This window comes from Triticum urartu, chromosome 5A (assembly GCF_056163025.1).
Source record: "Triticum urartu cultivar PI428250 chromosome 5A, HENAU_Tu73, whole genome shotgun sequence".
NCBI lineage: Eukaryota > Viridiplantae > Streptophyta > Magnoliopsida > Poales > Poaceae > Triticum > Triticum urartu.
The window spans coordinates 386,503,463-386,575,078 of record NC_141877.1 but is presented as its reverse complement, the minus strand read 5'-3'; the positions used below and the strand labels follow the sequence as shown (position 1 = coordinate 386,575,078).

The following is a 71,616-nucleotide window of genomic DNA, read 5'->3' as shown; positions in this document are numbered from 1 at the left end:
CATTGATACGGAAGACTTGTAATCACTGTTTACTTATGTCATATTTGTTAGCACTATACTCGTTGTTCTTAATATTACATGCGACATACAAATTTTACGTTATAATATGATATGCGTTATATAAATTTAACATGATATGTATTATATATTTTTTCGTATCAATATATAATTTTGTATATAAATCATGCATGTTGGGCGATCAGAGGCGCTGCACAGCCGCCGGTTGCTTTAATTATAAAAAAGTTACGTTAACAGACGCCCTGCGGACGGCGATCCCGAGGCGCTGCACAGCCGCCAGTAGGTGCCGCGGGGGCGATCCCGAGGCTGACGCCGCCCTCGCGCGCAGAGGGGCGCACGCGGGACGAGGTAGAATCAACCTCAGTGCCGGCAACGGCCAACCCTGGGGCGACGCGCGGCGCGCGCCCGCTGACAGATGACGCGGCCCACGTGCGCCATGTAGCGCCAAACGTGCGGCGCGGGCGGCGCTCGCCTATGAGGTATCGTCATCATATATCGTCAGAGTATTTTAAAACCACAAATCGTATATTTGCGAGAACACTCATTGAACATAAATTATAAATAAAATAGTAAAATAAGAAATGATAAAATGTATTTTTAATAAATTTGCCAGGTAATATAAACTTGACATGCTAAAAATATTTGAAACTCACATAAAAAAATAAAGCATCCACACACAATTCTCAGTCATGAATAAATAATATTTCGACAATCACGTCGAATTGTCGTATGATCTTTTTATTTTTGTTTCTTCTTCGCAAGTCGAATTACTTTGTTCTTCACTTTTGTAAGCTTATTTTCGGGGGACATAATAATTCCAGCTATCATTCTTTCTCTCGAACTATCAATAGATTCCTGAAAAGTAATAAAAATAATATTATTTTCATCACTTATATATAATATAATGTACTAATTTTTCATACTTAAAATGTACCCATCTGAGAAATAGGAGTAATAAATTTTTCTCCGTCCCAGTATTGAAAACAGCGAAGAACGAACAGTCCACATGAGTTCCTGTGTTAAAAAACATAAGTGCAATTTTGAAAGCACGTTAAGTAAGATAGCACTTGACCAATTAATATATTTCAAAAGCACATGGTACATGTAACTCACCCATCTTCTTGTTGAGGCATGTCGTAAGGGACTATAGGCCATGCGGACACATCCGGGAACGACATAATAGCACTGTCATTTGCATCTTCAATATCTCCTGCAAGTTGCTCTCTCTGACAAAAAATATGAACACGTTGACTACATACGGTAAACAAATTATATGGTTAATTGTACACACATGAATACGCAACTTACAAAATTTTCAACGAATTTCCTGGTAGCTTCAGAGATATTTATTTCCCCCTCAAAGAATCAAGAATTTGGAACTCTTTCTTTCTAGTGTGCAAAACACATGTAATCCAATGGTTTTTATCCTTATTTAACGCAAAATAAGACTATTTCATAACTTAAATATTGTTAGTAAGCTCGGTTTTCACATAAGATAGTAATGAAAATACAATTCTGCAATACAAACGGTACCTTCGGTTTTGCAAAATATTCTGTTATGCATCTGTTGAGAGGTTCATTTGCATGTGCTAAACCTTCTGGATCGTCTACCGACTTCCCTCGTCTTACTGACTTTGACCGAGTGTTCAATAACCAGTAAGATCTATATGTGGGTACAATATACCTGTCTTTGACGAGACTTGAATCCGATATGTACGTTGCATAAGCGTCAATTATCTAAAATAAATGAGTAAATTTAAGATGGATGCAACATACTTAACGCATGACATAAGCATGACAATAAAAATACATACATCACCGGATATCCATGCATGGTTAAGTATCTGGCAAACTCGGTCCGCAGAAAGTCCTTCATCTTTACCGTTGTTGAATATTTCATGATTCTTATGTTTTGGTGAGTGCTCGTACGCTTTCACGTATTGCACAGCGGCACGCACCATATCATCCACAGAATGATCAAATTGAGGGGTTGTTTCATTAAACAGTTCTACAACACAAGTCAATAAAGTTAAAGTACAAATTTATACTACACAATTTCCAATAATATATTCATAGCATGTTTAACTTACTCGTTTTCGCGGAACGTTTCGCACATTTTCTCGGAGTCTTTTTAACATAAGGAGATTTCGTGTACTTTGACCCACACCGCTTTCACTTCGCTGGAATCACCACCTTCTTCTCTTCTACCTCGCTATTACCATCTGACAAGGCCTGTGGCACTTCTTGCTCATTTTGAGGGACTTGCCATCTTGTAGCTTCTATTTCATCGGTTTTTAGAGATGATGCTTCTTTTTTTTCTGACTGCTCCGGGACTTCTATAGGATCCTCCTTCTCATCTTTAAACCTACTCAAGTGACCAGTACTGAATTTGAATGAATCACCTTCTTCAGAATCCAAATCATAATGCCCACTGCCATTTCGGCCATTAGGTGTGTGTTTGTCATCATACTGAAATTCTTTTTGAGGATACTTGTTTTCATACCTGGACTCACTATTCTGTCCATACAGATTTTTTTTCTCCTCTGCCATTGTGCCCGGTTTGTACCGTACACCTGTTTTATTCATTTTCTCTAACACTCTCTGCAAAAGTAAGCTCATTCACATGTTATATCTTTTTATTAATTTATCGAGTTTAATAAAGTGCATAGCAGAGTTGTTACATTTTTACCTGTGCGCATAACTCCGGCATATGAAACAATTCCTTACGAATTTCCTTCATATCATTCATAACCCGGTCCATAAAAGGCATTAGATTAGCAGGGACCTCGGACACGTTGTCCACTTTTTTCTTTCCCGTAACGGATGACTTTCGGCTACTATGTTTATTACTGCTTTCAGCTTGTTCACCTGCAAGTTTTTTCATTCTATACTCCTTCGTAATGCAGTCATCAATCTGCAAAGTGAGTATGCAATGACAACATGAGTACATAACATTCTCAATGCATAATCAATGTACAAGTAAATAAGCATTATAATATTACCAATCCATGGCCACGACCATTTTCCAGGTCGTACTTGTCTCGTTTCTCCGCTTTAGATTCAGTCCAATTTTTCATTAGAGGAACTTGCAACGACAACGGGTCATTTTTCGGGTCAGTGGTTGGCTGCACCTTCTCCCAATATAAGTACTACAAAACAAAAGACAAAATAAGTTACGAACACATAAATTAAAGGAATATGAAATAGCATTAATTAATATCATACCTGGAGTAGGGCTAGGTTGCCACATGGCCATTCCCTCACACGGCCGTCCTGCTTGAGTTTACCAATCTCCGTCAAACAAGTTCGCAAAGTGAACACGTTAAAATTCAACGTGCTTATCCGCTTCATGTCATGCACCAACGCGTAGTACTCCTTTGGTATGGAGACAGCCGACATGGGTGCAATAATGGTCCCCAGCAAAACAAGAACAGCCATCCGAAGAAATTCATCGTCGGCGGATTTATTCCTCACAATTTTTTGAATCAAGTCATCTATCATTATGTGACCATTTTTTTGTGAACGTATTGAATAGGAATTTTCTTTATTAACTCTTTTCCTTCCGTCGCAAGAATGCCAAAAACATCCTCACCTTCATTCGTAAACCCAAATATTGAAAACACATCGTCCGGTCTAAGTGAAATTAGGCCTTTACTGCCACTATTTTCTTCTATCATGAATTTTTTGCTGTTTGGGTTATAACCTAACAACATAAAATGCAGCAAAAAATCTCTCATTTGTACTGACGGAATGATCAACATCTCTTCCAAGCCTGTTTCGTAGAACCTAAATCGCTGAGCGGTGGTAAATCTTTCAACGAGACTTATCCACTTCTCTATGGAACATGGAATCACACCATCGATGTCTATACTGCATGTTAATTTTTTCCTATTAATACATATGATTACGCAATAGCATCGACAGAAATTGTTCGAGGTGGGAAACGTGACCTTAATCCGGGCGACAGCCGCCGAACAACGGCCGTGGCGGAGCCGAAAGCAGACTGCCCAGCGTCGGCGATCTGCGCCTGCGGGTGTGGGGCAGTCTGTGCCAGCGAGCGCCGTTAACTATGGACGGCGATGGACGGCGCCACACGTGCGGTGAGATCGTTGCGCACCTGAGGGCGATCGTGGTAGGGCGATCGTGGTAGGGGCGACTAGGGGCACGGGGCGGCGTACGGGGGGGCGAATGGTGTGGATAGGGTTCCGCCGTGCGTGGCGGTATACGGCGCTGTAAAAGTAAAAAAATATTCGTTCGCCGTCTGGGCCCAGGCTCGATACCGCCGAACCTATAGCACCCAACTTATAGCGACGGCGGCCACCGCCGAACATGCTAATGTTTAGTCCCACATTGCTTCTCGTCGTGCTAATTCACCTGTTTAAATACCGTAGTCTGCTTGCAATGTCAAGTCCTCTAGTGTGGCGATATCATTTAAGGAGGTTAACGTAAATTATGCTCCGGCACTCCATAATCATGGAGTGTCACTTTTGGGGAACGTTGCAGAAAACAAAGAATTTCCTACAATTTCACCAAGATCCATCTAGGAGTTCATCTGGCAACGAGTGATTGGATTGCATCTACATACCTTTGTAGATCACGCGCGGAAGCGTTCAAAGAACGGGGATGAGGAAGGCGTACTCGACGTGATCCAAATCACCGGAGATCCTAGCGCCGAACGGACGGCACCTCCGCGTTCAACACACGTACGGTCAGCGTAACGTCTCCTTCTTCTTGATCCAGCAAGGGGGAAGGAGAGGTTGAGGAAGATGGCTCCAGCAGCAGCACGACGGCGTGGTGGTGGTGGAGCTGCAGTACTCCGGCAGGGCTTCGCCAAGCACTATGGAGGAGGAGGATGTGTTGGAGAGGGAGAGGGAGGCACCAAAGATGTCGTATGAGAGGCCCTCCTTTCCCCACTATATATAGGGAGTCCAAGGGGGGGCGCCGGCCCTAGGAGATCCAATCTCCTAGGGGGGTGCGGCCAAGGGAGGAATCCCTCCTCCCCAAGGCACCTAGGAGGTGCCTTCCCCTCTTGGGACTCTTCCCTTCCTTGAACCCTAGGCGCATGGGCCTCTTGGGGCTGGTGCCCTTGGCCCATATAGGCCAAGGCGCACCCCCTACAGCCCATGTGGCCCCCTGGGGCAGGTGGCCCCACCCGGTGGTCCCGGTACAATACCGGTGACCCCGAAACTTGTCCCGATGCCCGAAATAGCACTTCCTATATATAATTCTTTACCTCCGGACCATTCCGGAACTCCTCATGACGTCCGGGATCTCATCCAGGACTCCGAACAACATTCGGGTTACTGCATATACATATCCCTACAACCCTAGCGTCACCGAACCTTAAGTGTGTAGACCCTACGGGTTCGGGAGACATGTAGACATGACCGAGATGCTCTCCGGTCAATAACCAACAGCGGGATCTGGATACCCATGTTGGCTCCCACATGCTCCTCGATGATCTCATCGGATGAACCATGATGTCGAGGATTCAAACAACCCCGTATACAATTCCCTTCGTCAATCGGTATGTTACTTGCCCGAGATTCGATCGTCGGTATCCCAATACCTCGTTCAATCTCGTTACCGGCAAGTCACTTTACTCGTACCGTAATGCATGATCCCGTGACCAGACACTTGGTCACTTTGAGCTCATAATGATGATGCATTACCGAGTGGGCCCAGTGATACCTCTCTGTCATACGGAGTGACAAATCCCAGTCTTGATCCGTGTCAACCCAACAGACACTTTCGGAGATATCCGTAGTATACCTTTATAGTCACCCAGTTACGTTGTGACATTTGGTACACCCAAAGCACTCCTACGGTATCCGGGAGTTACACGATCTCATGGTCTAAGGAAAGGATACTTGACATTGGAAAACTCTAGCAAACGAACTATACGATCTTGTGCTATGTTTAGGATTGGGTCTTGTCCATCACATCATTCTCCTAATGATGTGATCTCGTTATCAATGACATCCAATGTCCATAGTCAGGAAACCATGACTATCTGTTGATCAACGAGCTAGTCAACTAGAGGCTTACTAGGGACATATTGGTGTCTATTATTCACACATGTATTACGATTTCCGGATAACACAATTATAGCATGAATAAAGACAATTATCATGAACAAGGAAATATAATAATAATGCTTTTATTATTGCCTCTAGGGCATATTTCCAACAGTCTCCCACTTGCACTAGAGTCAATAATCTAGTTACATTGTGATGAATCGAACACCCATGGAATTCTGGTGTTGATCATGTTTTGCTCTAGGGAGAGGTTTAGTCAACGGATCTGCTACATTCAGGTCCGTATGTACTTTACAAATATCTATGTCTCCATCTTGAACATTTTCACGAATGGAGTTGAAGCGACGCTTGATGTGCCTTGTCTTCTTGTGAAACCTGGGCTCCTTGGCAAGAGCAATAGCTCCAGTGTTGTCACAGAAGAGCTTGATCGGCCCCGACGCATTGGGTATGACTCCTAGGTCGGTGATGAACTCCTTCACCCAAATTGCTTCATGTGCTGCCTCCGAGGCTGCCATGTACTCCGCTTCACATGTAGATCCCGTCACGACGCTCTGCTTGCAACTGCACCAGCTTACTGCCCCACCATTCAAAATATACACGTATCCGGTTTGTGACTTTGAGTCATCCAGATCTGTGTCAAAGCTAGCGTCGACATAACCCTTTACGACGAGCTCTTCGTCACCTCCATAAACGAGAAACATTTCCTTAGTCCTTTTCAGGTACTTAAGGATATTCTTGACCGCTGTCCAGTGTTCCATGCCGGGATTACTTTGGTACCTTCCTACCAAACTTACGGCAAGGTTTACATCAGGTCTGGTACACAGCATGGCATACATAATAGAACCTATGGCTGAGGCATAGGGGATGACACTCATCTCTTCTATATCTTCTGCCGTGGTCGGACATTGAGCTGAGCTCAATTTCACACCTTGCAACACAGGCAAGAACCCCTTCTTAGACTGATCCATATTGAACTTCTTCAATATCTTATCAAGGTATGTGCTTTGTGAAAGACCTATGAGGCGTCTTGATCTATCTCTGTAGATCTTGATGCCTAATATATAAGCAGCTTCTCCAAGGTCCTTCATTGAAAAACTCTTATTCAAGTAGGCCTTTATGCTGTCCAAGAGTTCTATATCATTTTCCATCAAAAGTATGTCATCTACATATAATATGAGAAATGCTACAGAGCTCCCACTCACTTTCTTGTAAACACAGGCTTCTCCATAAGTTTGTGTAAACCCAAACGCTTTGATCATCTCATCAAAGCGAATGTTCCAACTCCGAGATGCTTACACCAGCCCATAAATCGAGCGTTGGAGCTTGCACACCTTGTCAGCATTCTTAGGATCGACAAAACCTTCCTGCTGCATCATATACAATTCTTCCTTAAGGAAACCATTAAGGAATGCCATTTTGACGTCCATTTGCCATATTTCATAATCATAGAATGCGGCAATCGCTAACATGATTCGGACGGACTTCAGCTTCGCTACCGGTGAGAAAGTCTCATCGTAGTCAACCCCTTGAACTTGTCGATAACCCTTAGCGACAAGCCGAGCTTTATAGATGGTCACATTACCATCCGCGTCTGTCTTTTTCTTAAAGATCCATTTATTTTCTATGGCTCGCCGCTCTACGGGCAAGTCAGTCAAAGTCCATACTTCGTTTTCATACATGGATCCTATCTCGGATTTCATGGCTTCTAGCCATTTGTCGGAATCCGGGCCCGCCATCGCTTCTTCATAGTTCGAAGGTTCACCGTTGTCTAACAACATGATTTCCAAGACAGGGTTGCCGTACCACTCTGGTGCGGAACGTGTCCTTGTGGACCTTCGAATTTCAGTAGGAGCTTGATCAGAAGTATCTTGATCATCATCATTAACTTCCTCTCTAGTCGGTGCAGGCACCTCAGGAACATTTTCTTGAGTTGCGCCATTTTCTGGTTCAAGAGGTAATACTTCATCAAGTTCTACTTTCCTCCCACTTACTTCTTTCGAGAGAAACTCTTTCTCTAGAAAGGACCCATTCTTGGCAACAAAGATCTTGCCTTCGGATCTGAGGTAGAAGGTATACCCAATAGTTTCTTTAGGGTATCCTATGAAGACGCATTTTTCTGATTTGGGTTCGAGCTTTTCAGGTTGAAGTTTCTTGACATAAGCATCGCATCCCCAAACTTTTAGAAACGACAGCTTAGGTTTCTTCCCAAACCATAATTCATACGGTGTCGTCTCAACGGATTTCGACGGAGCCCTATTTAAAGTGAATGCGGCAGTCTCTAAAGCATACCCCCAAAAAGATAGCGGTAGATCGGTAAGAGACATCATAGGTCGCACCATATCTAATAGAGTGCGATTACGACGTTCGGACACACCATTACGCTGAGGTGTTCCAGGCGGCGTGAGCTGTGAAACTATTCCACATTTTCTTAAGTGTGTGCCAAACTCATGACTCAAGTATTCTCCTCCACGATCTGATCGCAGGAACTTGATTTTCCTGTCACGTTGATTCTCAACCTCACTCTGAAATTCCTTGAACTTTTCAAAGGTCTCAGACTTGTGTTTCATTAAGTAGACATACCCATATCTACTCAAGTCATCAGTGAGGGTGAGAACATAACGATAGCCACCGCGAGCCTCAACACTCATTGGACCACACACATCAGTATGTATGATTTCCAATAAGTTGGTTGCTCGCTCCATTGTTCCTGAGAACGGAGTCTTGGTCATTTTACCCATGAGGCATGGTTCGCACGTGTCAAATGATTCATAATCAAGAGACTCTAAAAGTCCATCAGTATGGAGCTTCTTCATGCGTTTGACACCTATGTGACCAAGGCGGCAGTGCCACAAGTATGTGGGACTATCATTATCAAGCTTACATCTTTTGGTATTCACACTATGAATATGTGTAGCATTACGCTCGAGATTCATTAAGAATAAACCATTCACCATCGGAGCATGACCATAAAACATATCTCTCATATAAATAGAACAACCATTATTCTCGGATTTAAATGAGTAACCATCTCGTATTAAACGAGATCCTGATACAATGTTCATGCTCAAACTTGGCACTAAATAACAATTATTGAGGTTCAAAACTAATCCCGTAGGTAAATGTAGAGGTAGCGTGCCGACGGCGATCACATCGACCTTGGAACCATTCCCGGCGCGCATCGTCACCTCGTCCTTCGCCAGTCTCCGTTTATTCCGCAGCTCCTGCTTTGAGTTACAAATATGAGCAACTGCACCGGTATCAAATACCCAGGAGCTACTATGAGTACTGGTAAGGTACACATCAATTACATGTATATCACATATACCTTTTGTTTTGCCGGCCTTCTTGTCCGCTAAGTATTTGGGGCAGTTCCGCTTCCAGTGACCACTTTCCTTGCAATAAAAGCACTCAGTCTCAGGCTTGGGTCCATTCTTTGGCTTCTTCCCGGCAGCTTGCTTGCCGGGTGCGGCAACTCCCTTGCCGTCTTTCTTGAAGGTTTTCTTACCCTTGCCTTTCTTGAACTTAGTGGTTTTATTCACCATCAACACTTGATGTTCCTTTTTGACTTCTACCTCTGCTGATTTCAGCATTGCAAATACTTCAGGAATGGTCTTTTCCATCCCCTGCATATTGAAGTTCATCACAAAGCTCTTGTAGCTCGGTGGAAGCGACTGAAGGATTCTGTCAATGACCGCGTCATCCGGGAGATTAACTCCCAGCTGAGTCAAGCGGTTATGCAACCCAGACATAGTGAGTATGTGCTCACTGACAGAACTGTTTTCCTCCATCTTACAGCTGAAGAACTTGTCGGAGACTTGATATCTCTCGACCCGGGCATGAGCTTGGAAAACCATTTTCAGCTCTTCGAACATCTCATATGCTCCGTGTCTCTCAAAACGTTTTTGGAGCCCCGACTCTAAGCTGTAAAGCATGCCGCACTGAACGAGGGAGTAGTCATCGGTACGTGCCTGCCAAGCGTTCATAACGTCTTGTTCTGCAGGGAGAACAGGTGCGTCACCTAGCGGTGCTTGTAGGACATAATCTTTCTTGGCAGCTATGAGGATGATCCTCAGGTTCCGGACCCAGTCCGTGTAGTTGCTGCCATCGTCTTTCAGCTTGGTTTTCTCTAGGAACGCGTTGAAGTTGAGGACTACGTTGGCCATTTGATCTACAAGACATATTGTAAATATTTTAGACTAAGTTCATGATAATTAAGTTCATCTAATCAAATTATAATAAACTCCCACTCAGATAGACATCCCTCCAGTCATCTAAGTATAACATGATCCGAGTTAACTAGGCCGTGTCCGATCATCACGTGAGACGGACTAGTCAACGTCGGTGAACATCTTCATGTTGATCGTATCTTCTATACGACTCATGCTCGACCTTTCGGTCTTCTGTGTTCCGAGGCCATGTCTGTACATGCTAGGCTCGTCAAGTCAACCTAAGTGTTTTGCATGTGTAAATCTATCTTACACCCGTTGTATGTGAACGTTAGAATCTATCACACCCGATCATCACGTGGTGCTTCGAAACAACGAACTGTCGCAACGGTGCACAGTTAGGGGGAACACTTTCTTGAAATTATTATGAGGGATCATCTTATTTACTACCGTCGTTCTAAGTAAACAAGATGCATAAATATGATAAACATCACATGCAATCAAATAATAAAAGTGACATGATATGGCCAATATCACATAGCTCCTTTGATCTCCATCTTGGGGCTCCATGATCATATTATCACCGGCATGACACCATGATCTTCATCATCATGATTTCCATCATTGTGTCTCCATGAAGTTGCTCGCCAACTATTACTTCTACTACTATGGCTAACGCGTTTAGCAATGAAGTAAAGTAATTTACATGGCGTTTCTCAATGACACGCAGGTCATACAAAAAAATAAAGACAACTCCTATGGCTCCTGCCGGTTGTCATACTCATCGACATGCAAGTCGTGATTCCTATTACAATAGCATGAACATCTCATACATCACATATATATCATTCATCATTCATCACAACTTTGGCCATATCATATCACAAAGCACTTGCTGCAAAAACAAGTTAGACGTCCTCTAATTGTTGTTGCAAGTTTTACGTGGCTGAAGTAGGGTTCAAGCACGAACGTTTTCTTACCTACGTGAAAGCCACAACGTGATTTGTAAACTTCTATTTACCCTTCATAAGGACCCTTTTCGTCGAATCCGCTCCAACTAAAGTGGGAGAGACAGACACCCGCCAGCCACCTTATGCAACTTGTGCATGTTAGTCGGTGGAACCGGTCTCACGTAAGCGTACGTGTAAGGTTGGTCCGGGCCGCTTCATCCCACAATACCGTTGAAGCAAGATAAGACTAGTAGTGGCAAGAAAGCTGACAACATCAACGCCCACAACAAATTGTGTTCTACTCGTGCAAGAGAACTACGCATAGACCTAGCTCATGACGCCACTTTTGGGGAACGTTGCAGAAAACAAAAAATTTCCTACAGTTTCACCAAGATCCATCTAGGAGTTCATCTGGCAACGAGTGATTGGATTGCATCTACATACCTTTGTAGATCACGCGCGGAAGCGTTCAAAGAACGGGGATGAGGAAGGCGTACTCCACGTGATCCAAATCACCGGAGATCCTAGCGCCGAACGGACGGCACCTCCGCGTTCAACACACGTACGGTCAGCGTAACGTCTCCTTCTTCTTGATCCAGCAAGGGGGAAGGAGAGGTTGAGGAAGATGGCTCCAGCAGCAGCACGACGGCGTGGTGGTGGTGGAGCTGCAGTACTCCGGCAGGGCTTCGCCAAGCACTATGGAGGAGGAGGATGTGTTGGAGAGGGAGAGGGAGGCACCAAAGATGTCGTATGAGAGGCCCTCCTTTCCCCACTATATATAGGGAGTCCAAGGGGGGGGCGCCGGCCCTAGGAGATCCAATCTCCTAGGGGGGTGCGGCCAAGGGAGGAATCCCTCCTCCCCAAGGCACCTAGGAGGTGCCTTCCCCTCTTGGGACTCTTTCCTTCCTTGAACCCTAGGCGCATGGGCCTCTTGGGGCTGGTGCCCTTGGCCCATATAGGCCAAGGCGCACCCCCTACAGCCCATGTGGCCCCCCGGGGCAGGTGGCCCCACCCGGTGGACCCCCGGGACCCTTCCGGTGGTCCCGGTACAATACCGGTGACCTCGAAACTTGTCCCGATGCCCGAAATAGCACTTCCTATATATAATTCTTTACCTCCGGACCATTCCGGAACTCCTCGTGACGTCCGGGATCTCATCCGGGACTCCAAACAACATTCGGGTTACTGCATATACATATCCCTACAACCCTAGCGTCACCGAACCTTAAGTGTGTAGACCCTACGGGTTCGGGAGATATGTAGACATGACCGAGATGCTCTCCGGTCAATAACCAACAGCGGGATCTGGATACCCATGTTGGCTCCCACATGCTCCTCGATGATCTCATCGGATGAAGGATTCGAGCAACCCCGTATACAATTCCCTTCGTCAATCGGTATGTTACTTGCCCGAGATTCGATCGTCGGTATCCCAATACCTCGTTCAATCTCGTTACCGGCAAGTCACTTTACTCGTACCGTAATGCATGATCCCGTGACCATACACTTGGTCACTTTGAGCTCATAATGATGATGCATTACCGAGTGGGCCCAGTGATACCTCTCCGTCATACGGAGTGACAAATCCCAGTCTTGATCCGTGTCAACCCAACAGACACTTTCGAAGATACCCGTAGTATACCCTTATAGTCATCCAGTTACGTTGTGACGTTTGGTACACCCAAAGCACTCCTACGGTATCCGGGAGTTACACGATCTCATGGTCTAAGGAAAGGATACTTGACATTGGAAAACTCTAGCAAACGAATTGTACGATCTTGTGCTATGTTTAGGATTGGGTCTTGTCCATCACATCATTCTCCTAATGATGTGATCTCGTTATCAATGACATCCAATGTCCATAGTCAGGAAACCATGACTATCTGTTGATCAAGGAGCTAGTCAACTAGAGGCTTACTAGGGACATGTTGGTGTCTATTATTCACACATGTATTACGATTTCCGGATAACACAATTATAGCATGAATAAAGACAATTATCATGAACAAGGAAATATAATAATAATACTTTTATTATTGCCTCTAGGGCATATTTCCAACAGTCACAGCAATAATTCACTTTAATCTTCTTAAGTGAATCCGTCCGCAATATGGGACTTTTTATTTTTTTTGTTTATTTTGTATTATTTTTTCCACACGCCGCAATGTTTTTTTGACACGCTACAGTGTGGCACACAAGCACGCCTGCAAAATTTGGGTGTGTTTCGACACTCGATGCATTTACTACGATTTTCTCCGTGAAAATACCCAGAAAACGTCTCCCGACGTGACACGACTTCCGTTCGTACTCCGATTCCGTCGTAATCTGACGTGCGAGACCGTGGGGGTCACTCACACGCGCATGCAAAAGTTGGGTGCGTTTCATCCATGTTGACATGTACTCACAGTACAAACCTGAGGTGTCGGTCTGGGTGTGACATGCATTCAGTATGTGTTCTCTTTCGCAAATCCATGAAACGTCGGGATTTTTTTTTGACACGCTACAGTGTGGCACACAAGCACGCCTGCAAAATTTGGGTGTGTTTTGACACTCAATGCATTTACTACAATTTTCTCCGTGAAAATACCCAGAAAACGTCTCCCGACGTGACGCGACTTCCGTTCGTACTCCGATTCCGTCGTAATCTGACGTGCGAGACCGTGGGGGTCACTCACACGCGCATGCAAAAGTTGGATGCGTTTCGTCCATGTTGACATGTACTCACAGTACAAATCTGAGGTGTCGGTCTGGGTGTGACATGCATTCAGTATGTGTTCTCTTTCGCAAAGCCATGAAATGTCGGGATTTTTTTTGACACGCTACAGTGTGACACACAAGCACGCCTGCAAAATTTGGGTGTGTTTCGACACTCGATGCATTTACTACGATTTTCTCCGTGAAAATACCCAGAAAACATCTCCCGACGTGACGCGACTTCCGTTCGTACTCCGATTCCGTCGTAATCTGACGTGCGAGACCGTGGGGGTCACTCACACGCGCATGCAAAAGTTGAGTGCGTTTCGTCCATGTTGACATGTACTCACAGTACAAACCTGAGGTGTCGGTCTGGGGTGTGACATGCATTCAGTATGTGTTCTCTTTCGCAAACCCAATTTTTTTCCACAGTCTTGTACCATCATGAATAGGATGCATGACAAGTTTCGTGGCTTTTTGCCATTTTATGAATATTTTATAATTTTTTCAGTCAAAACACTTTAAATGCTGACCGGACGTGACGCAACGTGCTCTTCGTATCGAAATACCATAAATTTTTGGATTATGTGTGGGAGTGGGCATACTAACTCACATGCAAAATTTCAGGCCAGTCTGAAGATGTCAAAAAATTGACCTTCTTCTCCGTAGACCGTTCGGGTAGGAGCAAAGGTCCTGTCCGAAAACGAGTTATTTTTTGACATCCTTTAAATGAACCCAATTTTTTTCCATAGTCTTGTACCATCATGAATAGGATGCATGACAAGTTTCGTGGCTTTTTGCCATTTTATGAATTTTCTATAATTTTTTCGGTCGAAACACTTTAAATGCTGACCGGACGTGACGCAACGTGCTCTTCGTATCGAAATACCATAAATTTTTGGATTATGTGTGGGGGTGAGCATACTAACTCACATGCAAAATTTCAGACCATTCTGAAGATGTCAAAAAATTGACCTTCTTAATATGATGCATGAATTTGAAACAACTAAAACGCTGACCGGACAAAAATATTACAAAACTTTATGTATTAATAAAACAAACTTTGCATAAAATGCTAAACTATCAAAAATAACATACATAACAATGATGTGATCTGAATTACAATGCACTAGCAGCACTACCGCAGCTTCCCGAACAGTGTAACACTGTCCGGGCAGCTGCGGCAGAGCTGCCTGGGCAATGCAAAGTCAAATCACATTATTACTATCTATCTTATCTGATAGGGTGCATGAATCCGCCTATATAAGCCGGTCTGGGCGTCCTTCGGCGGGCGAGGTGGGACTAAACGAAACCATCCACCCCGCCCCTGCGCCCTCGACCGCTCGCAGGCGCGCCTTCCAGCGGCCCACTAGGCCTACTGAAATCGGCCCACCTCGCCAGTCAACGCGCAGCGCCGCGGCAGGCCGCTCGCACGCGCGCCTTACAGCGGCCCACCTCGCCAGTCAACGCGCAGCGCCGTGGCAGGCCGTTCGCACCTCGCCTGCCGGAGCTCGCCCGCACCAGTTTAAATAGGTTTTTTTCATAGGTTTTTTTCAATTCAAGTTTAATTTTTATTTTATATTTTTTTTACAATACAATTTTTTTTAAAATATATCTTCCAATTTGTTTTGCGAGTATTATGTCAATTTTTTATTGTTTGGTTTTATATTTACTTTTCTAGTTTACATAGGTTTTTTTCGGTTCAAGTTTACTTTTTTTCTGAATTTTATTTTTTACAATACAATAGTTTTTTTTAAAACATCTTCTAACTTGTTTTGCAAATATTATGTCAATTTTTTATTTTTTGGTTTTATATTTACTTTTCTAGTTTACATAGGTTTTTTTCAATTCAAGTTTACTTTTTTCTGAATTTTATTTTTTACAATACAATAGTTTTTTCAAAAAAATCTTCTAACTTGTTTTGCAAATATTATGTCAATTTTTTATTTTTTGGTTTTATATTTACTTTTCTAGTTTACATAGGTTTTTTCAATTCAAGTTTACTTTTTTCTGAATTTTATTTTTTACAATACAATAGTTTTTTTTTTAAAATCTTCTAACTTGTTTTGCAAATATTATGTCAATTTTTTATTGTTTGGTTTTATATTTACTTTTCTAGTTTAATTCTTTTCTCATTTTTTTACAATACAACTCTTTTTAAAATTAAAAATAACAGTATCGATTTCAACACTTGATTGTTCAACAATATTTAAAAACCATCCATTCAAACACTCGATGTTTCATTAGAGTTTTCATAGATATTTTACATGGTACTAGAAATAAAACTTAACTAAAGAACATTACGGAAATAATTAAACATTACTAAACGACATTTTCAAATAAACCCTAAACTACTCGTCCTCCACGCCGCCGAAGTCTGCCTCGTCATACAGGCCGTCACCGTTATCGCTGTCGTCGTTGCTGCTGCTGTCGTCGAGGGGCACCACGGGCACGGCCGCCGCAGCCATCGAGTCCTCGAGCGCGGCGTGGTACCTAGGAAAGTTCTCCGGGTCCTCCGGATGGACGGCGCCCGGGGCGACCTGAAGGTACTCCTGAACGAGCGGCGGCGGCTGCGGCATGTTCTCCGACTCACGGAGCGCCGTCAGGTAGCCCGACATGTCGTCCGGGTCGCCGGCCTCCGCCGCCAGCCGCCTGTACTCCGCCACCAATGCCGGCTCTGGCTGTTGCGGCTCGGGCGGAGGGGCGCGGCTGGACCCTGCGCCGTTCCTGCCCGCGGTACGGCTGGACCCGGCGCCGTTCCTGCCCGCCGTACGGCGATCGCCGGGGCCGAGGCGGACAGCGCCGCGGTCACCGCCTGGGCCTCCACGGGGCGGGGGCGGGTGCATGGCGCCGAAGTCGAGGCGGGCGTGGGTCGAGCGTGCCTCACCGCGGCGGTACAGCTGAAAGCCGTCCCCCGGTGGAGCAGGCATGACGCCGGCGACCGCCTGCGCGCGGTACGGCACGACCACCTCCTCGAAGGTGCGGCCGTCCCAGAGCTGATGCCGCCGCGCGCGGTTGTGCTTCATGGGCGGGCGCGGGCCGGCGTAGGCATGGAGACGCCGCAGCTGATCGTCAGCGAGGCGGTCCGCCCAGCCGGGGTTGTTGGGGGCGTACTGGGGGTCGGCGAGCTCCTCCGGCGATAGGCGAGCCCTATACAGGCCGACGGCGCGGGCGAAGAGGTGGGTGCCGACCTCGGGCACCGGCGCAACGGGGACGCCGTCGACGCTCAGGCGCCACCTCGCCGGCAGGCGCATGTCGGGCGCGGCGGGGATGCCGAAGTGGGCGAGCTCCTCCGCCTCCTCCATCGTCAAGTTGGGGCGGGCCATCGTCGGCGAGAGGGAGAGGCACGGCGCGCGAGGTGGTGAAGGGCGCAAGAGGAGGACGTCGGCGATAAGGGGAGAAGGAGAGGCGAGGCGAGGGCGGTGTGCGAGCCGACGGAGGGCGCGAGGCGCTTTTTATAGGGCGTAGTGGTGGGTGGGGCGGGGGTGCCGGTGGGCAGCCGAGCGGTCAAGGGCGCAGAAGGGCAGGCGGCGACGTGCGAATCGGCGCCGGCGATTAATGAGGGCGGCGTGCGCGGGCGGTCAAGCGGTGGCGTGCGCAGGCGCGCGGCAGGCGGTGGCGTGTGAATCCGCGCCGCCCGCGAAGCGACGCCGGCGACGGAACGGCTCACTGCGCCGGCGTTAATGGTTCGCCTAATCCGCGCCGAATTAATGGATTAGGTTTAGTACGCGTGGGCCCGCCCTCCTCCTCACGCGGCGCACACCGCCCACGTACGGGCGTAGAGCGGGCCGTACGGGCACGCGCCTCGCTACGCCGTGGTACGCCTGCCCCACCTTAATTTCACATCCTACCCCTACTCACTTATTTTCACGAAAGGATATCTTTTAATCTGGACCGTTGATGTGTTCAGGGAGGGTTGTACCGAAGAAGAAGTGAGATGTGTTTCATTGTATCGTGATGGGTCTCTACTCTCTAGTCTCCTTTTGTGGGATTGCAAGGTCTTCACTACAACGGTTTATTCTCAATTATTTGTCATGCTAGGGCAAGATAATATTTATGTTGTGTTGTGTTGTGTGAAATTCGACCATATGTTTGCACGCAATAAGGTGTGGGTGAGCTGTGACCAGGTATGGAGCTAATTCCCATACGTGTTTGTGATATAAGAACTTATCATTCAGTTAGTAGTCTAATCAGTTGGAAATGTGGTGCAATGTGGTGATGCATTAACTTGATTCAGTGTTGCTACCTTTTAATTTCATATTGTTTTTGTTTTCATCTGCTGCTTTCACGAGTAGTAGTATTTTGTTCATTTTGAGTTGTGTGACTACAAGGCTACAAGTTGTTTCATTTGGTCCTCGGCTGAAGATAGATGCAACGTCCGAAAACGGTGGTTGGTGACCTTTGTTTGTAGCCTGCCTCGTGTCAGTTTTTTTTTTTTTTGAGAAACACCGATGACAACGTAGACGCATACGCACACGAACACACGCCCGCAATCATTAACTCACACAATGCTGGTCGAATTTGCGGAGCTTTAAGATTGAGGAAGTCATCATAAACGCCTTGCTATCAACGGAAACATCACCTCCGATAGGAATAATCAGTATTAATGAAGTATTTAACCAAAAATACCATAATTCATGAAACCGTGCCCACAAACTATCACTTTACAAATTTATACCAAAAACCACCACTTTCTTACTATTTTTTTTCTAAAAACTACCATGTCTCTAAATCAACCGTCTCGTCCATTTTAAACGAGCTTAGGTCCACTTTACAAATGCAATCAGATCCCTACAATTTTTTTTAAAGCGATCAGGTCCCTATAAAATAAAATAAAAGGCAATCAGGTCCAGCCAGCGAGCTCGTCGGTGGCGGCAGCGGCAGCGGCAAGCAAAGGCATGCGGCAGCGGCGAGTGGGAGCAACGGCAAGCAGCGACGGTGGCGGAAGAGCAACAGCTGCGGACGGCAAGCTGGAGCGACGGCAAATAGCAGCAACAGCAAGCGGCGGTCGCACATAAATAGCTAGCTCCGGCCGCCGCAGTGCGTGCGTGAGCTAGCCAGCTAGTTCTGGCTGCGTCCCTATCGTGATAGCTAGCCCTGGCTGCGTCCCCCTTGTGAACTAGCAGCTCCGGCCGGCCGCGGTAAGCGCGTGAGCTAGCTAGCTAGCTCCGGCTGCGTCCGTCGTGAGCTAGCTAGCTCCGGCTAGCTGCGCTAATTAGATTTAATTTTTGGCTAATTAGTTTTTAAGTCAGTGTGGTAGTTTTTAGTTAAAGATTAAAGAAAAATGATAGTTTTTAACACAAATTTATAAAGTGGTAGTTTATGGTAAATTGTAGTAATTTTTTGTTAAATACTTGTATTAATGAGACATCAAAGTGTCGCTATCAACCTTAAGTAATTTGTATTACTGTACTGCAAGTTGAGGCACTAAAAGAAAGTATACAGTGTGTTGTAGTCTTGTAGAGGTCACATGTCGACCAATTCCGTGAGAGCGAGGTTATTGTCTTAATGCCATTCATTCATCATTCCTTCTCCCCTCTTATTGGAGAAGAACTAGTCAGTCAACGCCAATGCTCGCGCCTTGAAGCCCCAAAGAACAGTACTAATAAAAATATGTATGTCAACTATATCGCACCAATCTAAATCTTCAAAAGTACTGTTGCTTATTAAGGTTGTCGTTTGCACTATGGGCGGGCGATCCATTAGGCGAAAGCCCTAGAGATGCCTCCCTCCCTCCCTTGTCTCTTTGCTTGCCATCCCCAATGGATCTTGCCACGACGGCCATGGCCCGAGCCTTGAATACGCTATACATGTGGCGTGCGGTCTGCCATAACAAAAAGGTTCTATAGGGTCACTTCTATTGGAATGGGTTTCATTCAATGGCGTCGACTTCGGTCACGGCGGACGATGACGGTGTTTATGACGTCGTTCTCTTCTTAAGGCATGGTTGTTGTAGGTCGTCGCACCCCACTCGTGATGCTTCGTGAGAAATCCTAGATTTGCATCTACCGGATCGTACGATGATGGTACCTTTGATGCCGTTTGTCCCTTCCGAGGGCATCGTTTTGGAGCAAGTGCTAGTTGGACGGGACAAGCGAAAGAGCAGTGTCTCATCCACTGCAAGGCCGGCGGCGCATCCCGGTGGCATGGTGATGCGGAGGTTCGGCGATGGGCGCATGTGGACGGATTCGTGCAGGATGGTGGAGTTGTTTGGCGTCATGGTGGCATCTACGCCAGGCCAGGCAAGGTCGATGGGTCAGTTGCTGCTCTGAAGATGGACCAGTGGAAGATGACGGCGGCAGCCTCTGAGAGTGCGTCAGTCCGGTATGGGACCCAGTCCTGGTATGTGGCTGAGCTGGGGCATCCGGCTTTAGATGTTAGGGTTTGGTGCGATGTCAGTTTGATATTAGGCCCGAATATTCGGCACACCTTCTTCAATGGGATAGGAGTAGCAATAGGTGTTGCCTAGATAATGGCTTCAGACTCACTGATGTATTACTTTGTATGGTCTCTATGAATAATTAATAAGATGACCGCATGCATCGTCCAGATGCAGAGGTCGAGGGTTTATCCTCCTTTTCAAAAAAAAATTGTTTTTATTCTCCCCTCGGATAGAAGCTAACCTGATTTTATGTCACTCTCACTTGTGTTTAGTGGAGCGAGGATATATATCATCAATCTCCTAAAAAACACATCTCAACTTTTTTTTATTAAAAAAAATCTCCAACTTGCGCTTAGGTCCTAACCCTAAGAGCATCTCCAGCCGCGCCCCCAACAAAGCCCCCCAGGCGACTTTTCGGTCGCTGGCGTAAAAAAATCGGCCCAGTCGCGTCTCCAAGGGCCCAATTTTCGCTGGCTCGGGCCTAAATTTGCACCGGCGGACCCAACCCGAACCCGGCGTGCTGGGGAGGGGGGGGGCGCTCGGGGACGCCGGGCGAATCGTTTTTGGCACGAAAGAGCTGCAGACCCTCTTTGCCAGCGACTAGTCTCGCTTCTCGCCGCTTCGTCGTCCTCATCGCCTCGTTTCCCGCGGCGAATCAATGCCAAAGCTGCCGCGCGCTACCGCGCCGGTCAGCCTCCGCCATTGATGCCTCACGGCGCCTCCGCCTATATAAAGCCGACCCCCAGCGCGCCGGTGGCACGCACAGAGTCTCCACCGCCGACGAGCCCTTTCTTCCCCCTTCCTCCCTCTCCTCTCGCCGTCTCCAGTTCAAAGAATGGCCGAACGCTTCCTAGGCGACGGCGAACGGCTTCGGCCGCTGCCACCTTCACGAGGACGAAGCTCGGCTCCTCTTCGAGGCCGAGTACCCGGTCCTGCCGGACATGCGGGTGCCTGGGGCGTGGAGAATCAGCGTCGGCGGGGTCCCGATGCCACCACCGCCCACCGGGGCGGCGCGGCGTGCGGAGATCGCGCGTATCCGCGCCTCCCTGCCGTAGGCGGCGAGGGAGGGGCCACGCTACGTCCCCGACAGCCCGCTCTGGGAGCCATACTTCTGGCGCCGCCACGACGAGCAGCTCGAGGCCACCAACGGCGTCGTACCCTCCGGCAGGCTCAACTCCGAGGGTCGGCGCCGATGGTGGGGCGTGCCCGGCCGCACGCTGGAGGCCGTCCTTGAGTACATCGAGGGCGGCAACACGCCGAGGCTGGAGTACCCCCCCCCCCCCCGGTCCTTCTCTCGCCGCTGTGGGAGCTCGTGGACGCCGAGGCGCATGGACCCCGGGGCATCCTCCTCCTCGTCCAGTCGGTTGACCGGCTCCCCTGCCTCCGCCCCGTCAAGCCGGAGCCCCAGGACACGCCTGTCAGTCGGCGCACCCGCAGCTCCAGCGTCTGCATCGGCGACTCCACCCCTGCCTCTGGCCGCCTCGTCCTCGTCGCGCACAAGCCGGAGCCCGGCCTACCCCCGGAGTACGAGGAGATAGCCCGGCGCGGCTTCTCCGACGACGATGCCTTATGGTGGGCGCGCGACGACTACCTCCGCGACGAGATGGTCCGGCAGCGCCAGACCCTCGAGAAGATAGCCGCCCGCAAACGTGGGCGCGAGGACGAGCATGGCGTCGTGGTCCTTGACAGCGATGACGACGAGGACACCCCCGGACCGTCCAACCCGCCGCGCCAACCAGGGGAGGGTTGCGTCAGGGACGGCGGCCGCGGCGGAGGCGACGACAACGACGACGGCGGCGGCGACTACACGTGGTTCTACCGCCTCCTCGACATGTAGAACTACAAGAGTGGCGGGCGGCGAGGAGCGGCGAGGGAGACGGCAAGGAGCAGACTAGTAGCGTTTTTTTTCTTTTTTGTAAAATATTTTAAATATGAACGAACTCGTCAAAGTTTGGTTTAATTTGCGCCGTGTTTGTGACAAAAGTTAAGTTTTCAAAAAAACGTGGGCGTCGCGACTGGAGGGCATCACGCCTCTAGCACACGGTTTAGCGTCGGTGCGCCCCCGAGGACGATTTTAGGCGCCTCCTGGGGGGCCAACGGCTGAAGATGCTCTAAGGCCGGTGAGACGGGTGCATGTTGGCTGCATTAGCTGCACACAGTAACAGTATCCCCTCGCATGCAGCCCAATCACGAGAAGGATTACGTAACAGTATTTTTTTTTCATTTTGAGAAAGATTACCCAGCAGTACTTGGCGCGCAATATATACGCACCCCTGAGGCATTGCCCTCTCGCCGTGCCATTGCATTGCATGCGGTGTAGTGATCAACTGAGCTGTTTTCTCGATGGTGCTGTTTCTTTTCCTTGGTGCATTCGTCTTGGCAGCCACAGCAGTTCATGTCGCCGGTCAGCAAGAAGGTTGGTTTCTAACCTCAAGGGCGTACATCGATCGTATCCGTCCACGCATGTGTCCATACAACACTGAAACGCTTGTGCTGATATTTTGCCACGAAGTACAGTAGCCGGCTTTGATCGATAATTTATCTCTTTTCGTCCTGGTTGTGCTACGTGAGATCAATCAGGTTTTCTGAGCATCGACTGCGGCCTGGATGCCAAATTCAGCGGGCGCAAGGACACCTACACAAACATCGCCTACATCTCTGACAGTCCGTACGTCGACGGCGGGGAGAACCACAGGGTGGCCGCCGACCAGGAGAGCTTTACTAACGACGTCTCCCTGCTAACGCTGAGGAGCTTCCCGCCCCCGTCCGGCCTACGGAATTGCTACAACCTCCCCACGGAGAGCGGTGCCAAATATCTGGTCCGGATGGAGTTCTTCCACGGCAGATACGACGGCAAGAGCAGCCCGTTGTCGCTGCAGTTCGAGCTGCACCTGGGCACCAACTACTGGGACACGGTCACGCTCCAAGACACGACCGACGACTGGGTGTCGGAGGCAATATTCGTCGCGTGGTCCAGCTGGGTGACGGTGTGCCTGCTGAACACCGGCACCGGCACGCCGTTCGTCAACACGGTGGAGTTGAGGCCGCTCGGGGCCTCGCTTTACCCGGACGTCACCATCGACGAGTCCATATCCACGTATGGAAGGGGGAATATGGGGGGGAATTTTACCAGGTATGCATGAAGCTCTGGTTTTATGATGCTACATAATACTTCCTCCGTTTTCAAATATATGTTTTTTTAAGATTTCAACAAGGGACTACATACGGAGCAAAATGAATGAATCTACAGTCTAAAATATGTCTATATATATCCGTATGTTGTAGTCTATTTAAAACCTCTAAAAAGACTTATATTTAGGAACGGGGGAGTATCTTTTTCTTCCAACTGTTTCGGGAAATTAATTCCATGGATGTTTTAGAGGATTTGGAGTCTTGGAATTTGTTTCTACATTTTTTGATAAAGGGCATTTTTATTAACTTAAAATGTAGCATCAAACGAATACAAAACATAATGAGCATCGCTCGACCTCTGCATAACTAAAATGTACATAACCAAACAAAAACATAATGAGCATCACCCGGATTCTTGGAATTTTTTTCTACATAGGCCAATTGATTCACGGGAATGGAGTCCTTCAATAATTTTGGACTAGAATATATGCATTTAACGTTTGCAAGGGGACGGAGTACGATTTGTTCAATCCATGACGGAGGAAACCGGTGAATTCTTTCCTCCATTCCATATTACTTGTCGCTAGAATGGATGTATCTAGAGGGAGTAATTCCCTAGGATACATCCCCCGAGTGAACCACGTCGATACATGCCCTATACTAGGCCTCCAATGGTCCAACCTGACCGCCCTTGAAAACAAATGATAAAAGAAAATGAAATTTGCCTTGTTGTGGGTAGAAATAAACAGTATTACAAAAATTGTCTGGAAGAAGAGTAAGCACACAAAAATGCCATGATGTGAACAAGTAAATTGTCAAAACTGTTGGTAAAAAAACACATAGTGAAAAATCTTTAATTAATTTAGCGATAGGTAGTATGGGAAAAACAAAATTTCACAATTTTTGCCATGTTAAAAACGGCGGAAGAAAGGTTTCCATGTTCATGATAAAATTTCGCCTATATGTTGAAAAAATGTTTGTTCATTTTCAAGATTCATGTATTTAAAAAAATCCGTCTTAAAACACAAGCAAAAGTTTTTTTAGAACGAAGGCTCTAGAGGAGCCCGGCTTTGAATTAACAAAGCCATCAACCGGCCAGGAAAAGTAATACAAGCGCGAAACCAACACAAGAAAACAAAAAAAAACGACAAGGTACAAAGACGCTGGACAGCAGCTCACAAGCCTCACACACCAAGCTAAATATGATCGAACATGGAGACACGCAGCTCGGAGATGTGTAGGTCCTCAATTCGCGTACGGGTCACCAAGGAAGTAGGAGAATGTCAGCACAGGAGTAGCACTTCCGACGGTGAGGAAGGGCACGCCATCGCCAAATCGCCAGCGGCCCCGACATGCCATGTCCTCCCAGCTCCACTGTCAAAGAAAGCCCCTGCCTCCTCGCCTGGATCGAAGGCGCCGAACCGTTGACAGTGTCGCGGTTCACCCTAGAACCTGGGAGAAAGGACACCGGCAGGCTGCATCTGGAAAAGGAACCGAGCGCACCCGACAAGCCACGGAGTGCTCACCTGGAGCAGAGCACCACCAAATCCACGGACTGGACATGAATGAGAAAGAGATGCCGGAACGGGCGGAGAAGAGCATTAGCGGCCAGCTACCTCCGCCGCTACACACCCACCACATCGCCGAGCAAGCCCAATGCCCACCTAGCTCCCAAAGACGGCGCCTTCAGGAAGGAACGCGACGCCAAGGGCACCGCCGCCGCCCAACAGTGTTGTGGTTTTCACCCGGGAGACTAGAGGGGAAGGGGGCGGCGGATCTGACCTGAACGGCGCCTCCAAGGAGGGGAGCGGTGCCCTCGAGCGTCGCCGCCGCCAAGACCGGCGAGGCCGGCCTGGGATTTCTCCCGATCTTCGAATCCCCGCCACCCTTACCCCAACGGCGCGAGACCGGGCGGCCCGCAGAGGAGCAGGCCGGATCCAGCCGGGGAGGAGCTCGCTAAACAGGGGAGGCAGGGGCGGCCAGATCTGGCGCTGCCGATCTGCCGCTGCACCACGCCACCCGTCCTCCAGTTCACCCGCCGTCCACACGGCCAGGTTCGCCGGCCCACGCCCCCGCCACCGCCTGTCGCAGGGCCGGTAACGTCTCTCCGACAGGGCCGCCGCCCCGAGGACCTTGGCCCCCCGCAGAAGAGGCAGGGCAGCCAGGGCCCCGCCGCCACCTTCCTCAGCGGCGCCCCGGGCTTACCCGGCGGCGGCCTCAGGCAGCGGCGAGGGGTGAAGGGAGGGGAAAAGGAGGCGGCGGCGCTAGGGTTTGGACCCCCGAGTCGCCCGAGCAGGGGCGACGCGAGGGGAGAGATATATCACCTTACCAACGACTCGTTGTTTGGTTTAACACAAGCAAAAGTAGCCATGTTATATGGACTAAAACAAATGCTAGGTATGCCATCATAAAAATACAAAAATGTTTGTCATGGTGTATGTTAAGATAACACTGCCATGCTATATTCAAATAATTTGTAGTGGTATTAAAATAAGTTGCCATGATTTGTTCAATAAATTTTCAATGATGTGCACAATAAAATTGCAATGGTCCACAAAATAATTTACTAAAAAGGAATTTACCATGGTTCGCTCAAAAGTAAAAAGACAAATGTATGTACAGAATAAGTTTGCCATGTTATATTTTTTTGCCATGGTACTGAAATAAATTTACCATCGTGAAAGTAAGAAAAAAAGAATTTCCCATGATCCCAAATTATAATTTTCCATGTTACCAAAAATAAAAATGCCATGGTACAAAAATAAATTTGCCATCATGAAAGTAAGAAAAAAAGAATTTGCCATGTGATTTTACTTTTTTTAAAATCCTCAATTTTGCCATGTGGTTTTGCCAAAATTTGACATGTCGCTTTACAAAATTTGTCATGTTTTTTGTGAAAACATTTTCTCCTTATTTTTTCATTAACAAGTTAAGAAAAATCACATGTTTTCTAGAATAACATGGCAAAAACATTGTACGGAAAATAAAAAAGATATAAGATGTGCACGTTATATGCAAAATGTATATAAATTTGTCATGATTGGAAGAAAACTGGTATGAATTTTCCATGTGACAAGTATTTTTTCTTACAAAATTTGCAATGTGTAGGGAAATATTTTTCTTAGAAATATGCAAAAAAGAGTAAAATTACCATGTAACAAAAGTAAAAAAGCATTCTCAAAATTTCCAGGAATAAGGAGAAAATTCCTAAAGTTTGACCTGGGAGCATCATAAAAAGACCTAAACTTTGCCATGTTTGGAAGCCCAAAAAAATGTTATGGATTTCCCATGTGAATAGGAGAGAAAAAATCTCTAATTTGCCATGTGTTGTACACAAAAAGGTGTGATTTTGCCATGTGACTAGTAGAAACATTCCCAAATTTGCCAAAAGGCGTACACAAAATCTGCCATGTCTTGCACACAAAATAAATCAAAACAATTGCCGAAGTACAAATTTACCATGTACATTGTTTTGGTAAAATTTGCCATGTACCTAGAACAGTTGGTACTATCACAAGATCAAGGTTTTCGGTCCTAATAAGTTGCCATCATCTCACTCTAAAAAAGTTCCACTCAGAAACACTTCTCTCTAGAAAAAGACAACGAGTTTCATGTTTTGGGTATGATAAACAGATCTAATAAATGACACCCCCTAAACACTTTTGTCAAAGCAACCGTATGTACAACAATAGATTTGCCATGTTATAGAACAGTAGTAGATTTGCCATGTTATAGAGCATTTTGTTCTTAAAATTGCCATGGACTAAAATACAAAAACATCTTGACATGGAAAATTAGCTTCGTAGACCATGGCAAATGAGCAGAAAAACTGCTTGAATCACGACAACTATACATATCATGGCAAAAGTTACTACCATATATCATGGCAAATTAAAGTTGATTTCTCTTTGAACTAACTATGAAATTTCCAGGGCAACAAAAACATGATTTAATTTGACATGACTTATAAGTTGAGTTGACATGGCAACATATTTTAAGTTTTCAAAGCCCACATGTTATGTTTCTTTGCCATGGCAAAAAATAATTTAACTTCACATAATAACAAAATTTTAGCATAATTTTGTCATGTTTTTTCTGAAAATCATGGTAGCTAAGAAAAAACTTGTGAACATAGAGATTTTTTCTAAAATTTGCCATGTGAACAAAACAAAATATTTCTAAAGCTTGCCATGCTAACAAAAAAGGTGGTATCTAATCGTGAAGAGCATGGCAAATTAATAATCTTTGCAATATTTTGGGAAACATGAAGGTTTTGAATCTGCCATGTGATCATTAGAATCATTTTTGAAAGACATTGCTACATTCTTATGTGTATAGAAGATGCACACACATCCTGAGTTGCTACGTTCTTGTGAAAAAACTTTATTCTTCGAATTACAGGAGTCAAAATACTTTTGTGAAACATGTGTGGAACTTCTCATATCATTTGTCAAGCTCTTCTGAAGTTTCTCTAAACTTGGGATAATTAATGGAGGCCCATTTTAAGTTTCTGACACAGTAGCAATCTCACTACGCAAACAGTTCACTTTCATTTTGTTTTTCAATGATGAATTATTATTTTCATGAAGGTTTCCCGACGATCCATATGACCGCTACTGGGGTTCGGAAACCAGCTCATCATGGGCAAACCTTTCCACCAAAGAGCACATCCAGCAGGACGACAACAGCGTCGCGGTACCCATCCTTGTTCTTCAGACAGCCGTCAGTCCTATAAACAATGTCACCGTGCTAAACGTTGGTACATGGAGAGCGTACAAAAGGTCCTTTGAGTTTAAGTTCTTCCTACACTTTACCGACATCCAAAACACCCAGCTCCGGCTATTCGACCTCTATGTGAACGACGACCAGTGGTTGCAGACATACAGCCCCCCGTACCTGGCCATTTCTTATATGTATTCTTCTGCCTGGAATAAGACTACAGACGGCAAGTATAATATCACTCTTGCAGCCAGCCCTACATCCGTGCTGCCTCCGATGATCAATGCATACGAGGTTTACAACAACATCCCCCACGACACTCCAAGGACGTCCACCAAAGACTGTGAGATGCCTCCCCTCCTCCTTTTTATATATTTCCATGCCCACTCATAAATGTTCACTGCAGACATGTTTGGTTTTTGTTTATAAATAAGTTTGGGTTGCTTACTTCTTTATGCAAATGCGAGCACTTACTCCATTCGCAAACAAAGATGTTTTATTTGTAAAACATGTCAAGTTGTAAAACATCATGTTTAGGATAATGTACGATTAGTTGAAACAACTACTCCCTCCTTCCAAGTTTACAAGGCTTATGTTGTTTGTCTTAAGTCAAACTTGTTCAAGTTTGACCAAATTTATTGAGAAAAAATAACATCTACAACTTTATACAAGTATAATATGAAAATATACTTCATGTTAGATCTAGTGATACTGATCTGGTACCGTAGATGTTGATACTTTTTCGACAAACTTAATCAAATTTAAAAAGATTTTTGCAACAAATTTTGAAAAGATTTGGCTTAAGACAAACCAAATGAGCCTTGTAAACCCATACCCATCTGGAGGGAATAGACATTTATAACTTGAATGCATATGTTAACACAGGAAATCAAGAAAATGATCATAGGTTTCAGCAGTACATCAACTCATGCTTCCGCACAGGCTATAACATCCTATGTTACCATGTCACTGCTTGACTGAAGAGGAAAGAAGACGAGAATGAGTAGATTTATTTTGAGCGCTTCGAGAATGAGATGACGAGAGAAAGAAACAATCTCGGTTTCTTTAAAAGCCTGACCCAACTAGAGCAAAATAGCTCGCCAATCCATGAAGCAAAACGGTGCCTCCCGTTTCCTGTTCGACGCTTATGGCACCAGTTACAGCCTTTTTCGTCACTGGGCATGATTCCATCGGTACCTTAACTGGGCCAGCTCAATTGGGTCACTCTCATCACTGGGTTTTTTTCAGGCCAATTCTCTGGGTTTTGCTTCCCTCTATCTTTGACCAGTTTCTGACGGTTTTCATGTTTTTTCCTTTTAATTTTTGTTTGTTTTTATTTTTCATTTTCATTTATTTCATAATCTTTTTTTCAAAAAGTGCGAACAATTTTCAAATCCATTAACTTTTTCCAATTTCGTGAATATTTTTTGAATTTGTGAAAGTTTTTCAAACCCTTGTTTTTTATTCATGGGATTTTTTTCAAATTGGTGATTTCTTTTAGATATGTGAACTTTTTCAAATTTGCGACATTTTTTTATTGAATTCTTGATATTTTTTGCAAAATAGTTTTGTAGAAGTCAGCAGTCAACGGTCAGTGCTCAGATGTCAGAGGCCAACGGTCAAGGTCATCGGGTACAGGAGCCAGTGCTCAACAAAGGTAGACCACCCACTCACCCGCTCCCGTGAGATACGGTTTGTTAGGCTGGCCGACGCATCGGCTCGCGTGAGCGGCCGGTTGGGTTACATGGCGCAACCAGTGTGGATTAGGCTTTGTACGATGCTAGGTGTTTAGGAAGGTGCTTAGAAAAATAAATGAGGGTTTTCTGAATCATTGGTGCTTATTTCTATAGAAAAGACGCTTAATTTTTTTTCAAAAAGAGGCGCTTTATTACTTAAGATGTTTAACAGAGACGCCTAATTAAGCATCTACCCAGTACAAATAAGCACGGGTGCTTAAGAAAAGCCTGGTATATTTCTCGAAGCACCTCTCCTAAGCACCTTGCATTGTACAAGGCCTTAGGAGGTCTCGTGGAGTCGTGGTGCCTCCACCTCCGTGCCAATCTATGCGCCCAGGCGAGGGCACCACCTACACGGCGGCGGCCAAGTGCGATGAAACTGCATATTTGCATTCTGTGATCAAACCGTTTTTTACGAGGATGATCAAACAGTTTTTCCTGACCACTCCCTTTTTCTAATTTTGTGATCATAGTTGACACAATGATGGCTATCAAACTCGAGTACGGAGTGAAAAAGAACTGGATGGGTGATCCATGTTTTCCGGCCAAATATCGATGGAATGGCGTCAATTGTAGCGACTTAACTGATAACATTACGAGGATAATATCTCTGTAAGTGCTATTTCGATGGTCTTTCATGTTGCATGTGCAAATACGTAGCCTGTGCCTTGATGTTGGAATGCTAATTTTCATGCAGGGATCTATCCAATAGTAACTTGACTGGATTGGTATCTGATAACTTCACGTTGCTCACAGAACTCCAACTTTTGTAAGTAGTAGAGATAATGAGTATAACTATGGCTTATACAAATTTGTTCCAAAAAGTTAGACTTATTCATAACCAACATGTTTTCACACCAGAACACTCCATTCTTGACTGATAATTAGTGGATGGCGGGGAAGTGTATAAATGTGCATTATGGTTGCCTTGTAAAGCTAAATATGATTATCGTCTGTCCATAATATCTGACATTTTCATTTGACATGAATGAGGAGCTCCTTCTACCTGTAGACATGACGGAAGAACACCGACAGAATCCACTTGAGAGAACTTTTATTTGGATATATTTGTTTGCAGCTGTTACGATGCATTGGGTGTCTAAACTAGTACTGCTCACTTGCAACAGGGATTTGTCCCGCAACAATCTGAATGGTCCAATTCCGTATTCCCTCTGTAAAAGGAACGCAGGATCGCTCGTTGTCAGGTTTGGGTTTTATTCTTGAGGTTTCGTTTCTGTGAATGTTCATTCGAACTGAACTTGAATGCATCTCTTTCTGTGATCTTCAGGCAGCTGACTATTCAAGATTGCTTTTTGTACTAAAGTAGTTCTGAAGTAATTGTTTGATGTAATTTCAATATTTCAGGTATGAATCTGAAGAAGATATGTGCAACAAAACAATAAGTTCACCTCCATCACGAAATAGAACAGCCATAGTATCTCTCTCAGTAGTGGTTCCTATGGTGGTAGTGGCTGTACTTGTTCTTTCATATTTGATCTGGAGAGGGAAGAAAAAGCCAAAAAGTGTGTATGCTCTTCTCTTTGAATAACATGCAATTAAATCAAGCGATTATTACGGTTTACCATATTGAATGTTCTCTGTGATATAACTGACACTTGTTCAACCAGTTTCAACACATGATCCTCCCAAAGAGTCAGAGCTTCAGAGTGCTCTAGGAAGTACAAAAAGTCATGGGGATCACCTGCAAAATACTGAGAATCGTCGATTCACGTACATGGAGCTGCAAAAGTTTACTAATAAGTTCGAACGGTTCATTGGACAAGGAGGTTTTGGGCTCGTGTACTACGGTCGTTTAGAAGACAATAGTGAGGTTGCTGTCAAGATGCGTTCTGAATCATCGTCTCACGGGCTGGATGAGTTCTTAGCCGAGGTAATTTCTCCTTTGGTTGACAAAATTGCAGTTTGAAAGGTATTTTTGGCAAGCCGCTTTCACACTGAATACATGCAAATTAAGATATTTGCCCTCTGTTCTCTGTCTTATTACATAGGTTCATAGCTTGACAACGGTGCATCACAGAAATCTAGTTTCTTTGGTTGGTTACTGCTGGGAAAAAGATCATTTAGCACTTGTTTATGAGTACATGCCTCGAGGCAATCTTTGCGATCATCTGAGAGGTTTGTTCATCCATTGCAAATCTAAGTAGTATTGATTAAGAGAGATCAATCTTTGTAGCTGTCTTAAAATTCGATACAAATTATATATGTGTTGTTAAAACTGGAGAGGCTATCTTGAATGGATTTAAGATATGTCAGTATCTAAAATATTTTGAGGCTGCTTTAATAAAAACATAATTTGAAGCTACTACACCTGTTCCCTTTGAAAGACTACAATCTTCGGTAAGAGCTAGTCACAGTTGCATATTATTCCCGTCCAGACAAAGTTGTGAAGTCCTAACAGTTGACTCATAAAGTAACATCCTTATTTTAACCAATTTATTCAATTTCCAATGCACAAGAGCGTAATAGAATTGCAAAGAAACAAATATTGCACAAATGTATGAACGATGACCTATAAAGTTGTTCATACAGCACTGTTCTACTCCCTCTGTTCACTATTATAAGATGTTCTAACCTTTTTCTGAATCGGATGTATATGGACGCGGTCTAGTGTGTTTGTTCACTCATTTCAATCCGCACACATAGTCCATATTGAATATCCCAAACTTCTTATAATAGTGAACGGAGGGAGTAACTGTTACTATTCTCATATATGAAGGAAAACATGGTGATGAGACCTTGGACTGGGCAACACGTGTACGAGTTGTGCTTGAAGCTGCACAAGGTATGATGTAATAAAAAAAGATTATTGTTAGCTTAAGAGAATATGTTATAGATTGTTTGCTTTTCATTTCACTCAAGTTTTCTGGGACTTGCTTGATATGTTCAGGCCTGGATTATCTGCACAAGGGATGCAGCCTGCCAATAATTCACAGGGATGTGAAGACCAGCAATATTCTGTTAGGTCAAAATCTGCGGGCGAAAATAGCTGATTTTGGACTCTGCAAAACCTATCTTAGCGAAACACAGACTCACATATCAACCAATGCGGCTGGATCAGCGGGTTACTTTGACCCAGAGTATGTCCCTTTGTGCATATTATAGTGTTTGCGTACTTTGTTTTTCGTGTAAGGAGAAGTAAACTACTCCAGTTTACCAGGGCAAGAAACAAAGAAGATAAATACTCCATATTGTGCGTAATCAGAATTTAGGTTTACCAAGATGTGTCTTATGTGTTGTTTTTTAGGTACTACCACACTGGCAGGCTCACTGAGAGCAGTGACGTTTACAGCTTCGGTGTTGTTCTACTGGAGATAGCTACTGGCGAGCCTCCGATACTGCCAGGCCATGGCCACATTGTTCAGCGCATGAAACAGAAGATGGCCACAGGTAACATCACCTCAGTCGCCGATGCAAGGCTCGGTGGTGCCTACGAGGTTACCTCCATGTGGAAACTAGTCGACACTGCCATTGCATGTACAGCAGATGCTGCTGTTGGAAGGCCAACAATGGCAGCCGTGGTGGCACAGCTGAAGGAGAGCATTGCATTGGAAGAAGCCCGTGTGGACAGCGCTGTCAGGGTAAGCCCAGTGAGTGATACCGTGGCCTTAGTGTCCACATTTAGCCCATCGGCAAGGTGAAGCAGTGACTATACCCGGATTGGTCTCATGGCATCGTTGATGGATCTGTAAAGTTTTTAGTTTCTGCCAAAAACAAGATGTGTTTGTATTATAATGGTGTATTTTTTCTGTCTTTCTGGATATTTCCTTGTGTTAAACCAAACATTAGTGTGTTGTGCTTATAAAGAGTATGGTGCAATTGGTTTGCTTCTATTTGTGCAAGCAATGACAGAGGGTGAAATTGCGGCCCCAGGTATAGAACTCCTGAATTGGCGGCTAGGGAGTGGTGCACGTCATAGTGGCTGGTGCGCTGGATCTCTCAAATCTGGACGCGAGGAGTTCGTGCCAAGGCGAAAGCCTAGCGCGATGGCGGGAAATACACCCTTCCTGAAGGCGCCGATGCAGATTCTTCTCCTCTTCCCTGGTGCTCCGGGTAAAGAGAAAAACTCCATGGTTCTCTGCACTTCCATACGGGTGTGGACAGACCCTGTCGACCAACGAGTGCCTACAGTCACCCCGGACCTGCACGAAGTCGTGCCAACGTAGGTACTCAGAAGAGACAAGGAATCAGATAGTGAAGGAATGAAGGTTGTTGGAGTGGAGTGTCAAACTCACATCTTTGGGAACCAATGAAGGCTGCTAGATGAGCAGAAAAGATGCAAGGAGCCACTAGGGAAGAGCCTCTTATAGAATGATATTGGTACAACAACAAGCTTGTTGATTTGTCGGAACATAACCAGGCTCTTCACAACTGTGTTGAAGTAATTGTCTAGGAGTACACAGACTTCTGGAGGTGTCTGCTGGAACCAAAGAAAGTGGCTGCAGGTGGCCTCGAATCCTCGACAGAGATCCAGAGCAGTGCTAATGCATTTTAGATCAGAGGAGCAGCCCAAGTCCGCGATCACAAACTTCTTGAGAAAATCAAGTTCAATCTGTCATAATAGCGATCTTATTTTTCTTTAATAAGGTAGAATAGATAGAGTAATGGCGTCTGGTGGGGAGAGGTAGAATAGATAGGGTAATATCATGATGGCTGGGTTCTAGGTGGAGTAGGGCCAGGGAAGCGACAATTTGTGGCGCCTATACCTGCCAAGCTCTTGTAAATGAACTTTTTTCTCTACCTTAATATACTGACACGCAGATCTCTTGTGATGTCCTAGGGAAAAAAATCTTATTTTTCTTTATGGTCTTATTTCAAAATTCAGTAATATAAGATATATACTATGATCAAATTTTTGACAAGGCAGTCTCCTGAAGCCAAATTTCAGGAGATGCCTGAATAATGGAGTTGGAAGCATAGCTAGTTTACCTGAATACTGGAGTTGGAAGCATAGCTAGTTTACCTGAATACTGGAGTTGGGAGCATAGCTAGTTTGCCCTTGGCCTTGATTCATGGCTTCGATTGCAGCAGGGCTAACATCCAGAGACCTTCAACCTGAGAGAGCAAGATTAGGAAGGAGATGGTGACATTGCACTGGAAGTTCAGCTATTCTTTTTCTATGCATACTGGGGATGGCTGTTCTGGCTGCTTATTGAGTGGAACAATAGGATTCAAAATGCTTATCAATCTTAATTAGAGCCAGCTAATAGAAAGGTTTAATGAAAGATTAGGTAAAATTCAAATCAGGATATATAGTACATGAACAACCTACCACTACTAGAGTTTGTTTTATACCAGCAGACTTGTTTTGATGCCATGGCTTCGCTTGCACTGGATGTTCAATTCTTCTTTTTGATGCTCAACTGGCGATGACTGTTCTGGCTGCTTATTGGGGGCGGTAAAAATGTCAACGTGCTTCTCAATCTGTTATCGGTCACTACTATTAGGGACAGCTAGAATAAAAACTTGTCACTACTAGAGAGGATATTTGTTTAGACCAGCAGAATTGTTATTTGACATGGTTAAATTTTAATGGTTCTTCCAGTTGAGCATAGCAACAGAATATTAACTGAACTTCCAGTATTCTTTTACCATAATTCCAGTACATTATTAGCATTACCACAAACACCATGAGCTTTACTGAATAAGAACAATATAAATTGGAGTGTTCAAATATTGTCATGGATCATACAGTGAATATTACAGCAGTGTCAAACTGTCAATTATCACCAAGACTAACAACATAATACTACTAAGGAGTTACATGAACAAACAACACATTTGTTATCTTTCCGTGAGAAAAGAGCTCTATTGACTACTAAGAATAAGTGTTACAATCTCAAGCAGTCTGAGCACTTTGTTTCAGTTCTGTTTCTGCTGTTATCCTCCCTCCAATCTCTTGTAAGTTTTTGTGTGTGTTTCATTCCTAATCTCTTGATTGAATAGAATCTTTGGAAACAAATAACATGTTACGACTGTTTTGCCACAAAAAGGAGAGTAAGTGTTACAATCTCCATCAGTCAACTGACCAACATGACTTAAGCTTTGCAGGAGTCATACATCACAGTGTTTGGTACACATAGTTAGCAAGTTGAGTGAGTTCATGGGCAGCAGAATTTGCCAATGGATATAAATGGCAGTTCACAGAACTGCTTGTGCCCGTATGAAAACACACAGAACACTCACAAAGACGTAGTTTACATACTCAGTTTGTACTAAACCAGCGTCAATTAATTTGGATCGGAGGGAGTAATAAATTTCACGTGCATTCATTGCCACCTTTTGAAATGTCAAGATGCACTATTATCTCTTGAGAGGGGTATAACAGGCCAGCATTCTACATACCAAGCATAAAGATCAAAGGAAACTAATTGTTCTCATCAAATGGGGTGTACCTTACAAAAACCCAACAAGTAGAAAAACAGCAGTTACCTGGTCATGCCTTCCGAGTGATGTGGCGAGCATAGCTTGCAGGCTCCATTGCCAGGACAAAGAAACAAAGCTAGCAAAGGAATGCCCATGGATGCACCCAGATTTGAAGAACTCAAAGAGGGAGGCGCTGGTACATCACAGATTAAAGGGACCCCTGTACGTTGCCTCCAGACCTCCTCCGGCTTGCAAAGCACTTGTTACATTTGATTATGCCTGCTTGAACATCCTCCTGGAACCCTCCCATGAACCAACAGACCTGCTCAACCTCTTAAGAGGTAGTAACAGGGTACAGAGCCTTAAAGAGACAGGTGTGTTCGGCTCGACGCCTGGACACTACCATCCATCTATTTTTCTCCCGAAGCAGTGTCAACGACATGTCCATACAACTCGGATCCCCACAAGGCAATGTTGCCAAGCAATAGAACTTCTTGCACAAGAGAACCTATCAGTGTGACCTGCACAAGCGACTCCGCCATGAGGAGGGTACGCCGCATTTCATCGAACTGGTGGCGGGCAGTCGAGCCGATCCAAGTCCTACTTCCACTAGTAGAAAAAGGGTCTAATGTGAAACTAATTAGTCCCGGTTTGTAATTGAACCGGCACTAATGTGACCATTAGTGCCGGTTCCAACGGCTAGGCGGGCGACGCTCATTAGTACCGGTTCGTGGTGAACCTTTAGTACCGGTTCGTGCCACGAACCGGTACTAAAGAGGTGGCGTCCCTTTAGTACGGGTTGGTGGCTCCAACCGGTACTAAAGGGAGGGTCTTTAGTAAAGACCCCCCCCCCCTTTAGTACCGGTTGGTGGCTCCAACCGGTACTAAAGGTGATGCACTGCCACCCGCAATGCACAATGTTTAGTCCCACCTCGCTAGTTGAGAGGAGCTCCCACCGGTTTATAAGCCCCGCCGCGGCTACCGTGTCGAGCTTCTCTCTAAGCAGGCCTTTGTGGGCCTATTGCAAGTCTTCTGTCGTGTGGGGCCTACTGGGCCGTACGGGCCTGCATCCTGGCCCAACTAGAGATTGGGTTTCTAGTCGTATGCAGGCCGTGCCGGCCCAGTAGGCGGGCTGTTTTTGCTTTATTTCAAAAATAAAAATAAAAAAAATCCTTACCAACCGGGACTAAAGGTCCCCCAGACCACGGCGCGCCTCGTGCCACGTGGTGGGCCTTTGGTCCCGGTTCGTGTTGAACCGGGACTAAATGGGGGGGGACCTTTAGTCCCCACTCTTTAGTGCCGGTTCTAGAACCGGTACTAAAGGTCCTTACGAACCGGTACTAAAAGTCGTTTTTCTACTAGTGTTCCAGTTCTCCTTTTGCTTTTCTTTTTAGCAATCTGATTCTGCTTTTGCCATTCGAACTTGTGAGTGTATTTAGCTTATGTTCATATTGGTTTAGCTTAGCCCAGACCAAGTGCACCTAGACCTAGATCGACTTCTGTGAATTTCTAGATCTTTCTGTGATAAGAACAATTACTAGGAGCAAAATATTGCATAAGGTCGCCCTCCCGCGCCTCCGGCCGCCATGCCCTCAGACGGTGCCTACTCCGGAATCCCCGACGGTCGCCATCGCTGGCGCGGGCACGCGGGCGAGTCCTCCGGCTCACGGTCCTTCCGCGACGTCGTGAGAACCCCGCCGACCCCGCGCAGCCCTGCGCCGGCAGCGCCGAGCCCAGCCCCTGCTCCGACAGCCCTTGTGCCCCGCGGCCCGGCCGCGCCGGCCGCTCGCGTCCCTGCTTCTGCCCGCCTCGGCCCCCGCTCGGAGGTTCACCGCGCCACCGGCGGACCAGTGTTGGACGCCGATGGATTCCAGCAGCCGCGTCGCAGGAATCGCCGCCAGGGCGCGCGGCGCCCAGCCGCCCCAACCCCTCCGCGCCGCAAACGCAGCCCCTCGCCGGAAGAAGTCGCCAGGCTCTGCTTCCGCTACCTTGACCCGGGACACCGGGTGCGCGGCTGCACCAACCCTGTGCATTGCCGTCGCTGTCTCGTCTCCGGCCACGAGTCCAGCGGTTGCATGACGCTGCTGCCTGGCGACTGCCGCGTTCTGCCCCCGGCCGCCCAGGCCCCGGCGCCCGCCGCCCCGCCTCGCTGCACCCCGCCTTCGTCCACGCCCCGGCCGCCCCCCGCCGCGCCGGTACGGATCACCATCGCCCACTCCATTGAGATGGAGGAGGCAGAAGAGGTGCTGTCACGCGGCATGGTGGCCACCGTTACCGGCACCAAGCCCTCCGTCTTCCTGGCCGAGGTGGAGACAACCCTGCACGCCTTGTTCGACCTGCAACCCGGCGACTTCACCGTCCACCTCCATGCCCCGGAAGATTTCCTCATCATCTTCTCTTCGCGGCGAACCATGGACTGCATGGCCGGCGACCATCTCATCAACGCCGACAACTTCTCCCTGCTCCTTCGCCCATGGTGCAAGCTCGCCCACGCCACTGCCGGCAGCTTCGCGTACTCTGTACAGCTTGAGCTCTGCGGCATCCCTGCGTAGGCATGGCATCTGTCCACCGCCGAGCACATCCTAGGGGCTGGCTGCTGGATTGAGCGGCTACATCCTGACACGCGCTCCCGCGCCGACCTTGCCACGTTCCGGCTCGATGGGTGCGTGCACGACCCGGCCACCATTCGCCGGGCGGCCATCCTAGAGACTGTGGAGCAAGTCCCCGCCGCCCGCCCTGGCCTGCCTCCCGTCACCCGCACCCTCGAGTACCCCATCTCTGTCCGACTCATCAGGTCTGCCCCCCTCCCCAGCCCGGCCGACGGCACCGCCAACGGCCATGCCAATGACGATGCAGGCCACGGCCCTGGGCGTGGTCACCAGCGAAGGCGTGGCCGGAAGCGCCGCCGCACGGCCAACGCACCTGACGGACGCGCCCGAATGGTCGCTCGCGCGCCGACGGCTTGGCGGTTGTCCGCGGCTGGCCTGCGCCCCGCGCCGCCACCGCTACGCTTGCACCGCCGCCCGTACACGGGTCCGCGATATGCATGGATGCATGGCCCAAAGTGGATGGGCCCCACCCCCCTCGTCGCAGAGCCAAAAGAGGAAAGCGGGGAGGAAAGCAAAAGCGTGCAAGGGTTCTGGCCGCGCTCGCAAAAGCTGCGGCTGCGGCAGATCCGAGGCCAACCGCGCCACCCGCCCAAGCGCTGGTGGAGCCTACCTCGCCAGCTGGCCCCAGCGCATTGGTGCCAATCCGCAATCCTCCTGCTGCCGGGCCCGCGCTGAGCCTGTCTCGTGTGTCACCATGCGCAGGGGACAACCCAGCCAGTGATGGGCCACCAACGACCGGTCCATGCGCGCTTGGGGATCAGGACGGCCTGTCCTCCACCAGTGAGGTCCCAGATTCCCTTCCTGCGGAGCGCCCAACTACCCCCGAGGATGATCCGCTGTCGAGGCAAAGCGGGGCTTCGCCCTCGTCAGCTCCTGTTGCTGCTGCGGGCCCGGCTGACCTGCGATCCAGCCCCACTTGCGCGCTGCGGGAGAGCGCGCGAGAACTTCGAACCGCCGTGCTCCCAACCCCTGCTGCCCCCAACAACAGGCTCGAGCTGGGCCGTGCCCCCTCTTCGGCCCAGTCGCCCCGGCGCATTCTGAAGTGGCCCCAGCCCGTGGCTGGTGGCATTGATGGGCTCACCCCCCTCCCAGCCCACCATCGCCAACCCCCCCCAGGCCCTTCGTCACCCCACGCGATCCAGTTCGGCAGCGCCGCACGCTTCGCCTCGCCGCCTGTCACCCTGCGCCGATCTCGCCAGCGCGCCAGCTCCATCAGCTCCTGGACCCTAGGAGACTTCCTCGCCCCTGCCACCAAGCAAACTTGTCCAGCCCTTCCCAACCCTGGACGCAAACGGCGACGGCAGCCCCTGAACTTCTCGCCGTGGCGTGGTCGCTCTGCCTCCATCGCGAAGGCAAAAACAGCCGCTCCGCCCACCACCGAGCGCCGTGCGCAGGTCCAGCTCCTTCGTACCTTGGGCATCATCGGCATTGACCAGGTGATCTCTGCTGAAGCCATGAAGGCCTACGAGGGGGTTTTCGCTGCGCCTCTCCCGCACACCGTCCTGGAGGCCATCGTCGCACTAATCGGCCGCGAGCTGCCCTCTGATCCTTCCACGGCGCCTATCACCACGGTGATCACTGGCAGCCCGATCGCAACATAGCCGCACTGCCGCGTGCCCATCCGTCGACCTCTGTTCAATGGATCACGACCTCCGCATCATCAACTGGAACGTCCGCGGCTTAAACACTCGCGCCAGGCGTACCGCCATCCGCTCGCTTACTGTAACCTCCAGCGCTTCGATCGCTTGCTTCCAGGAAACAAAGATGGAGTTCATCTACTCGTCGACTGTTCTCGAGACGTTGGGCTCCGAGTTTGATGAGTACGTTTACCTCCCTGCGATCGGCACTCGTGGCGGGATTCTGTTGGCTTGGAAGAGCCGGGCCGTGTCCATCACGGACCCGACGTTCACCACCAACACTCTTTCGGCCCGGGTCGCGACCACCGATGGCTTCAGCGCGCCCTGGTGGCTCACCATTGTCTACGGACCCCAAGATGACCCGGGAAAGATCGCGTTCCTCCACGAAATCCGCGATGTGCGTGCTGCGTGCCCTGGGCCTTGGCTTATCTGCGGCGACTTCAATCTCATCTATCGGGATGAAGACAAGAACAACGGCAACCTCAACCGACGTATGATGGGTCGTTTTCGGCGTGTTCTCAACGACCTTGCGCTCAAGGAGATTTATCTCAACGGCCGGCGGCCGGCGCTATACTTGGTCTAATGAGCAGAACCCGCCTACCCTGGTCCATCTTGATCGGGTGATGTGCTCCGCGGACTGGGAGGAAATGCATGGTGAGTGTCACCTGCGCTGTCTGGCCACGGTCGTCTCTGACCACGCCCCCCCTCTTGCTGGACTGCTCGTTCATGCACTCGGTGCATCGACGCTTCCGCTTCGAGGAGTTCTAGACGCGCCTCGCCGGCTTCCAGGAGGTTGTCGCCAGCGCATGGAACTCGGTGGAGGACGCTGATCCTTTTCGGTGCTTCATGCGACACATGCAGGCCACCGCGCACAAACTCACAAGCTGGAGCGCGCGCTCGGTTGGCAACGTGCGCGACCAGCTCGCGATCTCCCATGAGCTGCTCCTACGCTTTGACTCTGCGCTGGAGCACAGGCCGCTATCGCCGCATGAGGACTGGTTACGTCGCCAGCTCAAGCTCACCTACTTGGGCCTCGCCTCCCTCGAGCGTACAATCGCCCGCCAGCGCGCGCGCATCGCGTCCCTTAAAGATGGCGACACAAACACTTCGTTCTTCCATCGCCAGTGCACCTTCCGCAAGCAGAAGAACCGGATTCATTCCCTATCAGTTGATGGCGCTGTCCTCACCGACCCTTGCGACATGGCCACGGCGACCTTTGCGCACTTTGATGCTCTGATTGGGACTGACGTGCCACGGGACTGCACCATCGACCTTTCACAGCTCATTGTGCCATCTTGCCTGGATGACCTTGACGCGCCCTTCAGCGAGGACGAGGTCTGGCAGGCTATCAAGCGCTTGCCGTCGCGCAAAGCGCCCGGCCCCGACGGATTCACAGCGGAATTCCTCCGTTCTTGCTGGCCCATCATCAAGCATGACCTCTTGAAGATCTTCGAGCAAGTGTACGCGCTCCGCGGCCGTGGTTTCAGCTGCCTCAACCAGGCGCTTATCACTCTTCTTCCCAAACGCGCGGATGCAAGCGGCCTTGGGGACTACAGACCCATAAGTCTGATTCATCTTGTCGCCAAGGTCCTCGCCAAGCTGCTGTCACTCCGCCTCGCGCCCAAGCTTAATAGCCCCGTCAGCAAAGTCCAGAATGCCTTCATCCCTGGCCGAAGCCTTCATGACAACTTCATCCTGGTGCGTCAATCCGCGCGGCTTCTGCACCAGCTTGGCGCCCCACGCGTGCTTCTGAAGCTGGACCTGGCGCACGCCTTCGACTCCATCTCCTGGCTGTTCCTGTTCGACGTTTTGCGATGCCACGGCTTCGGCAATCGCTTCCTCGACTGGATCGCCCTCCTTTTGTCGTCGACCAGCACCAAAGTCCTCCTCAACGGCGCCCCTGGACCTCCGATCTGGCATAGGTGTGGGCTGCGTCAAGGCGACCCCGTGTCCCCACAGCTCTTCGTCTTGGCCGTCGACACGTTGGGGAGGCTCTTCCACCGCGCCATCGAGCTCCGAGTCATGCAACCACTCCATCCCCGCCGCGCCATACCGCCCATCTCCCTGTACGCAGATGATGTGATCCTCTTTTGCCACCCCACGCCAGGCGACATCACGGCGGTAAAGGAGATCCTGCGCCTTTTTGGGCGCGCATCGGGGCTCCAGGTTAACTATCAGAAGAGTGTCGCGGCCCTCATCCGAGGCGACGCCGATGACGCTGCCCTTGTCGCCGAGCGCATGGGGTGCCCCATCGTCGACTTCCCGATCACTTACTTGGGCATCCCTCTCACACTGCGTCACCCCACCGCCGCCCAGCTACAGCCCGTCGTCAACAAGGTGGCCGGGCGGCTTCCCTCCTGGAAAGCCTGGCTCATGAACAAGGCTGGCCGGCTGGCCCTTGTCAAGGCCGTCCTGAGCGCTATTCCCATCCACCAGCTCCCCGTGCTTGCGCCGCCAAAAAAGACCCTCAAGCTACTCGAGAAGATCGAGCGAGGTTTCCTGTGGGCTGGCCGCGCCGATGCCAATGGTGGCAACTGCCATGTCAACTGGAGGCACGTATGTCGCCCTATCCAGCTCGGTGGCCTTGGCGTGCACGACCTCGAGCGCACCGGTTTCGCCCTGCGCACCCGCTGGCTTTGGCTCAACCGCGACGACGATGAGAGGGCTTGGCACGGCCTCGACCTGCAGTTCTCACACGAGGAGCGGGCTTTCTTCTTCGCGTCCACCACCATGATGATCGGGAACGGGCTGCGCGCCCTCTTTTGGGAGGACCGTTGGATCAATGGCTGCGCCGTTAGCGAGATCGCGCCTCTCCTCTACGCTTGCATCCCCAAACGACGCCGCAAGTCCAGAACCGTCGCCGACGGCCTCCACGCAAACCAATGGGCTACCGACATACAGGGCACGGTTGGCATCCCGGAGATTGGTGAATACCTCTGCCTCTGGCGCCTGATTGCCCAAACCAATCTCCATGACGCGCCGGACCGCCTCCGCTGGAAGCGGACCGAGGATGGAGCGTACTCAGCCAAGTCGGCCTACCTCGCCACCTTTCACGGTTCCTCCCACTGCCAGGCCTAGAGGCTTACTTGGAAGTGCTGGGCGCCACCACGGGTGCGCTTCTTCCACTGGCTTGCGAGCCTCGACCGCTGCTGGACTGCCGACCGCCTCGCGTGCCATAACCTGCCTCACCCACCCTACTGTCCGCTCTGCGATCAGGCCCCAGAGACACTGCACCACCTTCTCCTAGGATGCCCCTTCGCTCGTCAGGTGTGGCATGAGATCCTCTCGTGGCTGCGCCTCCCTTGTCCGCCACCCAACAACGACGCCTCGCTTCACGACTGGTGGCGCTTGGCTAAACGGAACGCGCCCAAGCCGATGCATAAAGGCCTCGCCTCCGCCACTTTGCTCGTGCCATGGATGATCTGGAAACATCGCTGGCTGCGTTTTCGAGGGAGACCGCCCTTCGGTCACCTCCCTGATTGCCACGATCAAGGCTGAGGCTGCCCTTTGGGCCAGAGCTGGGGCCCTTGGCCTCCGCGTCATCTTGCCCCAAACCTGGGATGTTCACTAATGCCCTTGTATTTGCCCTACAACTCGCCTCCTAGGAGGATTGTTACAAACCCCCTCTTTTCAATACAATGAAACGCAAATCTTCTGCGTTTTCTCGGAAAAAAAAAGAACATTCACTAAAATTGGGCATCACATAATTTATATGGATCATACGGCGAGCAGTGCTAGTAGGGGCCATCGGTACTTTGATCTACCGTCTTCTTCAATCTCATTGCAGTTACTAAAACAGATACAAGACACAAACCCAGGCAGAATTTGCATGCGCAATACATCACAATGTTTTGTAGGCCTAGCTAGCTGAGCAAGTTGGTGGGCAACAACATTCTGCTAATCTATATAAATGATAGTTCATTCTTAATCTCTTGTGCATCGACGAATATCTTCACAGAACACCATACAGGATATAGTTTACAAAATGAAGTTGGCACACATTGTCACATCAAACAAAGCAATAAACCTAATCAAATGTGGTGTACTATAAGGTACCTGATAATCATGCCTTTGCAAGGGATACAACCAGCATAGCTCGTGGATTTCTGGCACGCTCGTCTTGCATGCTGCCCTCGAGGCTCCAGCGCCGCTCCGCGGTCCTCACAAATTCATCCATGACCTCTCCAAAATGCTCGACTATTATTGGCTCAAATATGGCTCTCAGATGATTCACGAACGAGCTTGGGGTGAAGAGCATGCTGTCCATATCAGTTGTAGCGTCATATACCCGCATATCCCTGATAGAAAAGGAGCCCTCGTCTTGGATGACCTCCCTCAGCTCTTCACCAGAGGGTCCATACACCGGCACATAGAAAGAATCAAACTTCGCTTTGTCGATCACACCCTGTCAACCATACCATAAGATCGGGAGTTCAAATACTCAAACGTTCATTCGAAAATTATAAAATGCAATACTAGAAAAAAATGTACCTCTAAGGCCATGACACTTAGAATCTGAACTAAAGTTTCCCAAAGGTGAAAGAATTTGGAGGCTTTTACATTAGAAGGCCGTCCTACAAGGGAAACAACCATTCGGCCTCCTGGGACCAATTCTTTGGCTCTCAGCTCCAGGAAAAGCATGAAATCTTTCCTGAACTGCTGTGCATAAGCCTCACGGACTATAGGGAGTCTTTCACACCTAGCATGCTCATCCATGTCGTACGCAGGGATCTGGTTCATTGTCAGATCTTCGGGAGCCTGCGAGGATAAGGTTTTTCTGTTGCAAAATCGACAAGTAATGTAATGCATAGATCCATTGAAGGGTGATAAATTCACACCATGGAGAGCCAGTGCAAGCTGTTGGATGAGCAGACAAGATGCAAGGAGTCACTAGTGAATAGCCTCTCGTAAAACGACCCCGGCGCGATACCAGTCACAACAACAGGCTTGTTGTTACTTTGACGGAGCGTGACCAGGCTCTTCACCACCGTGTTGAAGTCATTGTCAGGAAGGTCATTGAGGAGCACACACACTTCTGGTCGTGATTGCTGGAACTGAAGACAGTGGTTGATGATGGCCTTGATGGCAGTCGATACCAGTGCTAGCACATTTGGGCCAGAAGAGCAGCCCAAGTCCGCAATCAGCATCTTTTCGGGGAACAAGGTGCTTCTGCTGCCACACAAGTCAACGATGGCCGCTTCTATCAGCGGCTTCATCCTGTTCTGCTGAGAATTCTACAATCGAGTTATAATTCTTTAGAAAATCGAGTTTAACGTTTTAGCTAAGTGTCGTGCTTTTTAACTTCCCCGACTCTTCTTTTAAATGTCAGTAATATAAGCTATATTGTGAACAAGTACTTGACGAAACAGTTTTGAAAAGCAAAGTGTCAAGAACAGATCAACATGCCATAGAAACAGTAGTAGTGAACTAATCGAGAGAGGGAAGATACCTGGATACTGGAGTTGCGTGCATAGCTTGTTTCCCCTTGTCCTTGATTCATATGCACCATCTGTTTGGAGGCTATGGCTTTACTTAGAGCAAGGCTAAACACCAGATCTTGGATCTGCAGGAATCAAATTAGGATACAACGCTGAAAAAGTACTGGAAGTTCAATACTTCTTTTGTCTATGATCAACGGGGATGTCTTTTCTGGGCTTCTGGCTGCTTATCAGCAGCAATAGTAGGGCCAGCATGCATTCTTGTTTTCTATCTTCGGACCAGACAATGGATAGGCTGAAAGGTTGGTCAAATTCAGATCAGGATATAATACTAACAACCTGTCACTCGCAGATTAGATTAGCAGACTTGTTCTTCTGATCGGGCTACATTGTTTAGCATAGGATCCAGTGGAAATAATAATATTAACAACCTGTCACTAGCAGAGGCATTATAAATTCTAGATTAGCAGACTTGTTATTCTGATCTGGTTAAATTGTTCAGCATGGGATCCAATGGGAGAAGAGAAACATTTCAGACATTTTAAACTAAAGCAGCACAGAAGCAACCTTTCAATTTATTTACAGTGACTGTGCACTTGAATTTATATTAATTTACTGCTAATGCTGCTATACAATATTTGAAATTGCCACTGGACACAAGCAATTCTATAACTAATCCATATACATCAAGCAGCAAGATAATGAACTACAATTCAGCCTTCAAATAGTGATGCATCAGAAGTAGAAAATAAATGGCAGAATATCATGACAAAACTTAGAAACTTTTTGATATTTTTCACAGAATTATCATATGAAAAGTAGATGATTTACATCCTAAAAACGTCAACGTCAAGCTTAATACCATTGTGAGATAAAGAAGAAGATAAAAAATATTTCAGTCGACACACCCTACCTGGGCATTTGGTCGAGCACCTTGCGAGCAGCGCCCAACCAAACGTTCGCCTAATACCGGTAGTACCCTGATCACTGGGCAAGAGTGCAGCCTCGTAGGTGGGCGCTTTCGCCTTGACCTAGGCCTCTATCCTCATACTTTCTCCTGGAATACGGCGCAGAGGACCCGAGGCCATATCGCACGCGCAGCAGAGCTTCTTTGAGCGCCATCGTAGTGTCTCACCGGAGGACCTCCACGGCTCCGCCGTATCCATATGAAGGGAAGGGTGGGGGGAGGGGTGGGATGTGTACGCGGAGACAGCCTGCCTGAGGAGGGAGCGAATGCGGCATTTCGTCGAACTGAGCGGCGGAGCGAAGACCAAAGGTGTGTCCTACTCCTTCCGGTTCTTCATTTATCATTTGAAAGTCTCGAACTTTCTTGCGAGCATCACCAACTGTTTCCCTACCAGTAGCCGAGGAATTTCATAGAAATTCCATAGGATAGGATTTTTATAAAAAAAAATTTAGAGCCCTTTGATTTATAGAAATGGATTCCTATTACTACATAAAATTGGTTCATATTCTTTATATTTTATAGGAAAATAAAAAAAGCCTAAACTCAATAAAAAAATTCCTTTGGTGTCAACCAAATGACATCTTGTTTCCTATTCCTACTCATAGAATTTGAGATACATGTCATCTCATTTCCTACAAAATTCCTATTCCTATAATTTGAATTGCTTATCACATCTTGTTTAATGTTAGGCAATTAGGCAAAAGAATGCTCGAACAGTTTTCGTAAAAAGCCAAAAAAATAAGGGTCCCACTATGGATCAACATGACTTATTTGTCACGAACCAACCTATAATTGGATGGTTAGAGGAACTGTGGTATCCCCACCCACCAAGGTTTAAATTCTGATACTCGCAGTTATTTCTGCATTTATTTCAGGATTTCCGACGATGCGCATTCAGTGGGAGAAGACGTTCCCGTCGACGACGAGGTGCCTACGGTGACTTCGTAAATTTCAAGATGATATGCCGGCTCAGTCTTTCGGAGATGCTCATAGGGGTAGGGTGTACATGTGTGCGTTCATAAAGGTGAGTGTATGCGTGTGTATATGAGCGCTTGCGTTTGTACCGTGTTTAAAAAAAGGCACGACTCCCTTGTCATCTAGGGAGAGATGGCCCTCCTCTAAACACTCCCGTAAAACTGTCACATCAGTGCGCCGTCAACGGAATCTGCCGCGCCGCCGCCGGACCTATCGCGACACCGTTGCCACCGCCCGTCATGATGCCGGCACAGACCACTGCAGCCAACGTCGATCATCATCGTCGCATCGCCTGCCTGTCGGCCTGCCACAAATCGCCGTGGGTACACATGATGCTGCGTATTTATTTAAGCCGGACGGCGAACCCAAACAGTAGCTGCATTCATTCCCCTCCCGCCGCCTCTTCTCTGGTCGCCGTCGCCCGGTAGCCATGGCTCGGCCGAAGGTAACAACATACGCCATACTCCCGCCGGAGCGGCGCTTTAATCTGGAAATTTTAGTGGTCATGCACGCATCTTTTTGTGCTAGCACTCCTATATAAAGGTTGACCGGCCGCTTCCCGCGAACGTGCGTGGGCAGTGGAAGAGGAAGGAGAAAGAAAGCGGGTTGTGGAGTAACGTTTTTTACCACAATTTCTTAGGAAACTGAGTGCAATAATTGAGTAGTTTTGCAAACTATCAATACTACACCTGAAACGGTTCAAAACCTATACTCCCTTGCCAGCGCATGCCTCTCGCGTGAAACGGTCAGCATCGCCCTGAAGCTCAGTGCCGCATTAATGCCCGGCCAAAGCGGAGGCAATCCTCTCACTGGCGCCGACTTTGAAGCGGCGCGACGGCCGAGAGAGCGCCGCTTCCCGGTGCACGCGGCTGCTCCATGTCAAGGTTGGCCATATGCCCTGTTTGGATCCATGGGTTATAGTTAGTTTGAGCTAGTTGGGCCTCAAATAGCCCTAAAGTATCCAAGCATGAGGGTTTAAATTGGAGCAAGTTGCACCGAACCCACAAAAAAAAACTATCCCACCCAAGAGGTGCTAACTGGAGATAGTTCTCATTGGGACCACTGAAAAATCACTTTTCTCTCTCCATCAAGTGCGCATTTATTGTCAATAGAACCCTATCACCCAAACACCTCTTTGGCTATAGTTACTTCAGGGTTAGTCATGAGTTAGTCTAACCTCTAGCTAAGTTAGAGTATCCAAACAGGAGTAGTATAGGACATGCAAGTTGCTCAAAGCATACAGTCAAATTCGTACGTGAAAGGATTTTTTTTCTTTTTGAAAACGGAACGTGAAAGGAATTTTTTTAGAATGCTCTTAGCATGTCGCAAACATGTGATGAGTTAACCGACCTCAATAGACGGCAAAAACGCCAGCCCGCCGCACTTTGAGAGAGATGAGAAGAGAGAAGCGATACAGGCTGCTGGATTACTAGAGATAGGTGTCGCACGGAAGCCAAGAAATATAGTGATAGCGTGGGTTAGCCATGTACTAGTATGATGTAACTACACTGGGCTGTCGTGTTTCGTACTCTTCCAGTCCACTGTGGAGATGATTGGTTGATTTTATATCGCTCAATAATATAAAATATTATGAGTGCAGACGCTCCACCACGAGGTTCCTTACTCCTTCTCGGTCGTCGGAAATCTATGTTCTTCCACTCTATTTTTTTACGTGAGTTTTGTTCATGCTTTTGCCAACATGTGAGACATCTAGCATCAAGGTGCACTTGTCATGCAAGGATCGTTCCATCTATATCAAGAACACGTGGGACTGGAACTACGAGGCAGACATGTACCCAGGAGTGGACGTGCGAACCTGTGTAATGTAGCGCAGTAAGTGAAGTAGAAAGGCACAAATAGTATGAACATGCGTGGCATATAGGTATTTGTCTCTTACTACCACTAAATGTTGTACGTGCAATGCCCGGTGATGTTATGGAGTACGTGACTAAGTACTCTACTACTACTATATTAATTGGAGGCATATATTAGGTTTTATATTTGTTTACGTGTATGCCCCGAGAACTTCCAACTAGACGTGTCTTTCTCTTCGGGTCACACTTTGTATCGTTCATACCACTAGTACATTAGTACTACTACGTGTGGTCTCCGACCCAGAAGTGGAGACGCTCTACCACGTTGTTCATGTCCCACTCCTTTCGCTGACGTGTGGGACATCCAGCACGTGTCGTGTGTTTGGCACTCCTTCGTCATAAGAGTTGAAACGCTAGCATTCATCAGACATAAAAAATAAATATAAATCACCAGTGATACTATACCACGCGGTTTTCTTGCTCCTTGATATCGGAAAGAATACTTCCGCTCGCCGACATGTGGGACGTCGACCATCTTGGTCCACTTGCCATGCCCACAGAACTCCAAGGGAGAGTCGCCCCGGTCGTCGCGCCGCAGTAATTACTAATGAGATAGGAATATGAAAATCATAGGAAGTGAGATGACATGCATCTCAATTCCTATAAAGAAAGAGATGTCATTTGATGCATAGGATAGAAATTTTTCCATTGAGTCTAAACTAATGTACTGGTAATTTGCTCTAAAAACTACAGTAGTAACTAGTAGTATTGGTACATGCTCGTAATTAATTAAACAAACGTACGGGCGACACAGGCACACACACTAACTACTAGTACTAATATTTCTCACATGCTGGCCAGACGCTGTCGTTCTCCTTCCCGGCTTTGTCGGCGACACCCCACCGTGCTTGGATCTTTGCCGACCTCTCCGCAGCAGCGCGTGCGTCCTCTTCTTTCTTGCGGCGGCGGGCCTCTCTTTTCTTGAGTGCTTTCTGACTTTTCCGCTCCCTCTGTGCGGCTTTGGCCGCCTCTTGCTCTACGCCCAGTCGGCCTTGGCAGCTTCAAATTCCGCCCACATAGGTGTGAGGTCGCAAGCGGCGATGAACTCGGCACGGCGGGATGCCACCGCCTCCCTACCATTCTGTGTTTGGTCGTGGGCGGCGATGAACTCGGCGCGGCAGGATGCCATTGCTTCCTTACCGGTTAGTGTGTGGCGCGGTGGCATGAACGACGCTTGGTGACAGCTCTGGTGGTCGTCGAAGGCTAGCTGGCGACAAGAGCGGTTGCATGGATGCCTGGTTGTCAATACGTGCCGCATATGCTTCAAAGGCTCGTCATCCATGAGTTCACATTTTACCACCACGCCAGCGTCTGACCGCCCTGGCCTACCGAAACCCTTTCCATCGCTAGCGCGCGCTTCCCGTCTGAAACGATCATCGTCTCTCCAGAACGTCAATGCCGCATTCACCGGCCTTAACTGCAGGTGTAGTTGGTGTGTCACTGACATGCGGGCCAGATGCCCGTTGGGCCCACATTTTAGTGATACAACGCACCTGCAGTTAAGTCATTTAAGCAACGTTCGCATTCACGCGACCTCTCACTAGCGCCGGCATTGCAGCAGCGCGACGGCCGAGAGAGCGCCACCCGCGCGGCATCCCGGTGCAAGCGATTGTTCCGCGTTAACGACACCACGGCTATCCTTCCGTCCACCACCCACATTAATGACACGCGACTGCCGACGAACCTACTCCGGCGCCAGCCGTCCATCCATATGCCGCGGCTCATTGCCATTCGCCCGCTATATTAACTTGAGCCCCAGCTCCCGGCCATAGCCAAAGACCCATACTCATTCTCCTCCGGTCCCTTCCTTCTGTTGGCACCACTCCAACCATGGCCTCCTAGCGCTCCAATGCTCTCTTGGACGTACTGTCACAGGAGCAGACGAAGGACATCGGCGGCCCGCTCCGGGCATGCTACAAAGCTCTCTTGGACGTATTGTCGCAGGAGCAGATGAAGGAGATCGCCGGCTCCCCCCCCCCTTCGGTCGCCCTCCGCCGCCATGACCACAAAGCCAGCGCGCGTGTGCGGGCGCAGCCGGCAGCGAGGAAGAGTAGTACACGGTAGGTCGCCGCCGCTTTGTTCCCAAGAAGGCCACCGCTCCTCCACTCAGTCGACGCCAAGCTTGGTAGGATAAATATCAGCAGCCGATTAGCCGCTTGACGGTGACGTGGAGGCAAAAATCTTCAGAACCTTGTGCTCCGGAGGAGGAGGTTATCGAGGCAGATGAGGAGGAGGCAAAGGCAATAGCCGGCTTTCTCAAATTCATGGCCGGACATGGTGGTCGGGCGCCGGTGATTATTTATATTAGGTTTATAGTAGGTTTTAGTATGGTTTGTGCGAAATATGTAATGAATTTCGTCCAGTTTATAGGAGAAGTTTTCGAAATGTAATGAATTTCATCCGGTTAATTTGAAATTTGCTTTGTTTGCACGAATTTCGTCCGGTTAGTTCATATAGTTGTCAAAAGGTATGCGGGCAGCATTAGATGGCATCCATCAGTGTCCTTAGACAGATGCCGGTGTAAATTTGAAAGTTAGCAAATGTAGAATTGGTCACTTGAACAATTCATGAAAGAATATTGAAGGAAGAGAGATTTCACATATAAATATACTATCTTGGACATCTTTTGTAATTGTGAGCACTCATTAAAATATGACATGCTAAAAGGTTGATGTCGGACAAGGAATACAATGTAATGGGTTATGTTTTCTTATATCCGAAATAAAGTATATTGTCTTGGATCATCCAACATGTTGAGCTTGCTTTTCCCCCTCATGCTAGCCAAATTCTTTGCACCAAGTAGAGATACTAATTGTGCTTCCAAACATTCCTTAAACCAGTTTTGCCATGAGAGTCCACCATACCTACCTATGGATTGAGTAAGATCCTTCAAGTAAGTTGTCACGGGTGCATGCAATAAAAAATTACCCTCTAAATATGTATGATCTATTAATGTGGAGAAATTAAGCTTTATATGATCTTGTGATGTGGAAGAAATAAAAGCGACATACTGCATAATAAAGGTCCATATCACAAGTGGCAATATAAAGTGACATTCTTTTGCATTAAGATTTTGTGCATCCAACCATAAAAGCGCATGACAACCTCTGCTTCCCTCTGCGAAGGGCCTATCTTTTACTTTTATCTTCTACCCTTATGCAAGAGTCATGGTGATCTTCACTTTTCCTTTTTACATTTTATCCTTTGGCAAGCCCATTGTGTTGGAAAGATCCTAATATATATATATATATATATATATATATATATCCAATTGAATGTAAGTTATCATGAACTATTATTGTTGACATTACCCTTGAGGTAAAAGGTTGGGAGGCGAATCTATAAGCCCCTATCTTTCTCTGTGTCCGATTAAAACTTTGAACCCATAAATATCATGTGAGTGTTAGCAATTGTGAAAGACTAAATGATAGTTGAGTATGTGGAGTTTGCTAAATCAAATCTCTAACATAAACCTTTCCTGAAAATAAGATGAATTACAATTGTTTGATGACTGAGAATATAGTTTGTTAGTTTCAAGAGAGTTTATGATCTATACTTTAACATGTGAATAGCTCATGAAAAGTTTTATGAAAATGAGCTACTTTTATGATATATAATGATGCTAGAAAAAGTGATTGGAACTATCATTGATGAAACTTATGCACTTGCTAGCATTCACACTTCATAAATTATTTCTTTTATCATTTACCTACTCGAGGACGAGCAGGAATTAAGCTTGGGGATGCTGATGCGTCTCCAACGTATCTATAATTTATGAAGTATTAACGCTATTATATTATCAACCTTGGATGTTTTATATGCATTTATATGCTATTTTATATGATTTTTGGGACTAACCTATTAACCTAGTGCCCAGTGCCAGTTTCTGTTCTTTCCTTGTTTTGAGTTTTACAGAAAAGGAATATCAAACGGAGTCCAATTGACGTGCCAATTTTTGACAATTTTTTATGGACCAAAAGAAGACCCCGGAGTAAAAGAGTTGGGCCAGAAGAGTCCCGGGGCGTCCACGAGGGTGGGGGCTCCCCCCCAGGCGCGTGGGCCTGCCTTGTGGACGCCTCGGGCACCTCCTTGACGTGAGACCGACGCCAAAAATAACTATAAATACAGAAACCTCGGAAAATTAACCTAGATCAGGAGTTCTGCCGCCAGAAGCCCCTGTAGCCACCTAAAACCAATCTAGGCCCTCTCTCGCACCTTGCCGGAGGGGGCCATCATCACCGGAGGGCATGGAGGAGGATCCCGGAGGGGCCATTATCTTCATGAAGGCCAAGGACCAGAGGGAGAACCTCTCCCCATCCAGGGGGGAGGCCATGGAGGAGGAAGCACAAGGGGGAGAACCTCTCCTCCTCTCTCTTGGTGGCACCGGAGTGCCATCGGGAGGGGAATCATCGCCGCGGTGATCGTCTTTATCAACATCACCATCATAATCACTATCCTCAGCTCTTTTACGCGGTCCACTCTCCCGCACCCCGCTGTAATCCCTACTTGAACATGGTGCTTTATGCCACATATTATGATCCAATGATGTGTTGCCATCATATGATGTTTTGAGTAGTTATCCTTTGTCTTCGGGTTGATTTATGATCTAGATTGGTATGAGTTGTATGTTTTACTTTGGTGCTGTCCTATGGTGCCCTCCGTGTCGCGCAAGCGTGAGGGGTTCCCGCTGTAGGGTGTTGCAATATGTTTATGATTCGCTTATAGTGGGTTGCGTGAGTGACTGAAACACAAACCCGAGTAAGGGGGTTGTTGCGTATGGGATAAAGAGGACTTGATGCTTTAATGCTATGGTTGGGTTTACCTTAATGATCTTTAGTAGTTGCGGATGCTTGCTAGAGTTCCAATCATAAGTGCATATGATCCAAGTAGAGAAAGTATGTTAGCTTATGCCTCTCCCTCATATGAAACTGCAATAATGATTATCGGTCTTGTTAACAATTGCCTAGAACAATTCCGCACACCGATCCACCATTATTCCACATTCGCTATTTATAATATTTAGTAATATATTCTAACTTTATGATAATAGCACCTACTTTCATATTTTAGCTCTCCGATATCATACAAAGTTATCCACTTCATACCCACAACATAGTTTTATTTCTCGTTTCTAGTTGGAAGCAAACATTCGGTGTACGTAGAGTCGTATCAGTGGCAGATAGGGCTTGAGAGAGTATTGATCATACCTTTAGCTCCTTGTGGGTTCGACACTCCATACTTATCACTTCCACCTTTGGAAATTGCTACGATGATTCCTTGCACTTGGGGATTATCACTCCACCGACGTCAACCTTGACTCCATATATTCACTTTCAGGGAGAAAAAATCAGGAAGAAGGATTCATCGTGTTTTACGATACGGAGCCACCGCCAAGCCCTAAACTCTCTCGAGAGGGCTGATCTGGAGTCCGTTTGGGGCTCCGGAGAGGGGAATCCGTCGCCATCGTCATCATCAACCTTCCTCCATCACCAATTTCATGATGCTCAGCGCCGTGTGTGAGTAATTCCATCGTAGGTTTGCTGGACGGTGATGGGTTGGATGAGATTTATCATGTAATTGAGTTAGTTTTGCTAGTGTTTGATCCCTAGTATCCACTATGTTCTGAGATTGATGTTGCTATGACTTTGCTATGCTTAATGCTTGTCACTAGGGCCCGAGTGCCATGATTTTAGATCTGAACCTATTATGTTTTCATCAATATATGGGAGTTCTTGATCCTATCTTGCAAGTCTATAGTCACCTATTACGTGTTATGATCCGTTAACCCCGAAGTGACAATAATCGGGATACTTACCGGTGATGACCATAGTTTGAGGAGTTCATGTATTCACTATGTGTTAATGCTTTGGTCCGGTACTCTATTAAAAGGAGGCCTTAATATCCCTTAGTTTCCAATAGGACCCCGCTGCCACGGGGGGTAGGACAAAAGATGTCATGCAAGTTCTTTTCCATAAGCACGTATGACTATATTCGGAATACATGCCTACATTACATTGATGAACTGGAGCTAGTTCTATGTCGCCCTAGGTTATGACTGTTACATGGTCGATTGCATCCAGCATAATTCTCCATCACCGATCCAATGCCTACGAGCTTCTCATATATTGTTCTTTGCTTATTTACTTTTTCGTTGCTACTGTTACAATCACTACAAAACCCAAAAATATTACTTTTGCTATCATTACCTTTTGCCACCGTTACCACTACTATCATATTACTTTGCTACTAAACACTTTGCTGCGGATATTAAGTTATCTAGGTGTGGTTGAATTGACAACGCAGCTGCTAATACTTGAGAATATTCTTTGGCTCCCCTTGTGTCGAATCAATAAATTTGGGTTGAATACTCTACCCTCGAAAACTGTTGTGATCCCCTATACTTGTGGGTTATCAAGAACATTTTCTGGCGCCGTGGCCGGGGAGCATAGCTCCATTCTTTGAGTCACTTGGGATTTATATCTGCTGGTCACTATGAAGAACTTGAAAGATCAAAGAACCAAGATTTTTCCCTCAACTACGAGGGAAGGTAAGGAACTGCCATCTAGCTCTGCACTTGATTCACCTTCTGTTTTGAGTAAACTTGCGACACCTACACCTGCTATTCATTCTGATATGTCGCATATTGATGATGCCACTTCTGCTTTGCATGATACTTATGATGAAACTACTTATATGCTTGATACTACTGTGCCACTTGGTGAATTTCTTGATGAACAACTTGCTAGGGCTAGAGAGAATGGAATTATTGAAACTGATAATATTGATGAAAGTGATGATGAAGATTCTCCCCCTAGATATGAATTGCCTGATGTTCCTAAGGGTTATGTTATGGATGAAGAAACTGCTAGAGACTTTCTTGCTTGCAATGATAGAAGTGATCTTAAGAAATTATTAGCTAAGCTTAAAAAAAATCTCTGAATACTAGAATGAAATATGATCCCGCTTATGCTACTTCACCTATCTTTATTACTGATAAGGATTATGATTTCTCTGTTGATCCTGAGTTAATTACTTTGGTTGAATCTGATCCTTTTTATGGCTATAAATCTGAAACTGTTGTGGCACATCTTACTAAATTAAATGATATAGCTACCCTGTTCACTAATGATGAGAAAACTCGCTACTGTTATATCCTTAAATTGTTTCCATTCTCATTAAAGGGTGATGCCAAGATATGGTTTAATTCTCTTGATCCTGGTTGTGTGCGTAGTCCCTAGGATATGATTTACTACTTCTCTGCTAAATATTTCCCCGCTCATAAGAAACAAGCTGCTTTAAGGGAAATATATAATTTTGTGCAAATTGAAGAAGAGAGTCTCCCACAAGCTTGGGTGAGGCTTCTCCAATTACTTAATGCTTTGCCTGATCATCCTCTCAAGAAAAATGAAATACTTTATATCTTTTATAATGGACTAACCGATGCTTCCAGAGATTACCTGGATAGTTGTGCTAGTTGTGTTTTCAGGGAAAGAACAGTTGATCAAGCTGAAATTCTATTGAATAATATGTTGACTAATGAAAATAATTGGACACTTCCTGAACCAACTCCTAAGCCAACTTCGAAGAAAAGGGGTATTCTATTTCTCAGTCCTGAAGATATGCAAGAGGCAAAGAAATCTATGAAAGAAAAAGGTATTAAAGCTGAAGATGTTAAGAATTTACCTCTTGTTGAAGAAATACATGGTCTTAATTCATCACCTATTAAAGAAACACACGGTCTCGATAACCCAACACAGGTAGTAAAGGTAAATTCTCTCTATAGATATGATAAAGCTGAAATCCCTCCTGCTAAGTTTGCTAGCCAATGTTTGGATGAATTTGATAACTTTATGGTTAAGCAAGAAGATTTTAATGCTTACGTTGGTAGACAATTGAAACATAATGCTTATATGATTGAACACTTGAGTGATTATATGTCTAGAGTTAAAGGTGAACTTAAACTCATTAGTAAACATGCTTCTATGGCTACCACTCAAGTAGAACAAGTACTTAAAGCTCAGAATGATTTGCTCAATGAATTGAATAGTAAAAATAATGACTTTGCTGTTAGAGTTGCAACTAGAGGTGGTAAAGTTACTCAGGAACCTTTGTATCCCGAGGGCCATCCTAAGAGAATTGAGCAAGATTCTCAGAGAACTAATATAGATGCACCTAGTCCTTCTAAGAGGAAGAAAAAGAAAAATAATAGGACTTTGCATGCTTCTAGTGAACCTGTTGTAGACAAACCTGAGAATCCTAATGATATTTCCATCTCTGATGCTGAAAGACAATCTGGTAATGAACATGAATCTAGTGATAATGTTAATGATGATATTCATGTTGATGCTTAACCTAGCAATAATAATGATGTAGAAATTGAACCTGCTGTTGATCTTGATAACCCACAATCAAAGAATCAACGTTATGATAAGAGAGACTTTCTTGCTAGGAAGCACGGTAAAGAAAGAGAACCATGGGTTCAGAAACCCATGCCTTTTCCTCCTAAACCATCCAATAAAAAGGATGATGATGATTTTGAGCGCTTTGCTGAAATGATTAGACCTATCTTTTTGCGTATGCGTTTGACCGATATGCTTAAAACGAATCCTTATGCTAAATATATGAAAGAAATTGTTACTAATAAAATAAAGATACCGGAAGCTGAAATTTCCACCCTGCTTGATAATTATACTTTTAAGGGTGGAATACCAAAGAAACTTGGAGATTCAGGAGTACCAACTATACCATGCTCTATTAAAAGAAATTATATTAAAACTGCTTTGTGTGATCTTGGAGCCGGTGTTAGTGTTATGCCTCTTTCTTTATATCGTAGACTTGACTTGAATAAGTTGACACCCACTGAAATATATTTGCAAATGGCTGATAAATCAACTGCTATACCTGTCGGTATTTGTGAGGATGTGCCTGTTGCAGTTGCAAACGTTACTATTTTAACGGACTTTGTTATTCTTGATATTCCCGAGGACGATAGTATGTCTATTATTCTTGCAAGACCCTTTTTGAATACTGCAGGGGCTGTTATTGATTGCACCAAAGGCAATGTCACTTTTCATGTTAATGGTAATGAGTATACGGTACACTTTCCGAGGAAACAACCTCAAGTCCACAGTATCAATTCTATTGGAAAAATTTCAACAATTACTATTGGAGGTTTTGAATTTCCTCTTCCTACTGTCAAGAAGAAATATGATATTCTTATTGTTGGGGACATGCATATCCCCGTTGAGGTAACCTAGTGTTATTCGAAAATTCTCTGGTTTTATGCAATTCGGAATGAGTTTGTTAACAAGACTTGATCAACCTTGTTAGTGGATTCCTTTTGATGAGCATGAGATGGATGAATTTAGAAGGCACAACCTTTTGTACCCTCTTTTTATTTTCTGTTATTTATATTAAACAAAGCAAAAATAGTATTTTTCTGTCTGTTTTCTGAATTATCAATGCAATAAAAAATACCCCAAAAATAAAAGTTCTCCAAATGCCCTGAAAATTAAATATGATTTTTTCTAGAATATTTAAGAATATCTGGCACTGAGAACACAGCAGGGGGAGCAAGCACCTGGCCACGAGGGTCCAGGGCACGCCCACCCCCTGGGCGCGCCATCCTGCCTCGTGGACCCCACGTGGCTCCCCTCCACTTATTCCAGCTACCACACACTCCTTCCTCCCAAAAAAATCACTAGCCAGCTCAAACCCGAGTCCAAGCTCATCTTGCTTCCATTTTCGATCTCCTTGCTCAAAGCTCCATTCACAAAACTGCTTTGGGGGATTGTTCTTTGGTATGTGACTCCTCCAATGGTCCAATTAGTTTTTGTTCTAGTGCTTTATTCATTGCAAATTTTTGCTGCTTAGGTGACCCCGTTCTTGAGCTTGCATGTCATATTTATATGGTCAAAAGTAGTTCTAATGCATGATATAGTCTCTAGGCACTTGTAGGAGTAGTTGCTATCAATATTGTTGAGTTTGGTTCACTTTTATTTTGAAGTTACTAAAAATTTCAGAAATTTTTCAGAGAAAGAAATATGTTTAGGAAAATGTACCATGGTGGTTCTTCAAGGAAGCAAGGACCCAGGCCCGCAATACGTGATGCGGACAAGTAACCATCAAGAGACGCTCAAGTGCGGCCTTGTGAATGGCCGTCAGAGGATTTCATGATCCGAGCGGGAATTAAAGAGGAATTTGATGCATATGTGCGTAATGCTGATATGGAGAGCTTCGAGGCAGATAAGTGTCGTCAATACCTCTATTTAACTGATTCATTTGTGAGAAGGTTTAAATTTTCATCATCACGCAATTCTCAAACTGTCCTATTTGACCTTTATGATAAATCTTATACCATGGACTTAGAAGATTTTAACACTACTTGTAAACTCCTGCAGTGGGGTAATGTTAGTGAACCTCGCAAATCTGAATTTAGAGATTTTCTTGCTAGTATTACAGTGGGGGAATCTAGAGATGTAACACAAGCCACCATAGGTAGCATTCATTTTCCTGCTATACATTATTTTGCTCTCTTCATAGGTAGATGCATAAATGATAAAGATGAAGCATGTCACATGTGTGTACCTGATCTTAGTGTTTTCAGGAGCGCTGTTTTAGGAGATAAACAATACAACTTGGGGGCTATTGTTGCACGTAGGTTGCATAATAGTCGTATTCATGGAGATTTCTTTGGTGGAATTTATGCAACTCGTATAGCTAACTTTCTTGACATACCCATACGTGGAGATGATATTGAGTTGCCTCCTTCTTATCTAGATTATTATGCTATGGTTCGTCATCAGTTTGTTGAGAGGAACGATCAGTTCCTCCAGTATCGACTAATCTTTGACAGATGACGCACCTATCATGTTGCTCTCCCTGCTCCTACTTTATTTGACTTTCAGGCAAAGGGGAGATATGTTATAACTAGGGAGGAGGCGACCGAGTATGAGAGGAGGGCGGAGACAGCTCGCCTCCAAGCTACAACTCATCAGGCAATTGCCGCTGCATCTCAGTACGACCCCAGTTACAACTTTGGATATCCGCCAGGCCAGCCGTGGCCATAGACCAACTTAGGCCAAAAGCTTAAGCTTGGGGGAGTACGTATCTCTCACCGACATTACATTCCTGTTCACACACTCATGCTAGTTGTCGGTGCTCATACTTTTTCATTGTAATATCCATGCTAGTTTATTTTCCTTTTTATGCTTTCTTCTTGTGTGTTTGAGAAACATTAAGAAAAAACAAAAAATTAGTTGTAGATTTTTAGCTAGTTTACTTTTCATGTTGTAGTAGTAGTAATTAAAAAGAAAACCCAAAAAGATTTCTCGTTCTTCTTTTGCTTGTTGGGAGCTTTCCCGTGTAAATAGTTTTATTTCTTGTTCTTTGGGGTCGAGAGGAGAAGACCATGATTAAAATATTGAGTGGCTCTTATTTGCATTGTTGTTGATCTAACAAAGAGCCCATATTACCTTGTATTCTCTCTTGAATTGAATGCTTGCAAATTCCAGCTTAGTCCAATGCACGTGCACTATTATTATTATCCATGCTATTCGGTCGTGCAAGTGAAAGGCAATAATGATGATTATATGATGAACTTATTGAGATGAGAAAAGCTGGTATGAACTCAACCTCTCTTGTTTTTGTAAATATGATTAGTTCATCTTCTTGATTCAGCCTATTATGAAAGAAACATGTTTGCAATGACAATTAGAGATTGTAGTTGCTTATGCCATGCTTAATTAGCTAGGATCTTATAATGGTTTACCTTGCGTGCCAACATGCTATTAAAATGGTTGTGATGTGGTATGATAGGGTGGTATCCTCTTTTGAACGATTCGAGTGGCTTGACTTGGCACATGTTCACGCATGTAGTTGAAACAAAATCAACATAGCCTCTACGATATTTATGTTCATGGTGCATTATATCCTACTCATGCTTGCATTCGGTGTTGATTAATTTTAATGCATGTTCATGACTGTTGTCACTCTCTAGCTGGTCGCTTCCCAGCCTTTTTCTAGCCTTCACTTGTACTAAGCGGGAATACTGCTTGGGCATCCAATTCCATAAACCCCAAAGTTATTCCATATGAGTCCACCATACCTACCTATATACAGTATCTACCTGCCGTTCCAAGTAAATTTGTATGTGCCAAACTCTAAACCTTCAAATAAACATTCTGTTTTGTATGCTCGAATAGCTCATGTATCAACTAGGGCTGTCTGTATCTTCCATGCTAGGCGGGTTATTCTCAAGAGGAGTGGACTCCGCTCCTCACTCATGAGAAAGTGGATGGTCACCGGGATGCCCAGTCCCATGCTTTATGCAAATCAAATCAAAATAACTGCAAACAAAACTCCCCCGGGACTCTTGTTAGTTGGAGGCACTCGTTGTTTCGAGCAAGCCATGGATTGATGCTTGTTGGTGGAGGGGGAGTATAAACTTTACCATTCTATTTGGGAACCGCCTATAATGTGTGTAGCATGGAAGATATCGAGATCTCTCGGTTGTTATGTTGCCAATGAAAGTATACCGCTCAAAATATTATTCATATCTATTTCAAAACCGAGCTCTGGCACCTCTACAAATCCCTGCTTCCCTCTGCGAAGGGCATATCTATTTACTTTTATGTTGAGTCATCATCCTCTTATTAAAAAGCACCAGTTGGAGAGCACCTCTGTCATTTGCATCCATTACTATTAGTTTACATTGAGTATGACTTGACCGGATCTCTTTTACCATGAATTACAATGTCTAGTCAGTCCTTGATCTTTAAAGGTGCTCTGCATTTATGTTTTGCGGTCTCAGAAAGGGCTAGCGAGATACCATCTTGTCATATCATATCATGATTGTTTTTAGAAAGTGTTGTCATCCGAGATTTATTATGATTGATCGCTAGTTGATTATGTGATTGCTATGAGTAAATATGAGACCTAAATGTTATTGTGAATATGGTTAGTTCATAATCTTCGCTGAAAACCTGAATGCTAGCTTTACATATTTACAACAACAAGAGAAAACAAAGTTTCTAAAAGTTTTTCTTTATCACTTTCAGTTTATCAACTGAATTGCTTGAGGACAAGCAAAGGTTTAAGCTTGGGGGAGTTGATATGTCTCCGTCGTATCTACTTTTCCAAACACTTTTGACCTTGTTTTGGACTCTAACTTGCATGGTTTGAATGGAACTAACCCGGATTGATGTTGTTTTCAGCAGAATTGCCATGGTGTTATTTTTGTGCACAAATAAAAGTTCTCGGAATGACCTAAAAATCAACGAAGAATTATTTTGGAATATATAAAAAATACTAGAAGAAAGATCCACGTCAGGGGGCCCACCAACTGTGGGGGGCGCGCCCTACCCCACTGGGCGCGCCCCCTGCCTCATGGGCCCCCTGACGCTCCACCGACGTCAACCTTGACTCCATATATTCAATTTCGGGGAGAAAAAAAATCACGGAGAAGGATTCATCGCGTTTTACGATACAGAGCCACCGCCAAGCCCTAAACTCTCTCGGGAGGGCTGATCTGGAGTCCGTTTGGGGCTCCGAAGAGGGGAATCCGTCGCCATCGTCATCATCAATCGTCCTCCATCACCAATTTCATGATGCTCACCGCCATGTGTGAGTAATTTCATTGTAGACTTACTGGACGGTGATGGGTTGGATGAGATTTATCATGTAATCGAGTTAGTTTTGTTAGGGTTTGATCCCTAGTATCCACTATGTTCTGAGATTGATGTTGCTATGACTTTGCTATGCTTAATGCTTGTCACTAGGGCCCGAGTGCCATGATTTTAGATCTGAACCTATTATGTTTTCATCAATATATGAGAGTTCTTGATCCTATCTTGCAAGTCTATAGTCACCTATTATGTGTTATGATCCGTTAACCCTGAAGTGACAATAATCGGGATACTTACCGGTGATGACCGTAGTTTGAGGAGTTCATGTATTCACTATGTGTTAATGCTTTGGTCTGGTACTCTATTAAAAGGAGGCCTTGATATCCCTTAGTTTCCAATAGGACCCCGCTGCCACGGGAGGGTAGGACAAAAGATGTCATGCAAGTTCTTTTCCATAAGCACGTATTAATATATTCGGAATACATGCCTACATTACATTGATGAACTGGAGCTAGTTCTGTGTCGCCCTAGGTTATGACTGTTACATGATCGATTGCATCCGGCATAATTCTCCATCACCGATCCAATGCCTATGAGCTTCTCATATATTATTCTTCGCTTATTTACTTTTTCGTTGCTACTGTTACAATCACTACAAAACCCAAAAATATTACTTTTGCTATCATTACCTTTTGCCACCGTTACCACTTCTATCATATTACTTTGCTACTAAACACTTTGCTGCAGATATTAAGTTATCCAGGTGTGGTTGAATTGACAACTCGGCTGCTAATACATGAGAATATTCTTTGGCTCCCCTTGTGTCGAATCAATAAATTTGGGTTGAATACTCTACCCTCGAAAACTATTGTGATCCCCTATACTTGTGGGTTATCAGCGCACCCACTGTCCCATGACCTTATACCAAATATTTAGCTGTTCTTAATCTAATGCCCCTGGTAAAATGAAGCCATGCCACTGTTATAAGCCATGAAAAGTTTAGCCAAATGTTTTTGCTTGTAATTGTTTGAGACTTTGACTGTTTCCATTGTAGCTTTTTGTGCAAACAGGGATATCCATTTCACCAGGTTGCTATTGCGACCTTTTGGTGCACTGCACAAAACACTTCTTAAAAGAAGTGACTTTGGTGCTGTTTAACTGGAATGTCAGAATGGAATAGTTGATTCATTTCGGTGGAACTGCACAAAGGGAGATATGTGTTCCAATCCTCATCATCCATATTGACGCCATAACCTTCCTTTAGGTAAGAATGATTTTTAATGTATGTGTTCATCTCTATTTTGCGACTCCATGAGAAAATAATGCTATTGTTTACTATTACACCTGTACTCCCTCACTAACAAAACCAATTCAGAAATAGAAGGCCAATCATGTACTTGGTTTCACCAATTGGTGAGGAGAAAGAGAAACAGAGGATGAAGAGGAGGAAGAAGAATAAACACTGCCAAGATGATCTTGCTGAAGCCAGAGGCCTCAGTCGAGGCCATTCAAGGGCTCCGGGAACGTCTACCTTACATGTGAGACGATCTTGTGCAAACAGGGATCATGTTGTGCCAATCATACATTTTAGTGGAACTACACAAGACAATACAATGAACTGTATCCCAGCCAGTGCTTTAACTTTGCTAGAAGTTCTTGGTAATCTTTCGATATAATCTCAGCACTAGTAAACAAGAGTGATTTAAACCATACATTTGAAGTGCACAAAAATATACACTATTGAGTGATTCCAGTGAGTGCTTTATCATCTCTTATGGGACTACATGAATAAGCTTTTTTCCTCAGGTTTGTACCGGCCTAAGGCCTTCATCCATATTAGTTTGATTTCATCTCTATTTGTATCGTGCTACTGTCATGAGAAACTCCATTATCTTTGCACGTTAAAGTTTTGTAACCTATGATACATGGCAATGCTTTGAGTGTTGAGCTAATTGGCACTGATTAAATAAACAAATACCTCTCTTTAAGCAAGACTACTATGTTGCTAACTTTACCCATTAAGATAATGAGGGTGCTTCTATTTGTTAGTGTATGTTTCATCAACTAGTCCCACTATTACAGTAATCTCACTCTCTCAATATATGTGCCAACAGGGATACTCGATTTTGGTGGAACTGCACAAAAACTTTGGGTGTTTCATTGCCTCGACAACTTCCGTCCTTTCCTGTCAGTCACTAATCTGGGCTTGCATTCTTCCTTTGCTGTCAGTTGCTTGGCTTATCTCGGCTTCCAGTCAAAGGAAATAGTAATTGATATGCTACCTCACACAGGTTGGTACTGGTCTTTATCCTGATTATTGTGCTTGTCATATGTATTGGTAATTTGTTATTGTGCTACTGTTTGCCGATTTCATAAAGGAGTAACTTGGAGCCTGAACTCGCAGGAAAATCATTACATTGGGTGATTTCAGTACAATTGCACAAAAAGATCACATGGACAGGGCCTTATGCTGCTGCTATGTACTCCAAAGTTCACCCAGGCAAGCATCGATGTTGACAAGAAGAAGTGCCTATATTCATTCAAGTATCAACCGACGTCAACCAGTTGTCAAACTCCAAGTATTAGGAGAGTGAACGCCAAAAATATTGCTTGGCGCATAGCCTAGAAAAACGCAGTCCAGTCTTTGGTCCCAACTTGTGCCTTTTGGTTATCGGCAGATATGGTAGCGAACTATATGGCCTGGAGTCTAAAGATTCCAGACAAGTTGGTTGACGCGTATATTCATCTAGCACTTAATCAGTCTGCACACCAGGGATGCTCCATTTCAGTTGAACTGCACAAAAAATTTGGGTGGTTCATTTTCTCAACCGCCTCCTTTCTCGTCTGCAATGTAGAATTTTGGCGAGCTACAGGACCAAGATGAGCCAGTAAACTAGTTGGATGAAAGTAGTGGCCAAGTTGCTCAAACCTCCCTCGGCACAAGGCCACTATTTGAGGATAAACCTACAAGCAAAGTTCAGATTGTCTGTGCTGCCTCTTATGTACTCGAAAGTTTACTCGTACACGCATGAATTTTAGTAAGAAGTACCTCTGACTGAACACCATTTACTAGTCTGCAATGTAGAATTTTGGCGAGCTACAGGACCAAGATGAGCTAGTAAACTAGTTGGATGAAAGTAGTGGCCAAGTTGCTCAAACCTCCCTCAGCACGAGGCCACTATTTGAGGATAGACCTACAAGCAAAGTCCAGATTGTCTGTGCTGCCTCTTATGTACTCGAAAGTTTACTCGTACAAGCATTAATTTTAGCAAGAAGTACCTCCGACTGAACACCAATTACCAGTCTGTACCCTAGGTAATTAAAGTTCGTCCATGGATCATATTGGCTATGATCTCAATCATTTGGATGCATAAACATACTGAACATGTGTATATCTGAATCTTTTTGTGAATTATCTATGAATATTGTTGTGTGATCTATCAATCATTTGGATCCATAGACATGCTAAACTTGTGTATATATATGAATCTTTTGAGTTGTTGATAGTGAATGTTGGCTATGAATATGAATGTGTCCTGTGAACCTGAGTTTGATACGAATATTTACCTTTTCTGTTGTACTTGTGTGTGAACTTGTTAGTATGCCTATTGTGGGGTATGTGACGTGTAGGTGTCAACGGCACACCTTCTTCCCGAGAAGAATTGCACCTGCTTTGTTAGGGTAGCAATGGCGCATCAGCTCTTTTTAATCTTTTTGCTCTATCTTGCCCCCTCCCTCGCTCAACCCCTACCGTAATGTTTTCGGCCTCAAAACAAACATAGTACTGCGTTGTTTTTGGGGCTTGATGAAAAATCGAGTGCTGGTTTCTGTAGGTTGTCTCGCCTAGCAAATGGGCTGCTGGTCCACCACGGACTGGGAGGCTAAAAATAGAAGTTGTATGGTGCAGAGGCAAGTAAAAAACGCCATCGAGAGCCATCCACTGAACAAAAAAATCGCTCCTGATGTGCTTCTTCAGTCGTGCCGCCGGCCCCCTCTTTAATCCAGTTCGCTCGGGGATCTGGTATCATTTTTTTCCAGAGGGCGAACAAGTATCATCTAGGTCTAGGTTTTGTATTTTAACATGTGTAGCCCACGACATACGGTGACAGTGGTTTCAACTTATTTTTTGAGGTCAATACCTGCCTATGGGCTTTTTCTTAAAGATCGGCAGCCCAATGTATTTTTTAACCACATTATATATATATATATATATATTATTACTATTATCGTATATTTTATAGAGACTTATATATACATTATAAAAACATCCCACGTGTTATTAACTTATAAAAGTAAATGTTTAACAGAAGTTGGCAAGGAAAATCCTGGTTGTTTTTGACTCACAAGCAAGGAAAATCCTAGTGATTGCGTAAAAAAGCTTGCGAAGATTTTAAGGACCAATGTAATAACAACGCGCTCATTGTTATTTTGAGCAATAACTTGCTAATTTGTTAATTATGTATATAAAAAAACGTGCCTCTCGTATTTTTTGATATTAATTGCTCCTTCTAACATAACATTATATATATAACAAGCCTAGCTAATTCGTGTATTTGAAGGAAGTGCAAATGGGCCGCATTGACACGAAATTATTTGTTCACCCAGCCCAGCAAATGGACTGTACATTCTAGAAAACATGGGTTAAATATATGCCACATTTTTGCAGGCTGACATGTGGGCCAATAGGTCGAAGCCTACGCAGGTCGTTGTCAACTTGGTCAACAAATTATTATGACATCCACAGCCATTGGATTTATATCCAATGGCCGGCATGCACCTTCAATCTCTTGTCTTCTTCCTCCAGCGTCGCCGAGACCGCCTGGTCCGGCCTCCGGCGGCTAGCGGCTCTGCTTAGCACGCATCACTGCGAAGCGCTACCCCACCGCCGGCCAGGCTATCCCTCCACCCCTCCACACCTCCTGTTATTCTCCACCGACCGTAGCCCCACACCGCACCAGAACCAGTTATAACCCTTGTCCTCCTCTCAATCTGTGACTCCACTGCCGTGTCTTCCCATCTCCGAGTCGTTCCCGTCCGGGGCCTCGCCGTCGTCCACCGCCTTGCTGCGCTCGGTGCGGCGTGGTCAACAAATGAGAGTTCATCGGAAGAGGACTGTACGTGGAGAGCCTAACGGTTGGGACCCACGAGGTCCATGGTCGCACGCATGGAAAGTTCCTCCTTATTAAGCTGAAAAAAATGTTTCCTCCACCTGACAGCTGGGACCCACCGGCTGTATCTTCACACGGAAGGAAGTGCCTACTTATTATGCGAAAAAAATTATTCCTCCCGTTGACAGCTGGGACCCGTTAGATTTGGTGGCTGACTTGTGGGCCTACTAAGCGGACGTGTACACAGGGCTTTGTCAACTTAATCAACAAATGATTCTAGCAGCTGGACCATTGGATGTTAATCCAACAGTCGTGCTCCTTCTTCAACCTCTCTTGTCTCCCGTGGGTGGCACCGCGGCTGTGCTGCCGCGCACCCGAACTAGTCAAGTTTCCCACTCCTCTCCATCTGCGACTCCACTGCCCCGTCTTCCCCATCTCCGGGTCGTTCCAGTCTAGGGCCTTGCCGTCGTCCATCGGCCTTGGTGCGCTCGGCACGGTGTGGTCAACGTGGTGAACAACCGAGAGTCATTGGAAGATAACTATACGTGAGAGGCTGACGGTGGGGACGCACCACGCCCATGGACGCATGCATGCAACGGAACGCGGCGTGGTCAACATGGTCAAGGAACGACTTCCATCGGAAGTGTACTATACGTGGAGAGGCTGACAGCTGGGTCCACGGCTGCAGCAAGGAAGTGCCTCATTACGCGGAAAATAATGATTCATCCACCTGACAACAGGGACCCACCGGACGGGCCACCATATTTCGTGAAAAAACATTCCCCCCGTTGTCAGCTTGGACCCACCGGAAGTGCCTCCTTATTACGCAGAAAAAATAGAATACTCCCCTGCTAGTTGGGACCCACCTTGGTGGGAGGATGAGTTGTGAGCCTACTAAGTAGACGGGGACGGAGGGCTTTGTCAACTTAGTCAATATGAACGATTCTAGCTCCAGTGATCGTACGATGTCCATCCAACGGCCATAGTGCTTCTTCAACCACTGGTCTTCTTGATCCAGCCGCCCAAACCAGCGTCGGTCGTGTCACGTGCTCCTGCCTCCCGTGGCCGGCTATGATGCCGCGAAGGCCTCACCGCCCCCTACTACTCCCATCGCTGGCCAGGCCATCCCTCTACTCACCCACACCCCCTGTTATTCTGCGGCGACGGCAGGCGAACCAATGAATCCTCACACTCCTCTCCACGTGGGAATCCACTGCCGCGTCTTCCCTGGCTCCGCGTCGTCCCCTTCCTAGGCCTCACTGTCGTCCACCGCCTTGGTGCTCTCGGCGCGGCGTGGTCAATGTGGTCAACGACCGACTTCCACCGGAAGAGTACTGTACGTGGAGAGGCTGACAGCTGGGTCCACGGCAGCCGCAAGGAAGTGCCTCCTTATTACATGCAAAATAATTATTCCTGCACATGACGAAAAAGCCGTTTCCCCCCTGACTGCTGGGACCCACCAGCTACATCTTCGCACGCAAGGAAGTGCGTCCGGGCAAAAAAACAAACGATTCGCCCCCATGACTGTTGGGACCCACCAGCTATATCTTCGCACGCAAGGAAGTGCCTGACAGTCGGGACCCACCTGGTCAAAGCGTACGTAGCATTGTCATTCTGGTCACGAACGTGTATGTACATACTGGTCGATGTAGAGCGCGCACGTGTCATAGTAGAGGCGCACATGTAGCATGTACACATACGTACAGCAACCAGTGTGCAAGAAAGAAAATACGGCCACGTACATACATACGGGTGGGGTCTCGAACGCCTACTCACGCATACGTACGGCCAGGGCTCATGTACATGGCTGGGTGGGAACGGAGAAACTGCGTCGTCGTGTTCATGGGGAGCCAACCGGCTGGGTTGGAACGGAATGCGTCATCGTGTTCATCGGGAGGGCTTGGACGGAACAGCCGATGGAAATGAGGCGTGGCGTATCGCACAACGGAGGAAACGGCCTTGTGTTCGACCGGCCATGTTCGAAACGGGATCCTGTTCATCGGGAGGGGTTTGGCGTACCGAAAAACGGAGGTCCTGTTCATCGGGAGGGGTGTGGCGTACCGCAAAACGGAGGAAACGGACTTGTGTTGGAGCGCTACAGTCGAAACGGGGGTCCTGTTCATCTGGAGGGGTGTGGCGTACCGCAAAAAAGGACTCCACGGGATACTGTTCATCTCCACCGTCGACCCCCTCCAGCCTCCACGGGCTACTGTTCATCCACCGTCGACCTCCTCCAGCCTCCACCTGCGACTGTTCATCCACGGGCTCCTGTTCATCCAACCTCCACCGCGCGCTACTCCACTGGCTACTGTTCAACCAGCCCTCTCCATGGGCTCCTGTTCAACTACTCCTCCACGGGCTACTGTTCATCCAGCCCTCCACGGGGTGGTCCTGTTCATCCAGCCCTCCACGGGGTGGTCCTGTTCATCCAGCCCTCCACGGGGTCTTGTTCATCCAGCCCCAACCGGCTCGATCGATCGGGGTCCTGTTCATCCAGAGGCAACACCATGGGGTCCTGTTCATCCACCCCCACCGGGAACTGTTCATCCAACCCCCCCAGCAACGCTCAGTGTTCATCCAGAGACAGCATCGATCGACTTCAGTTAGTAGAAGTAGCTAAGGAATCACTCGATCGGGTTCAGTTAACAACCATCGATCGATTGCTCGGGTTCAGTAACGCGTAGCCTACAGTGCAATCGCTCGAGTTCAGTTAGAGCCCAACGCCTCGCACCCATGCGCATGCGTGTACGAGAGAAACACGCAAACCTCCGTTCATCGCTCGGCCCCGACCACCCATCGTAACCGGGAACACCCCGATATTTTCCCCGCCCTCGCTTCTACCATGATTTTTTCCGTCATGGACGACCCAAAGAATGTCATGCAGCTGCGTCTCTGGCCCGCCCAGGACGAAAAGCCCATTTTTTGTCATAGAAGTAGGAGCCCACCACATCTATGATGATATTGGGTTTTGTCACAATTATCGTCATAAAAGTGTCATAAGTATGACAGAAAAAAAATTCGTTCGGCCCAAAATGTCACGGATGTGTCTTTTTTTGTAGTGATGCTACGTGCGCACCTCTACTACGACACGTGCACGCCTCTACATCGACCAGTATGTACATACACGTTCACGACCAGAATGACAATGCTACGTATGCTTCGAC

General features: G+C 46.5%; 3 protein-coding genes across 14 annotated transcripts; 2 read left to right on the top strand and 1 right to left on the bottom strand.

The window, feature by feature from the left end:
* Positions 1-21,189: 21,189 nt before the first annotated feature.
* Positions 21,190-23,440, top strand: LOC125507040 (LRR receptor-like serine/threonine-protein kinase IOS1). Its single transcript, XM_048671737.2, has 3 exons — positions 21,190-21,299; positions 21,686-21,897; positions 22,820-23,440. The coding sequence occupies exons 1-3, from the start codon at positions 21,190-21,192 to the stop codon at positions 23,389-23,391; spliced, it is 894 nt and encodes a 297-aa protein (XP_048527694.2). The 3' UTR covers positions 23,392-23,440.
* A 348-nt stretch (positions 23,441-23,788) lies between these two features.
* On the bottom strand, positions 23,789-46,954 carry LOC125509159 (S-adenosyl-methionine 4-1-methyl-2-pyrrolidinyl-3-oxobutanic acid methyltransferase-like). 12 transcript variants are annotated; one of them, XR_015604697.1, is made up of 9 exons: positions 46,817-46,951; positions 45,915-46,198; positions 45,304-45,699; positions 44,957-45,223; positions 44,522-44,870; positions 36,286-36,740; positions 35,149-35,277; positions 34,817-34,908; positions 23,789-24,070 (listed from the first exon to the last, which is right to left on the bottom strand). XR_015604697.1 is itself a non-coding variant. In XM_048674064.2 (5 exons), exons 2-5 carry the CDS (start codon positions 45,972-45,974, stop codon positions 44,529-44,531), a joined length of 1,065 nt encoding a protein of 354 aa, XP_048530021.1. In that variant the 5' UTR covers positions 45,975-46,198; positions 46,817-46,951; the 3' UTR covers positions 44,369-44,528. The 12 variants fall into 12 exon arrangements, 1 of the variants encoding a protein (XP_048530021.1); XR_015604698.1 differs by lacking the exon at positions 23,789-24,070 and adding an exon at positions 31,291-31,537; XR_007283990.2 differs by lacking the exon at positions 23,789-24,070 and having other exon boundaries at positions 33,522-34,908; positions 45,915-46,028; positions 46,817-46,954.
* Positions 24,946-33,499, top strand: LOC125507042 (LRR receptor-like serine/threonine-protein kinase IOS1). The gene is made up of 11 exons (XM_048671740.2): positions 24,946-25,109; positions 27,970-28,442; positions 30,309-30,447; positions 30,533-30,604; positions 30,963-31,040; positions 31,201-31,358; positions 31,464-31,726; positions 31,845-31,971; positions 32,573-32,638; positions 32,744-32,933; positions 33,101-33,499. The coding sequence occupies exons 1-11, from the start codon at positions 24,946-24,948 to the stop codon at positions 33,492-33,494; spliced, it is 2,124 nt and encodes a 707-aa protein (XP_048527697.2). The 3' UTR covers positions 33,495-33,499.
* Positions 46,955-71,616: the final 24,662 nt, after the last annotated feature.

Bases quoted from the DNA above. Each gene is read 5' to 3' on its own strand.
- LOC125507040 (XM_048671737.2), top strand. From the start codon at position 21,190: ATGCGGGTGCCTGGGGCGTGGAGAATCAGCGTCGGCGGGGTCCCGATG. The intron at 21,300-21,685 runs GTAGGCGGCGAG...GCGCACCCGCAG, and splicing joins CGTATCCGCGCCTCCCTGCC to CTCCAGCGTCTGCATCGGCG. The intron at 21,898-22,819 runs GTGGGCGCGAGG...GTGCTACGTGAG, and splicing joins GAAGATAGCCGCCCGCAAAC to ATCAATCAGGTTTTCTGAGC.
- LOC125509159 (XM_048674064.2), bottom strand. From the start codon at position 45,974: ATGGTGCATATGAATCAAGGACAAGGGGAAACAAGCTATGCACGCAAC. The intron at 45,224-45,303 runs GTGTGAATTTAT...TTATCCTCGCAG, and splicing joins GCTTGCACTGGCTCTCCATG to GCTCCCGAAGATCTGACAAT. The intron at 44,871-44,956 runs GTACATTTTTTT...TATGGTTGACAG, and splicing joins TAAGTGTCATGGCCTTAGAG to GGTGTGATCGACAAAGCGAA.
- LOC125507042 (XM_048671740.2), top strand. From the start codon at position 24,946: ATGAGAAAGAGATGCCGGAACGGGCGGAGAAGAGCATTAGCGGCCAGC. The intron at 31,359-31,463 runs GTGTGTATGCTC...TTGTTCAACCAG, and splicing joins AGGGAAGAAAAAGCCAAAAA to TTTCAACACATGATCCTCCC. The intron at 32,639-32,743 runs GTATGATGTAAT...TGATATGTTCAG, and splicing joins TGTGCTTGAAGCTGCACAAG to GCCTGGATTATCTGCACAAG.